Source organism: Hyaena hyaena, unplaced genomic scaffold, assembly GCF_003009895.1.
Source record: "Hyaena hyaena isolate Hyena2069 unplaced genomic scaffold, ASM300989v1 scaffold_186, whole genome shotgun sequence".
NCBI lineage: Eukaryota > Metazoa > Chordata > Mammalia > Carnivora > Hyaenidae > Hyaena > Hyaena hyaena.
Window position 1 is genome coordinate 870,830 of NW_024080818.1, and position 72,089 is coordinate 942,918.

At 37.3% G+C, this 72,089-nt stretch overlaps 2 protein-coding genes across 3 annotated transcripts; one reads left to right on the forward strand and one right to left on the reverse strand.

Annotated features, from left to right (window-relative positions):
- Window positions 1-2,631: 2,631 nt before the first annotated feature.
- EIF2A (eukaryotic translation initiation factor 2A) lies at window positions 2,632-33,151 on the reverse strand. 2 transcript variants are annotated; one of them, XM_039240996.1, is made up of 14 exons: window positions 33,066-33,151; window positions 23,001-23,070; window positions 19,299-19,373; window positions 16,161-16,279; window positions 15,090-15,189; window positions 14,656-14,738; window positions 13,010-13,083; window positions 12,729-12,873; window positions 12,424-12,540; window positions 9,705-10,276; window positions 6,248-6,361; window positions 4,654-4,782; window positions 3,615-3,680; window positions 2,632-3,024 (listed from the first exon to the last, which is right to left on the reverse strand). In XM_039240996.1, exons 1-14 carry the CDS (start codon window positions 33,115-33,117, stop codon window positions 2,959-2,961), a joined length of 1,782 nt encoding a protein of 593 aa, XP_039096927.1. In that variant the 5' UTR covers window positions 33,118-33,151; the 3' UTR covers window positions 2,632-2,958. The 2 variants fall into 2 exon arrangements, with proteins under 2 accessions (XP_039096927.1, XP_039096928.1); XM_039240997.1 differs by lacking the exon at window positions 19,299-19,373.
- A 296-nt stretch (window positions 33,152-33,447) lies between these two features.
- Window positions 33,448-37,446, forward strand: SERP1 (stress associated endoplasmic reticulum protein 1). Its single transcript, XM_039240998.1, has 3 exons — window positions 33,448-33,873; window positions 34,173-34,248; window positions 35,454-37,446. The coding sequence occupies exons 1-3, from the start codon at window positions 33,790-33,792 to the stop codon at window positions 35,492-35,494; spliced, it is 201 nt and encodes a 66-aa protein (XP_039096929.1). The 5' UTR covers window positions 33,448-33,789; the 3' UTR covers window positions 35,495-37,446.
- Window positions 37,447-72,089: the final 34,643 nt, after the last annotated feature.

Consider the following 72,089-nt stretch of genomic DNA (forward strand, 5'->3'; position numbering starts at 1 on the left):
CATGGCCTACACCATCATTTTCTGTTGCATGGTGCTGCATTCTAAAATTTTTCACTGTCCTAAACATCACTCATTGTTGCAGACAGTTACTTCCTTTTCATGATGCCTCAGAAATGAGATGTCATGCTACCAAAGATTACATGAATTTCACTCAGTCTCCATAACACTGAGTCCACATCTGAGAAATGAAAGGTGTATGGTAGTCACAAATTGAACTGCAAGACAATTTCTTATTCTGAAGTCTAGTCTCAGTTGATTATGATTTTTTAACTATACAAAACCATAGTCTCCTTTATATAAAAAACTAAGTATAGCAAATAAGGCTAACATTCCTTTTGACCACCCTCCATTCTAATACTCTATGTCCTCAGTTTACGCCAGACTTTTCCTAGTAAGCTTACATATTTTTAAATGTACACATGGAAAAAAATAGTTTGACAGCATACAGTACTGCTTTTTTGGCAACATGTATTGCATGTTTTGACACAGATTATCTCTTTATTTCTTTTCTGAGAAAAGGATTCCTTTTCCTCAAGTGATAAGAGTTGGGTTTTGCTCTTTTTCTCTTCCCTCACTGGGAAGCTTGCTTAACTCATGAAAAGATAAGAAGAGCCTTTGTATCAAATGAAGTGCCTCCACTCAAGATTATAATGCTCTTCAGGGCACCTGGGTGGCTCAGTTGAGTGTCACTCAGTTGAGTGTCTGACTTCAACTCAGGTCATGATCTCGGGGTTTGTGAGTTCGAGCCCTGCATTGGGCTCTGTGCTGACAGCTTAGAGCCTGGAGTCTGCTTTGGATTCTGTGTCTCCCCCTCTCTCTGACCCTCCCATGCTTATGCTCTGTCTCAATAATAAATAAACATTGAAAAAATTAATAAAAAAGATTATAATGCTCTTCATAGATGGTTATGGTAAAAGCCAAATGCATTTTTGAGATACTCTGAACAAGGGAGATTTTTATGAGAATCAGGATTTATAGATTTTACTTTATAATGAATATAGCCATGTATTTAAAATTTCATTTTCAAACAGCCATTTATCACCTTACCCTTTTTTTTTCCCTATCACCCTACTCTTATTCCCAGAGGATAATGTTTAAACTAAAAATCAAACAAAATGTGTAGACAAAGAACATATTAGTGGGGCGCCTGGGTGGCTCAGTCGTTTAGGCATCCAACTTCGGCTCACGTCATGATCTCATAGTCCATGGGTTCAAGCCCCGCGTCGGACTCTATGCTGACAACTCAGGGCCTGGAGCCAGCTTCAGATTCTGTGTCTCCCTCTCTCTCTGCCCCTCCCCTGCTCGTTATCTGTCTCTGTCTCTCAAAATAAAAAAAAAAAGACATTAAAAAAAGAACATATTAGTGATTTTTACACTGATGTGTGCTCAGAAATGAAACATTTCCTTGAAAAAAGTTAAATGGAATAAATGACTACAGAAATAAAGACAATTCCAAAAAATGAGGCTAAGAGTTTTGGTAGAACAGTTAGCCTGGGACAATGTGAAAGCATCTGACTAAAACAAAAATCAATGATACTACCTCTGAGGTAAACATTTTAAAGATAATTAATGTTTACTGTAAATTGTGGTATGCATGGGTAATTAAGTTTTTGAAAATAGACTGCCAGGCCAAAAAACATTACAGTGTCTCAGGATGCATTACTTAATATTTTATTAGAAAAATAATTTTTAAGGTAATACATTGTAAAAGCAATCTATCTGCTTAAGTTTTTATTATCAGAAATTAATTAGTTAATGTTGAAAGCAATTATCTGCGTGTCCGTTTACACTCACATTCACACACACACTCTCTCACCACACAAAACATTTAAAATACCACTCAAACTTTAATGAATTAGGTCTTCACCAAATCTCATTAGAAGCTCTGGGGTGTCAGTAAACTCAGTTCTCTGTTTTGGTTTCTCAAGGTGTTTCTATTTCTCTGACCTATCAGTTTAAATATTACCTCTGGAAAACCTGTTATCAATGTAAATGAAAAGTAATTTCAAATGTTGGGGTGCCTGGCTGGCTCAGTGGAAGAGTGTGAATCTCTTGATCTTGGGGGTTGTGAATCTGGCCCCATGTTGGGTGTAGTGACTACTTAAAATAATCAAGCTTAAAAAAAGAAAAGTAATTTCAAATGTTAACCTGAAAAAAAATTAATTGTAATACTCTAAAACCAAATATAAAATAGTTTTGATAGGTGAGTGTCTGGCATTATCATTACATCTTTTTTATTCATCATATGAATAAACAATCAAAACAATCAAGATTTGACTATACCAAAATAATCATAGTCCATGTTTGAAAAATATTTACCTCATCCTTAAATCACTAAATTTATTATTTGAAATACCAAAATAAAATGTTTTACTATTTTCCATTTTTAAAGTCTGTATTTACTTTAGAAATAGCCAGAAAAATGATTCCAAATACTATAAATAATATAATCAATTTAATATATTTAGTAAAATCTGATTTTTAAGGCTTTTCTTTCAAGTTTGGACAATATAAGAATATTTTAGGATTAAAAAAAAAGCCATATTATATATTCAAAGGAAAAATTTCCTGAACTTGTCTTGTAAATTAAGGATCTGTTAACTTAGCAACTTATAACAAAGTCAACAATGATTAAATTTAAAATGTTTTTATTCACATATATGGTAAATACTATTTTCTACTAAAAAGAGCAATGACATTGTCTTTCAATCTGTCAGACTTACGAAAGAAATTCATGTGTTTCTTTTCTATATCATTGTTGACATGGTATAGGATGTAGGATGTAAAAATTAATAGACATTATTACATAATTTTACACATACGTAGAATCTTGGGTAAATGGTTAAAATTACAGATGAAGATTAAATGTGGGCATGTGGGTATTTCATGTACACCAACTGGTTTAACAGAAAATGTGTTTGCACTGATTTCTGGTAACAATTGGCTTTCTGTGAATCTTTAAATACCCAATTCCAAATCTTCCAGCTCCTGGAGAAGGGTTTTCTCTTTCTGAATTTTCTCCAACTAGAAAAGTTTCAAACAACAAAGTTATTAAGTAGGAAATGAAATAAAGTAATTATTGGATCTATAACCAAAACGGCAAAGCATAAAAAATTTATAAAAAAGTATATTTCTGACATTTTAACAGCTCCACTGGTAAATACAGATTTAAAAATATAGAGTAACAAGCTTTAATTTGTTACTTGGTATGAATCAAGTGGGCAAAGCACAAATGCTGCCTTATTGTAAATCTGAGGGTCCAATAAATTTTCCATTCTATCTTTGGGCTTCCCTCAGAAGGTGAGAAAGCAGTAAACAGGGCAGTGCTACTGAGACTTAGGAAGGAAATGAATCTTATGTTTATCTATGATAATAAACTGCCTTTATTCTTAGCAGCAATGGCCTTACTATGTTTCCCAGAAATTGTGATTCTCTCATTTACCATGATCTACATCATGTCTTCCCCTGTGCTTTGCTGTTTAAGTGTAAAAGCATTTTACCCAATACATGGTTTTTGTTTAAACTTATGAGCTCTTACTTGATTAAATGATTGTGTCTAATAAAAAGGGAAGAGTGGTAGTCACACACGTACAAATGAAACATGTAAAAATGACCTGATTTTTTTCTAGCTGTTTTCCAGCTGCTGCTTGTTCTTTCAGTTGTTCGATTGCTTTCAGTTTCTGCAAACATCAAATATATTATGAGTCAAGAAGAAGGAAGAATAATTTCAGAATGCAAAATTTTTTAGTATCAACTCAATCACATGAAAGAGAAAACTGCATAAAGAGAATCAATTATTACCTTTGGATCAAGGATGGTTTGTTAAAATGCTAAGATAGACTCTTTTTTAAACTTAGATGTAAAATTAAACATGTTAATTAAGAACATGGGCTTTGGCTAATTTTCAAGCTTTCAAGTATTATGTATTATATACTTTCAAGTATTCACGGTATTATATATGTACATGTATGTATACATGTACATGTATATGTATGTAAATATATCACCAACTTCACTGTTTTTTCTAGCACTTCAGTGTACCTGGCCCATGTCTGTGGCTTTAAGAGACACTTCAGGGGTGCCTGGGTGGCTCAGTCGGCTAAGCGTCTGACTGTGACTAAGGTCATAATCTCATCCTTGTGAGTTCGAGCCCCACATCAGGCTCTGTGTTGACAGCTGGGAGCCTGGAGCCTGTTTCAGATTCTGTGTCTCCCTGTCTCCCTGTTTCTCCCCTGCTCTCTCTCTCTCAAAAATAAATAAATGTTAAAAAAAAAAAGAGACACTTCATAATGCTGCCTGGGCAGGCTCCTGAAACCTGATTTTATACCAGGGCCATCACCACAAACTGGTTGCAATTTGGCACATTAATTAACTTTTTTTCCCCTCTGTTTCTTCATCTTTAAATAAATATCTAATGAAATACTGAGTATAAAACAGTTCAGCATATTTCTGTACAAAGTTCCTTTCTTACTGCTCCAAAAATCAATAAAATGACTATGAATAGAACTAAAATCAGTGCCCTTCCTAAATTATAGTATTTCATCATGAGAAAGCAATAATCAGAGCTGCTACAAATTTCTTAGATGCCTATCTTTATATATTTTCATGTATTTCTTTCAATAAGCACATCTGCTCTTTATTTAAGTCTCTTACTTTCTTTAGGTTCTTGATTTTTTTGTCTACTTCAGGGTCTCCAGAAGTTGACTGTGAGATAGTATTTCGTGGTGTGCTCTGTGGGGCAGGAGTTGGTGCCAAATCTGGACTCTTCTCATTCCTTGCTTCCTGCAAGAAATATTTTCAAAAATTCAATTTTCTAAAATCAAAACATTAAAGTACTTCAACCAACGCAGCCATGGTATATAAAATGCAAAAACAAAAATGTGATTCTATCTTTCAGATCACATTTTATGTCACTGATCTGAACTGAAAGTCTCATGAAATATGCCACACTGTCCTGTAGCAGAAAGATACAATGCAGCTTAAAAAATGTATTACAGTATAAGGAAGACACCCAAAAGGTTTTTACCATGTAATTGTCATAGATAATACTTTGCTAGATCTAAAATTTAAAGTAGCATAATAATTCTAGACCCGTGTTGGGCTCTACACTAACAGTGAGGAAACTGCTTGGAATTCTCTTTCTCCCTCTGTTCCTCCTGCCCCCGTCTCCCATCCCGTGCTCATGTGCATGCACACTCAGTCCCTCTCGCTCTCTCTCAAAATAAATGAACTTAAAAGTTATATTAAAAAAAGATATTTCTGGAGATGAAATATATTAACTACAACAGAGCACGCTGATATTTTTGAAGCTCAGATTTTATTTAAACATTTTTTTAATGTTTTATTTATTCTTGAGACAGAGCATGAGTAAGGGAGAGGAAGGGCGAGAGGGACACAGAATCGGAATTCTGAACTGTCAGCACAGAACCCGATGCGAGGCTCAAACGCACAAACCTTGAGATCATGACCTGAGCCAAAGTAGGATGCTTTACTGACTGAGCCACCCAAGTAAAGTTCGGATTTTAGCAGAATATAGATGTATAATGAAATTCTATATCTTAAAATAGTAATTGCCTACCAAACACATAAGCAACCTAGAGTTGTCAAAATTCAAGCACTACCAGCAAGACTGCATTGTCTGAATCTCAAAACTGTGATCACCATGACTTCTCAAACCAGATACTCCTAGCCTAGCTGATCTCACCATCCCCATAAGCCATACACAATCATTATCTGTGAATTGTTACACTGGTGTGGTTTTGCAACTAGAAAATCATATAACAAATTATTTTAGAACAATTCCACCATTTTGGCTACTTCTGGTGTTTAGATTCCCAGCTGAATAATTTCCTATAGTAATGTAATACTGAGGAGCAAAATGGCTTTTTATCATGTCATTTCTGATCCCTCTTAACAGATGTATGCTTTCAGAGAGCAAACTATACCACTTCACACAGGATCCACCAGAAAGGTCTACAGCAAGTAACATACTACATGATTCCATTAGGGTTTCGGGTTTTAAGGTCAGGTCGTTTCCTTACTTCCTCATTATATATTATAGAACTACTCAGAAATTCAGACACGCACAGAAGAAAGACATTCTGGCTATTTATATCTAATGCCAACTACATTTTATAACATACCAGTCAAGTCTTTAGGACTATAATCTTTAAACTTTGATGCTTAAACTAAGCTAATTTAACTGGTTTCCTTTGTTTTGTTTTGAAAAGATTAGTGCGCCAAATACCTGTTTTGCAGCTTTCTTAGCCTCATGCTTTCTTTGATTTTTAAGGGCTGTTTTTGATAATGGCTTATCATTTCCTGCTTGTGGTTTCATATTCTGAGGTGGTTCCTCCTCATGCTGTGGAAAATGTAAAATAAACAATTGTGAAATGCAGTCTGTGTTTTTAAAAACATGTATCACAAATCATATAATTTTGCTAGTGTGGAATAAACTTATTTTATTAGGTGTGTTTTATGACCACTGGCAAAGAATATTTCAAAACTCTTATTAGTAATAGGGACACTCCAACCATCAGGATGGATTTAATAAGGATCTTCCCACTAAGCTGATATATGGTGTCTTTCATTTAGACAAGAGCTGGCAAAATTCACCTTGGTTCTGTTTAAACAATGTAACTTTTCTTGGTACCGCTATGACACATGATTCTTCTTAAAGTAGATACTAATGGTAGCTTCTTCCAGAGTCTTTTGGGATCCAACTACTGCCAACAGAAACCTAGTTGCCTCATTTGTTTTCTCTGCACAAAGAATTACTTGCTAGGTCTTTACATGCAAAATCAGAGACTGGAAGATTAAAAATAAAAGCAAACTGAAATACTAACAGACCAGAAGAAAATAAACCAAGTAAGAAGGGGGTGACTAACCGCATACTTATAAATCCAGAATTGTCATAATGAAGAGGCATACACAAAATTAAATGACCTGTCAGACTAAAAACAGACCATCATTTCCATCATGAGATATTTATATAACCATCCATCAACTATATTCTACAACAGAAAGAGAGTGAATTAAAGACAGGATCCAGGAGGTTCTAGTATAAAAAAAAATGGCTATGGTTGATAAGCGTCACTGTATTATAAAATTGAAATTTGTGGAAACTCAAATGTTCTCCCCACATACACACACCACCCAGCGAGGTGAAAGATTCATTAATTAACCAGATGGGAGGAATCCTTTCACAATGTATACATATTATCAAATACCATGATAGATGCTTTAAATATCTTACAATTTTACATGTCAGTTATATTTCAATAAAAGAATACACACATAGAGGTTTGCGTTATCTCTGGAGTTGCTTCAGGCAGCATACAGTATACGTGATAGCACTACAACTTCCTATCAGCTTCATCTACTCAGTGATTTCCCTCCAAACTGCTGTTATCTAAGTGGTAACCAGCTCTTGGACTCTGCACTCTCAGCACATCAAAAGAACCAGATCTCCATGGTGTTTCTGAAGTACTAGCTCTCAGATCCATGTTGTACTTAAAAGTGCTATAAGGAAATGGGCAGGGTCAAACATTTAAGATTACAGAGGAATAAATAAGAAACCGAGCCGTGCTTCATCTCAGCTGCATGAACTGTGTCGGGTCATGAACGCTGTGTGTGTACTTGCTCCACTGAAGCAGCTCAACATGAGAGCCCGCACTTGTAGAACAAAGTCGATGGCATGTCTCTTTCACTTTTTTGTCTACACAGCACACAGTGTTAGTCAGGACACGGCAGTGTTTGCTGAATATTTGTTTTATACATCAAAATTCTTTCAATAGTGGGCACCTCTACAGTAGCTTGCTTTGGATAAAAAAGTTTCTATTCATGAGAACTCCAGAGAAATGACAGTGCAATTACAAATGATGTAAGAAAGGAAAAGTTACATGGCTCTCGCACATGATGAACAGAACATAGCCACAGACAGGCTTTCATTTGAGACAAGAAAATAAAAAATCCACACAGCTACTGTGGATCATGAACTTTTCTGGCATTAGTACTGTGCCTACCGTACACAATTTCATCCGTATTAACATAGTTTTTTTCATTTATGTCAATTATAACGGGACTGTTTTGATGAATATATTACAATACTGAAGGGTGTTTCTGGAAGCCATGAAATTAAGTACAATTTACATGTGAATTTTTATTTATAAAAAAAGTTTTTTTCTTCAGGGAGAGCATCCCTTCTTTTTTTTTTCTCCTTTGTGATAGATAACCCTCCTCCTTTGTGAAGTTATTTACTAGAATGTCTTTGTTTCTAGTAATTTCTTAGCAGTATTTTTTTTTTTTTTTTTGCCATTTAGCTCATTTCTAGAATTCGATACAAACATTGGGCCTGTGGTTTTGTCAACTAAAATGATTTGATAAAATCACATAAGCATCATGTTACATACAAAAGCAAGACTTTAGTGGAAACCTTAAATGGTAAAAACAATTTTGGTTTTAAATGTTCATACCAAGTTTTAGCACTACTTTCAAAAGTATATCTTTCTCTTCCTCCCCCTATCAAAACAAGTGAGTTTTATGGATCAGAGAATAAAAATACAGAGTGATTCAGAATTTATTCCTCCTGTGCTACCTTGTAAGATATCTTTAGAAAGCCAGATATGCTGGGGTTACTTCTGTTTTTCTCTTAGCTAAGGAAAATTTCAATATAGAGATAAGACAAATCCAAAGGCTACTATACCCTTTCCTTTTTAATCTACATATAAATATAAACGGGGCTTAATTTGTTAATAAGTTTTTATGTTTTTAGTAAATGATACAACAAAAATGTTTAAACAGAACATATCAATGAGGTCATTACAGACCACTGCTAGCTTTTGTGAAGGAGGAAGGATTATTCTTCTGTTTTTGTTTTTGAGGGTTAAGAGTGGTACAAGGGAGGCAAAGGAATATTCATCCTTTGAAAAAGTGTCTACTTCCCTGAGTGGCTAATAATTACGTGGCTAAATATTCTCGTTTACTTGGACCAGTTTACACCTACTGTATGGTCACCTTTATAATACCAATAACATTATTGTTCATTCTTACAGAACAACTTTATTTCTTAACATGTTCACAGAGAACCGGATCATTAATAAATGTTTCCCCTGAGCTCTGAAATGCTAACATTTTAAAGCAGACCGGAATCTGACCAATGCTTTAGTCATAACTTTACAATACAGATGGGAAATGACAGCCCAAGGAAAAGAAATGTTTTGTTTGACCAACAGTGTTTTAAAAATTGAGAAATTTTATACAAGCCTCCAGATTTGTTTTGTCTTGAAAAATCAAACATTTTGGCAAACCGAGCCTAAATCCCCTGTGGAAACAATCAGCTACTGCTGTGCAGTTGCTATGGCCTTTAAAGAGGGCATGATCTCTCCCTTTCACCATTCTCTCCCAGCCACCAAAGCCTTACATTACCAGGCTAGCCTGACAGGCATGTGAATTTGAGCTCACGATCTCTACAAAGCCAGTATGTCATACTCCATTATCTTTCTCACAAATGTAAAATGTGAACGGTTTTAAATGGGCTACTCTGTTAACCTAACAATGTCAGCTATTCACCATCTTCAGCAGTAGATCCTCCATGATTTCTACAGTTTATATTCTAATCAGGTGCTAAGTAACACGAGAACATGAGAAAAAGGTCTTGAGGGCTCCACACCCTTTTCCTACCAAAGTAGCAAAACTTCACTTACTAGTTTGGAATTGGTGATTGGTTTATTTCTTAAAGCCGGAGGTCTATAAGCTGTTGCCACTTTAGGTTCTTCACTGGGTACGTCACTTGGAACTGCTTGGTAAGTTATTGTTTTTGCTGGAAATGTTCCATCTAAAAATGGCTGCCAAGAAACCTGCCATAATTCTGCATTTGATGGCACATCATGCTTGTGCAAGACAGAGCCAGTATAATGCCAAATCTTGTACCCATTGTTAACACGTAACCTGGGAGCACACGTGGCTGTTAAAATATGCTCACCATCAGGGCACCAAGCAAAATATGTAGAATCAGAGGCCACTGGTTTAGAAATGAGTTTGTAGTTTTTAACATCCCACACTTCCATTTGTCCCCTCAGATTTCCAAATCCAGCTAGTACTAATATATGTCCATGTGGGCTATAGTAGGCTGCATTACGAGGACCAGTTCCAAAGTCAAACACGGGATCACATTTCAAGTTGAAAATCGTCGCTTTGGCAGGCATAAAACCATAAACAGCACAAAACTCAGTAGAACTAGAATTCCAAACAACATCGTAAATGGGGCCATTTTTTGCTAGAAAAAGAATATAAAACTGAAATCAGCAATAAAGAATAACACAAAGACAGTATTTATTAGCCAAGTTATAATTGTATAATACTCTAAACATGTCAAACAGTAAAAAAAAAAAAAAAAAAAATCCAACAGTTTCAACATATGTTACAATTAAAATATTTTTATATGATATACTATGGGAATTGATGTATAATCATAAATTTATTTAAGAGCCTTCTAGGGAATCTAAATTTGTTTTAAACATTTTGGCAATGGAGGCTCATAGACATATATTATTCCTACTCTTACTAAACTAGTTTTCATTAGAAGAGGAATGTAGGCACACAGTAATAAAAATACATATTATATAAAATGATACACCACAAAATAAGTCCCTCTACACAAAGGCAACCTTCTATTCCTTGTATATGCTTTCAGAGTAGTTTTGCTGAAATTAAGCATTTCTCTTAACCATACACATACACATAGTTCTTCGTTGTTTCAGTTAGTACTCTAGCTTGAAACTTTTCCACATAAGCACACTGAGATCTGCCTCACTGCTTTCCAGCGGTACTATATTCCTGTATATTCTCAACTGTGAGTGTACACAAACACACCTTTAGGAGTGAAACTGGATGCTCAAAGGTGCATACATTTACTTGATAATGTGCCACCAGAATGCCCTTCAGAAAAGTTGTACCATTTTACATTATCAACAGTTTTTTTTAAGTTTGTTTATTTATTTGTTAGTAATCTCTACACCAAATGTGGGGCTCGAACTCACAACCCCAAGAACAAGAGTCACATACTCCTCTGCCTGAGTGAGCCAGGAGCCCCAGCAGTGTGTGAGAGTACAGATTTTCTCCCCATTCTCACTCACACTGTATAATTTCATACTTTTATCTTTGCCAAGCTGCTGAGAGAAAAACCGTCTTCCTTTCTATTCTTTTATTATAAACTGAGCACCTTTTAATATACTTACACAATCTTATTTCTGCTTTTGTGGACTATTTTTTACTGTCCCATGCCCATTTTTTTCTCCAGTTATTGGTCTTTTACTGATTTACTTGATATAGTAACAAAATTCACCTTTCTCATACTTATCCCTTATCCATCTAAATACATTTTTCCCCAATTTTTTTTGGTTTTGCTTTATTTATGGAATTTTCTTCCTCCAATGTAGAAATCTATATTTTATATATTCAAATTAATCATTTTTCCCTTATTAGTTCTGCCTTGTTAGAAAAATCTCTTTTCACTTTTGAGATTAGGAAAAAATCACCTTTAGAACCAGTTTACCTATTTTAAAAAAACCTACTGGCATTTTAATTTTTAGGTTAATTTGGAAAGAAATGACATCTTTATAAAATTCTTCTTATAAAGGTCACATTTTGTCCCTTAGAAGTTTTAAAGTTTTCTTCCCATTAGTCCTCAGATTTCTTGCCTTTTGTTGTTATGTATGTTATGTATGTTATGTATGTATCGTTACCTTTTCTTCTCTTACGTTTCTTAAGTGGCTGTTTATACTCTGACTTCATCTATACGTACAGGGATGATTCTGTTTTTTCTCAAAAACAGATTTTTTACACAAAAGTGTACATTTATTCTATTGATCTGTTACACTGATGAGGTCTTTCAGAATGTTAAATTATAGTGAAAAGAGGACATCCTTGCTTCCTTTCTGACTTCAGAGGAAATACACAGTTTTTTGTAAGCAAGTTTATCCTACTTCTACATGTTCAATTCAAAATGAAAAACCAGGGAGTTGCCAGAACTTTAAAACTGTCTTATTCTACAGTTAATTTAGCTCATAAAAACAAAAGATGAAATGGTGACATTCCTAACACTTAGTTCTGAAGGCAGTGCTAAACTCACAAGGCCCACTCCCTGTCATTATAAGTTGAATAAGTCCTCAAAGAGCTACCAAGGTGAAATTACCTCACTCGGCAAGTTCCCCACTAAAGTGCTGGCATAACTGTTAATTGGATTCTGTCAAAATAATGTATGTCTGGGGATGATTTTAAGTTTACTGATTGAAGGGAATTTTACCTGAAAGGTTATTAAAATATGTGAGCTTTATCACCTGAACAAGAATTCAGATTGCATCACCTTCACGGCACAGTATGTTCTCCGTTGTTTTAGCACAAGAAGACTGCGGGAGTACTCACGTAACTGCACGACCGCGCTTTCTCCGTTCGCTGCAATGTAGTGCAGCGTCTGTTCCCCATAGTAGGACGCTCCGGTCTTGTCAACATCTGTGCTGGCTATCACCAACACCGCAGTGGCTACAGCGGAAAAACTTTCATTAGATTCAAAACACAATTTAACCTAATGTGGATAAGAAAAAATTTTTTTAATTTAATAGAGCACATGTAAGTTTTCATTATATAAGCATTGATACTCTTTTGTCTCTATAAAGGACTATAAACCTCAATTAATACTTGATAAATGAGATAAAATATATTTATCATACCTTTTTTATTCCATAGCATTGTAACTTTATCAGCTTTAAAGAAACTTTTATTAGCTAAGGCTGCATGAGGTCCATCAAATTTGGGGTACTGATACAATCTAACAAACGAAGGTGCACCCTTACTTCCTGGGACATAGACAGCCACCTGAAATACACACATGTCATCATCACTTAATTTTCTGAGGCATATCAACTAAGATGGACATGTTTTTATAGTCACTAAGAACTAGGAAAAGGTTTAATCTCCTAAAATGCCACATGAACAAAGACATAGAAATTACCTTGTATGGTTGGGGTCCAGGTGATAACACAAAATCATTAATTTTCTGCAAATGCAATTTATTTGCAATCGTGTCTAAAAAAAAGCAAATGGTATTAGATGAAAGAGAAAAACTACAAGGAAGATGATAAATTCTGAATGTGTTATAAAAGATTAATGTAGTGATACAGTAATACTACTCATTGGAATCTCACGTAGGTAAGGCAACACAATGGAGAAAATGTGGAATGGGAACAACACAGACCTATATTTTAATTTCTACCCAGTCACTTAGTAGCTGGGTGACCTTGGGCAAGTAATGAGATTATACATCTAATCCAACTGATTAATTATAAGAACATAGTGTGCTCTTTCTTATATAAAGGTTGCCACTAGGTAATCAAAGAGATGGGGGAATTTCTCTTTATAGAAGTAGTACAACTTACAAATGAGAGGAGAGAGGGGAGGAAAATTACCAATGGGCAACCAGTCACGAAAAAATGGATCAGCTAATCCTACAAAATTAAAGACAATAAAATGCTATGTGCTTTTTCATAAAACCACTAAATTACTGCATGTAAGGCAGGCTTGTCCTCATCCCTCGAAAAGAGAAGAATCTGAAGCTGACCAGTTCTAGATTCAAATAGCTACTTAGAGGACAGATGAACATGTTGAACTATAGGTCAGGATACAATAGCAAAATTCAACTATGAGAAAATATATGACAAGTAACCTTGTTTCTTATATAATAAATGTCAAGTTGGGGGCAGAAGAGATGGAAAGGGAACCTATAGCTTAAAAGAAACTTATAAGGGGGCCGCCTGGGTGGCTTAGTTGGTTAAGTATCCAACTCCAGATTTCAGCTCAGGTCATAAACTCACGGTTTATGAGTTTGAATCCTGCATTAGGTTCTGCACTGACAGTGCAGCACCTGCTTGGGACTCTCTCTCTTTCTCTCTCTCAAAAATAAGTTAAAAACTAAAAAAAAAAAAAAAAAGAAAAAGAAAAGAAACCTAAGATTCTCTCTCCGTCTCTCTCTACCCCTTCCTTGCTCACACTCATTCTCACTCTCTAAATAAATAAATAAGCTTTAAACAAACAACAACAAAAAAACTGTATCATTTGCAATTATCAGAAATTTGAACACTGACCAGATACTTTATATCTGTGATAATGGTATTGTGGCTATTAAACAATTAAAAAGCCCTCATCTTCAGAGATACATACTGAGATAGTTACAGGTAAAATTATACAACATCTAGGATTTGCTTTAGCACAGTAAGAGAGATGTTAGGTGGAGAGATGTGTGGATAAGGTAGGATTGGCAATGGGCTGAAAGTTACTGGGACTAAGTGCCTACTGTGATGTTTGAAATTCCATACAATAAGACATTTTAAAAATTTCCATCACAAAATTTCAATAGTAACTAAACTAAGAGGTATGCAAATGCCTTAATAGCAATTATTAGATAATAAAAACTTATAAAAATAAATCTGTTATAGAATTTCTTCAGCATTTAGATGTACAAGAGTTATTCAAACGAATTAATATAACAGCAATTATTAATATATCAATAGTATTTAGGAAAACCCTATGATGCCATATAAGGCAACAATATTGTATACATTTATAGTAAATAATAAACTTATTTCATAAATCTTTCCATACTAAAATTGTTGTTTTCAAAGAAGTGAACTTCATTGTTAACATTTCGGGCACAGATAGTTTCATCTTCTGACCAAGATGGACACCTACGTTGAAAGAATATGAAAAAAATTTAGTCACACCTAACCTCATGTTAACATGTTTAAGTTTGTGATATTGCTTACTATTTAAGGAAAAATACTTATAAATACAATGTCAAGTCAGCTCCTAATAGTTTTAGTTAACATTTGTAAAAGAAAGATACTGTTTGTTTTCCTCCAAATACTAAACAAAAGATCAAGTTTTAGTCTATTATATTCCCATATACACTAGATCCCTAAAGATCTAGATTTTAGTCTGACAAGTTATTTTTTAAACTAGTATCTGAGAAAAATAGTACACAATGAATATATTTAAAACATTTTGTAAATAATTAGTATTTTAAAGCATTTATTTACCAATTTTGCATTTTTTTCTGGATAAAAGACTTCAAACATGTACCAGTTTTCACATCATAAAGTTGTAGGTTGGGTACTCCAGCTGTGCCATCTTTAGAAGCTAAAATAAAAACAAATGTCTTTGCAGTAATTGTCTCCTAACACTAGTAAAAAAAATTCATTCTTAAAACAACTTTGAACAAGATTATAAAGATCAAGTAAAAGAGTTGCTTTAAATCAACTTTCCCTTTTGGGTTAATCTCTAGTCCTAAAGCCATGACAAAAGTTCAGCATTTCTGAAATGAGTTGATTACTATAGATTTTAAGAATACTTAAGAGATTTATTAAGCTCGACCTGTTAAATGGATTAAATTATCTTATGATGAAACAATCTTCTAAGTCACACACACAGTTACATAAAATATTCACGAGTCTCAATTTCCCTCATATTTACTAGGATAAAGATTCATTCAAGTCTATCTTTTTGAAGAACCAAACTAGAGGGCTTGTAGCCAAACAATGAGCTATTATCATATATTTAACTCAACAATGCCCACACTATTAAAACATTTTTTTAAAAATCCTATCTACCCCAAGTGTTTTATTATTCATCTATGAAGCACACCTATAGAAAACATTCATATAACATACTATCATATCTTTAAATGTGTTTAAAAAAATGGCACACCAATTTCCTACTTTGTCATACCTTACACATTTCTGACATGTTGCGTCTATTATACTTCCTCTTTGACATACCATGATTATTTAAAATGTTTTTCATGTAAAGGTCATTATTATTCTTATTTTTTTAGATCTTCTCAATCAGCGGTTATTCACTTTCTAAAATTCCCCTTAAGCATTTTCCCCTCTATTTCACGATGAATCTTTTTACTAACCTGCTGTACCTTGAAATTACTTAAATGTACATTGTACTGGGGGAATACAAGTTTCACTGTTGGGTAAAGATAGTCACAAACACTATTTACCATCTAAAGATTAATTGTTTTCTTATAAGGTTATAAACCTTCTCTTTTTTCCCCCTGAACTGAACTGATCCTGTCAATATTTTTACAATTGGAAGATACTTACTAGTATAAGGCTGCCACGTTGCCAGGACAGTGTGTTTTGGCGAGAACTCAAGGCAAACTGCCTTTGGGAGGTCGAAGGAGTGCAGTAGTCCCTTGTTAGTGACACTGATAATATTTACTCTGGTTTCAAAAGAAATTACTTCAGCAATGAAATACTGTTTTAAAATAGCCAGCACTATCCAAAACATTCATACCTCTTTTTAAATACAGATCACTGTAAAGTGGTTGTTTTTATAAAAATCAATTTTCAGTAAGTTCTAGAAAATATCAAATAAACACCTTAACAACAACAAATACCAAGTGTACATTTTGCCAAAAAGCCCCTATATAAGGCTGGTATTGGAAAATACAGGGGGCGTCTGGGTGGCTCAGTTGGTTGAGCGTCCGACTTCAGCTCAGGTCATGATCTCAAAGTTTGTGGGTTTGAGCCCCACGTCGGGCTCTGTGCTGACAGCTAGCTCAGAACCTGGAGCCTGCTTCGGATTCTGTGTCTCCCTCTCTCTCTGACCCACCCCTGCTCATTATATGTCTCTCTGTCTCTCAAAAATAAATAAATGTTAAAAAATTTAAAAAAAAGGAAAATACAGAATTAGCAGAAGGATATAATAGATGATTCCACTTTTTGCTAAAAAGAAAACAACAGGCCTTTACGTGGACACAATGCCAACCTACAGATAAGCTGAGGTGTATTAAACCAAGGGAAAATAGAAGTGCTAAACCAAAAGTATATTTTTAAATTTGACTAAATGGAAGCTGTAGCAGCTGTGAAATCAACAAGGAGACTTTCGATGTCTACTGAAATATCAAAAGCAATCTTCAAAAGATAAAACTATGAATTATCATAAAAATTACAACAATTGTATAATAAAAGCAGCTTCCATTTTTTGGATAATTTCTATGAACCATGTTCTGGCCTAACCACTTTATATACATTTTTCATTTAATCCTCACAAGAGATTTATAAAATGGGTATTATCATCTCCATTTTACAAATGGTAAAAGTAAGGCTTAGAAAAATGAAATGATTAATGACTTGTCCAAGATCATATTAGGGATAAATGCCAGAGCCAAGTTCTAGCCAGTTTTGCCTAACTTGTTTTATGTACGATTTGGGGGGGAAAATGATATTCCATATTATTTTAGAAATTTCTTAAAGTTACTTTCTTCTACTCAAGTTTGGGACACTGGTTTAGGATAAGCAGAAATTGCTAAGAGTGAACAATTATTGCATATTGTTTAAACATACACACAAACATGCAAGATTCTTTACAACTTACTGTAAATTACATATTTTAGGATTACATGAAACTTTTTGTTTTTGATAGCCTTTAAGAGTTATTCTTAGTTAAAAATAAGTATTTCTTTTAATTAAAAACCTCACATATTTAAAGAAAAATCAGTTACAGTTTTTGATTAGTTAACTATGACCTCAGCAAAGCTCATCAATACATTACATCTGTTTCTCTTGCCCTCAGGAACATTATATGTCGTTGTGGCCACAGCAGTTTAAGGAAACAAATGCGGGAAGCAGGCATAGAAAATATCTACTAAAAGGACGGACACAACAAATGGGCACATATTAAAAGGTTCAGGGACACTTGGGTGACTCAGTTGGTTAACTGTCAAGACTCTTGATTTCAGCTTAGGTCATGATCTCACAGTTCACGAGATCGGGTGCCACATGAGCACAGGGCCTGATTGGGATTCATTCTCATTCTCTCTCTTTCTCTCTCTCTCTGCCTCTCCCCGGCTTGCATGCCCTCTCTTCTTACTCTCTCGCCCAAAATAAATAAACTTAAAAAAAAAAAAAGGTTCAGAGTTGAATCCAATAGAAAGCCAAGCAAGGATATGAAGTATAAAAGATGATTTTAACTGTAAAGGTGAAAACAGACTTGTTCAACAAACTCTAAGCTAGCAAAATAAGGGATACCTCAAAAAGATAATAGACAATGAAGAGAAATATGGTATGTCCCATTAAATAGTGAATTTCTATTAACTCATTACTCATAGTATAAATTACAAGATAGATTTTAAAAAATAAAAGTCAAATTTGCACAATTGGTTACACTAAATATAAGAAAACTTGAGAGTACATTCTCTGAGACTGAGATTAAGACTGTTAACATTGTGGATAAGACCTAGTATGATTATATTCTTAATAGTTTATGGGTAATAGTATGTTTATTGGATTCAAAAACTTAAAAAAAGTAAAATACTGATTAACATAAAATTACAAAAGCTAATTCTGCAGGTACTGATAGTCATAAAAAGTGAATGACCTAATTCAGCATAATCTTTTTAGCATTAATTAAAAAAAAATCATGTGTTTAATCTAATCTGATCGTTGAAAGACTTCAGAATATATTACCACTGTGTAAAAACCGACATTTAAAAGGCACTTTTTGTATTAATGTATGCATTTTTCCCTTTTAAAAAACCTATTACATCTGATTAAAAACAACAACAAAAATAACTTTAAACCAAATAACAAATATTCAGGCATTTTCCTGGTTCTTTGACCAAAATGTTGTAGTGACTACAGAAAAATTAAAAACAGGTGGTTTTCTTAGTGAAATTATGAGTATTTAATCAAAATATTTTTTTTTGCAAGGCCAATTTTGTGATGATTATTTTATGTAATATAGACTACTCTAAACATAGCTTTGAATAATTTATAAAATACTTAAATAATAGACTTTTATATACAATAAAACTCATAGTAATAACTATAGGCAGTTGCTACTAAATTAATAGCAAAGATATAATAAAGTATCTAAATCTACCGTAAACAAAGAGCTATTCTCGAAGTGTTAGTACAGAACTTAAGAAATCCTAAGCAATAACTTAGAGCACTATTTAAAACAAACTCTCAGCTTCTCCAGCATTAAATTAATTGCCCCTTTCCATATGTTACTTTTAATTCTAAGAAACTAGATAAGTCAAGTCATGGCACATAAATTGAAGCTAACAACTTTGAAGTTGTTCTATGGAAGTTGCATTGCGGACAATACCTAACTACATCATGACATTAAAAGAAAGATTTTATTAATGACACCCAGACACATGTTATTCAAATAATGCCAGTTATGTTTAAACTGATGAAACACACATAAAATATGTTCTATAAATAAACACTAACTTTTCTCCGTTGCCCCAGGCAAACAAGGTGCCATCCTTACTAAAGGTATAAACTTTGCAATTTTTCCCAGATTCCCTGAAAATGACAAGAAAAAAAAAGTTTAATAAGCATGAATACTTTTGAAAAATTCTGGTTAAAAATCTACAATCTTATTACTAACTTAATGATTATGAGTTTACATAAATTTAAGAAAGAATTCCATAAGGCTTTAGTCTACTAAAATACCTTATCTCCTAAACGCAGTGCCAATAACCACTGCAAAGTAAGGTGGAACCTGATGTTATACCAACAGATCAGTCTTAAGGAGAAAACAGAGCCTTTTTAGGTGAGTAACTAGTTTGTGTGAAAATCCAAAAATGTAGGTGAACATGGAAGTTACTAGTTGTCGGTGCTGATCCTGAGGGCTGAAGGATTTCAATATGGAGACTTTGTGAAGAACACCCCAGATCACCTGCATAACAAAACAACTGTGGATAGAATATCCTCAAGTAGCCAAGAAGTGCTCTGGATTTGAAGGACAAAGATCTTCCATCAGTTTCTGATGTGCAGAGACAGGACATTAAACAAGTGTGGATGCAGAATTCTCAACAAAACAGACCTGGGGAAATCAGACTTCTTGGCAATATTCTACCCAATGGTTGAAACTCTAAGTACTATAACTCTGAACTGGAGAGGGCTACTACGAGTACATCTCACAGTGACAATCAACGTCCAAACAGAAATGTGTATGTGGGAGCATGTAAATGCCCATATGTGTAGTCACATAAAACCAGAACTTCATAGCTAATAAACATCTGAATTATTACATAACAAGCACTGAGAAGTGACCAGTGCATCCCCCTTAAACTGGATACTATCTTTACATTAAATCATCTGAAGATGACATTTGTGTTTCTGCAATCACCTAATAATGGGAGCTTATATTCAGCTTGTAGTTATGGAAACATCCTTTTTTGTCCTCTCCTCACATAAACAACTATGACCAAGACGTCCCCCATCCTACATTTGTACTGCAACTTATTTCTGAGTGTAAGGGCAGAATGTGCAGTTATCCGTATTAATTCCACCCAGGTTCTGGTCTATTAGTCCAGCCTACTGAGCTCTATTTACATCCTCCTCTTCTCTTTTAAAACATTAGTCATTTCTTACAGCTTTATGTAATGTATAAATTATTAAACTTCATTAATCATTTGACTTCACCACCATGCCACTTTATCTCACATAAATAATAACAATAATCCTTATTATCATTTAATGCCCAGTCCTTGAATATCTAGGTTTTTAAAAGCTCCTCAGGTCATCCTAATATGTAGCCAAATTTGAGAAACACTCATCCAAAAGCTTGATTAGCAACAGGTTTGTTTTTTGTTTGTTTTGTTTTTGTTTTTTGACCTTCCTAGAAGTTAAGTATGATGGAGTTCCCATTACTACCCACCAGGGGATACGTCACGTCTCCTTGTTCTATCCTTAGTGATGCTGAGACTGTACTGGACTCTTTAAGTGCCTCCTCAGATTCTCCCTACCTTTCCTGCTCCCAGTCATCAGCTATTCAATGAAGAGACCTGGCCACCTCATCTACTACTGGTCGTCTCAGACTCTGTAGGAGTGAGGGCCACATTTCAGCAGGCTTCCACTATGCCTACTGCAGTAGCAGGAAGAGAAGCTGACATTCAGATTCAACCTGAATAGACCATAAGAAGCTCTGGATGTAAATATACTTCTTACCCTTCCTCTACACAACTGACTGTTCTGAGGCCCAGTGGTTCATTATAGCCTCTCTGGAGACACTTTGCATGACCAAGCAACCTGGCCATATTTTGTCAATCTGTGGTCAGCTCAGTGCACTCCACATTAGATTCACTTTCACTTCTTCTTTGCCTTACTCCCTTTACCCCTCATTCCTGTTGCCTTGGGATTGTACACCCCACTGAAGTACATGCAGCACAATAGCTCTGACACAGACTCGTTTGCTAGAGTAGTGCTTTTCAAATATTAATATGCATACAAATCACTTGAAGATCTGGTTAAAACACAGATTCTGATTCAGTAAGCTGATGAATCAGGGACTGAGATGTTATACTCGTTTGAGGTGATGCCAATACAGCTGGTTGTGATACGTTTTGTATCATGGTTCTCGAGAACTGGGTCTGGTGAAAAAGTGGTCAAGAGACTTAGGTGATGTCAGCCTGATTATAAAGTTCCCCATCCATAGTGCCTCTGACAGGTTCAGCATATACCCTGATGATCATTTGCCCAGATCAGTGGTTCTCAAAGCAAGGTCCCTAAACTTGCAGCTTTGGCATTACGGGAGTAACTTGTTAAAAATTCTAATTCTTGGGCCCCACCCCAGATCTAATAAATCAGAAAATCTGGAGAGGAAACAGCAATCTGTATTAAGAAGCTCTTCAGATCATTCTGATGTATGTCTAAAGTCTGAGAACTGACACATGATTTCTTTAGGACTACAATGGCTATCTAACCCCACATTACTTCTGTAGTTATCAACTAGAATTCTCCTCTAAATAAGTTTTTCTCATCAACAATTTGGATACTTTGAAAATTTGTCTATATGGGAAAGACAAAATAAATGTGTGATTCTTTCTCTTGATTTATCAATCTTCAAAATAATGAGCAAGGACCCCATCAACCTCCAAAGCTGACCAATAAGACTTAGAGAGAGAGTAACTTTCGGGGGAGTGTTGATACACTTGAATGTCTCAATCCTTTTAGTCATGATTCTTTCCAATGCTCAAATGGTCTCATCTTACATTGGTGTGAACCCCATGAAGTTGACTCTTATAACTCTTTAACAAAGCCCTGTTTATCTTTTATAGCTTCTTTGCTTTCTGGACCAAACTGCCTCTAGCTCAACTCGTATGTCTTCTGTACTGGACCTGGAATCAGTCACTTCTTCAAGAAACGAGTTCCTGTTAGTGAAGAATGGTGAGACAGGGGGTATTCACTGCTTCTAGCTTATCACTGCTCCTTGACCTTTTTCAGTGGACAGAACTAAAAAATACAAATGTTTTTATGAAAAGAAATCATGAATTCATATTAATATATGCAAGTCTATCCCTTCACTCTTATGCTGAAAATCTTGGGTTTCTAATATTAATATAATTGTTTTATCCTGTGATAGATTTAAAATGACAGTATCAATTTTCTGTTGCCAATAAAGCTACTGAATGTGTTTACGAATTCTGCAATGTCATCATTTGGTTAGGCCATCAACTTAATACTTTTATTAGTTTTTGGTTTAGCCTTTTATTGTTTCTTTTTATGAAAAAATGTATCTGTTTCTATCTATCTATCTATCTATCTATCTATCTATCATATTTCCTTCCTTTCTTACACATTTATCATTCTCTGATTTTATGAAGACTCTAGGCAGAGGTTTGGCTAAGACATTTGCAAGTTTTTCTTCATCTCCTAAGATAAAACTCTTCTAAGTCAAAGGCTTGAACTCAATTATACTAGCGTCTACACTTTTCTTTTAAACATGCTGAAGCTATTAGTTTCAAATCTAAAGACTGATCATTTTTCTTGATAGAGAATATACATTCTTTCCATCTTCTGTTAATATTACATAACCCAAGAAACTCACTTATCTGTTCTTTCTTGTTCAGAAAAGAACAATAACAAAAATAATTTGGAATGTATTATATAGTCCCCTTTAACATCACTTAACAAAATAAGCCATACCTTGGAAACAATGTACTTTCTGTAAAATGTGGCGGTCCATTTACCATGTAAAGTCCTTCTGATCCTCGGACTAAAGAAACAACATGGAGAGAGCCACCATCAGTTTGTTAATAAATACTCAGTAATCACAAATATTTTATTTTATTATTATTTTTTTCTTTTTGAGGAAATGTGAACAGAGGAAGGGTGGGGGGTAGGGGGAGGAGACAGAGGATCTGAAGGAGGCTCTGCAATGACAGCAGCAAGTACAATGTGGGGCTTCAGTTCACAAACAACAAGATCACAACCTGAGCCAAAGTTGGAGACTGAACCGACTGAGCCATCCAGGCACCCCACAAATATTTTAAAAAACAAAAAGCTTTCAGTCAAAATACCAATGAAATTATTAACCATTTCATGGAACTATAAAATATTAGCATTAAAAAGGTAAATTTTTCTTAACCCTATTGGATGAAATTATGTAACCCAATTGCTGGGAAACCAATAGGTAATCTCATGGAATGAATGTTTATGGCTCCCCCAAATCCTCGTGTTGAAACTCTAATCCCAATGTGATAGTGTTTGGAATTGGGAAATTTGAGAGGTAATTAGATCATGAGGGTAGGGTCTACATGAATGGGATTGGTGCCCTTATAAGAACAGTCCCACAGCTAGCCAGCTCTCCTTCTGCTATGTAAAGATACAGTAAAGAGCTGGCAGTTTGCAACCTGGACGAGAGGAAATATTAGAACACAGAGTGGCTGAGTGCTTTATACAAAACAATAACCTAAAAATACAGAATATATTCAAAGTTCTTTTAAAAAGTAAGGCATTATTAATATATTTAAAATTTCTCAAACTAAGAGAACAAGTGGGATGAGACACATTCATTATGAAGTTCCCAAGGACAGTAATATCCGAAAAATTTAAGTGGGAATAAAGTTCAAGATTAAGCAAGAGCATCTAAACAATTAATCATATATTTTTAAATGGCCAAATTAGAAGTTTCTAAAGCTGAGTCAAATAAATTGATTCGTTCATTCAACAAATGCTTATTGAGTAAAAAATAAAAACTGCCTCCCAGACTCTATGTTGAGTACTAGAGATACAAGAGGGAGGGAAATCAGCCTTGTCTCAGAACTTATTAATCAAACAATTAGTCAAATACATGGAATTCTATAAGCGTGCTTAGTGCTACAAAGTAAAACTATATGGGAAAGTAAAGTTAGGGAAACTGCCAGATCACAGGATTTGTGTGCTGAGATCTGAGGGATGAATAGCAGTTAACAGGCAAAGACGACAGTATCAAGTGCAAAAACTCCGTCGCTAGAGAGATGACAGAGCAACAGAGAAATGGAAAGAAGGCCTTTATGGAAGGAACTGGAGCTTGAGGAGAAAACAGGGTTCAGACCAAACAGGATCTTGTAGCCTAAGTTAGGCAATGTTGGTCTGTAGCCTAAGAATGGTGGGGAACTTCAAAAGGGTTTTAGGCACATTTTGAGAACGAGATTTGCATTTTGTAAAGATCAATCTGGTACACTGCAGAGAATAAACTAGAAGACATTAAGAGTGGATAAGAAAAGACTACTCAAGACAGTTCTGCAGGAAACCCCACAGAAGAGTATGGAAACTTGGACTGGGGTGGGGCAGTGACAATGGAGAATGAGTGTTTAATTTTAGGAGATAAAATTAGCAGGGCTTGTGATGAGTTACTATTTTATCAGCTAAAATTCTTGCTAGCAGCAACAGTCTAAGAACTGAAGAGAAGAAAAACTTTTACTGAGGTTCATGGTTATAATTAAAACTGCTTCCTTTTCTGCCAGCTGTTCACAAATATCCCCTTCTGTTTACTGAGAAGGCAACAAAGGTGGTAAACAGGGGCCACTCTCAGCTCCCTTCTCAAGGGACAGTTCTCATTAACACTGATTTTCTACTTGAAAATTACTAGCTCAATTTTCAAATACTGAAAGTAATATAACTTACAGTCCCAAAGTAAATAAAGTTAGCATGAAAGGAAAAGAACCATTGATGAATAAAGCAAAAATTGAAGACTCCCTGGAGCTTCCATTCTACTGGAGGGACAGAAAATAAGTAAACACATAACTAAATTAAGTTGCTGGTTAGAGACCCACGAGTATACAAGCAGATACCATGTTTCTTCTCATATGCAGAGCACTAGACTGAACTGTCAAACTGTCATGGGTCCTTTGGCCTTGAATAGAATGAAGCCTAGGAAAATGTTCTGCATATATCACAATCTTTTTTAAGTTTATTTATTTTTAGAGAGCATGTGCGCGTGTGCTCTAGTGTGGGGGAGGGGCACAGAGACAGGGAGAAAAAATCCCAAGCAGGCTCTGCGCTTGTCAGCACAGGGCCCGACACCACCAGATCATGACCTGAGCTGAAACCAAGAGTTGGACACTTAACCAACTGAGCCACCCAGGTGTCTATGCACATATTAAAATCTAAACTCCTTACACTATGGCTTATAAACTTCTATGTGATCTGGTCCCTGCACAGCTCTATGTGCTAGATATCAGGGATTTTAAAAAAATGAATCCATCACTGTACTCAAGGTAATGATGTAAAAGGAGCCCAGTCTATTGCTACGCCTTGAATGCAACACTGAAGTTATCTATTTTATTTTATTTTTTAAAAATATTTTTTATTTATTTCTAGGAGAGAGAGAGAGAGACAGCGTGAGCAGGGGAGGGTCAGAGAGAGAGGGAGTCACAGACTGAAAAAGGCTCCAGGCTCTGAGCTGGCAGTCAGCAGAGCCCGACGCGGGGCTCGAACCCATGAACCACAAGATCATGACCTAAGCGAAAGTCGGACGCTTAACCGACTAAGCCACCCAGGCGCCCCTGAAGTTATCTATTTTAAGAATCTCTAATGATATTAAAAAACATTTTGTGCCCAAAAACGTTTTCCTATGAGATTTTAAAACTATGAAGTATAATCCTTTAACATCAAAATTCTCACTTGTTTCTCAGTTTTTTGGCTATGGTCAAGTGCAGCACCAACATATTACACAGGCAAAACGGTGCTATTTCTCATCACCAAATCATCGGCTGCAATATCATGTATGAAACATTCTGACTTAGCAGAAAATAGGCCATTCTTAATACTCTAATAATGGTTTTAACAAATCTTTATTTGAGGGATTAATCAAAAATGATTTTTATCAAACTAGGGAGTTTAGTTACCAGATTACACTTTACTATAAGGGTTACATAAAATTTTGTCAGCCTGATGTGGTCCCTCCCACAAGCTGCTGTGGCAATTTAACACATTAAGGACTCTTATAGAATTCGCATCTAGGCCCAGGAAAATAAAACAGCATATCATCAGTGAAGTCCCACTGAAGCTGAAGTGTAATTAGAAAATGTGCTGTATGACAATGCAATCAAACCATGTTCTATTGCCTTAACTCCTGGCCCTGAAAAAAATATTCCTGAAGTGAATCGCAAAAAAGAAAGAAAGAAAGAAAAAAAAAAAGCTTTATTGAATTCATCTCAGCTTTCTGTGTTCTCATGAACTTCTCTAACTAGTGATCTTGGTCCTCTATATTTGTTGACTTTTCTATTAACAACCACAATGTTTACTTGGGGTAAAATTCAAAGCTTTTGTACATTATACAGTTGACCCTTGAACAACACAAGGGTTAGGGGTATTAAATCCTGCACAACTGAAAATCCGTGAGTAACTTGACTCCCCAAAATACTTAACTACTAACAACCTACAGCTGACCAGAAGCCTTACTGATAACATAAATGGTCAATTAACACAAAGTTTGTTATATGTGCATTATATACTGTATTCTTACAATAGACTAAATAAGCTACAGAAAAGAAAGTGTTAAGAAAATCATAAGCAGGGATGCCTGGGTGGCTCAGTTGGTTAAGCGTCTGACTTCAGCTTAGGTCATGATCTCACGGTTTGTGAGTTCAAGTCCTACGTTGGGCTCTGTGCTGACACCTCAGAGCCTGGAGCCTGCTTTGGATTCTGTGATTCCCTCTCTCTGCCCCTTTCCTGTTATGCTCTCTCTCTCAAAAATAAACAAACATTAAAAAATAAATAAAAATAATGTTTAAATGGACCTGCATGGTTCAAACCCATGTTGCTCAAGGGTCAATTGGACTAAAGTGGCAACTCTATTGCCGAACTCATAAAAGTAACAATGGGAACTTTCAGGGTATTCAGGGAAACCAGTACAAGGTTTTCCTTTTCTAAAATTTCTATTTTATGCCTACATACAAACTAAGACAGGTAGAAAACCCCAAAGGATCTACTGTAGACTGAATGATTACCACCCCCTCATTCATATGTTGAACCTTAATCCTTAATGTAATGGTACTTTGAGGCAGGCCTTTGGGAGGCAATTAGGTGAGGATAACAGAGCCCTCATGAATGGGATTAGCACCCTTTTGAAAGAGATTCCAGAGAGCTCCCTTGCCCTTCTGCCCTGGGTGGACACAGTGGACAATGGCTGTCTATGAATCAGGAAGTAGGCTCTCACCAGACACCAAATCTGCCAGTACCTTGATCTTGGACTTCCCAGACTCCAGAAGTGTGGGAAATAAGTGTTTAAGCCGTCCACTCTATGGTATTTTTGTTGTTGGAGCCTGAATGGGCTAAGAGAGGAACAGGAGCAAGGAACAAAAACTACTTAATCCACACTCTTTCATATAGATTGTTAACTCAAAATCTTACAAGGCAACACCTGACAGAAAAGTCGGTGTGAAAAGTGTCACTCTTTCCTGCTCAAGTAGCATTCAGTCTCATGTGGTTTTTACTTCCTGGTTTTAGTTATGTTTCTGGAGAAGCAAAATCTTGAGTCAAATTAATCAAGTGCTTTTCAAAATGCACATGTACACATTCTAAATAAAGAAGAGTTTTATACTTTTTTTTTAAAGTTTATTTATTTGGGGAGAGACAGAGTGAGAGTGGGGGAGGGGCAGAAAGAGAGGGAGGATCTCAAGCAGGCTCCACACTGACAGCACAGAGCTCTGCATGGGGCTCAAACTCACGATCTCTGAGATCCTGACCTAAGATGAAATCAAGAGTCGCCACTTAACCAGCTGAACCACCCTGGCGCCCTCAAAACAGTTTTAAAACAAAAACGCACAGACTTTATGTTATATGATTCCATTTATTTAACACTCTTGAAATGACAAAATTTCAAGATATCATGATAAAAGACAGATCAGTGGTTGCCAAAGTTCAGAGTTGGAAGGAGATTCTGACTATAAAAGGGTAGCAGCTTCTTTATGATAGAGCAGTTCTATATTCTGATAGCAGCAGTTACAGAAATCTACAGATGTGATAAAATTTCTGAGTACAATATACGCACACAAACTGGTGAAATCCACAGAAGGATTGTAATCTAGTAAATACTACTGTGCCAGCAACAGTTTCCTAGTTTTGATAATGTACTATGGAAATGTAAGATACTGTCATTGGGGAAAGCCGATGAAGGGTACATGGGAACTCCCTTTACTGTTTTTGCAACTTCTTGTAAATCTTAAACTATATCAAAGTATAAGGCGTTTTCTAAGACCATCATTCTTGGTAATTAATGCTTGTTCACAATATGGCAAGAAATCAAACCAATCAAGTTTGGAAAAAAGTTTTTCAACATTTCTCAAGAATGGATTTGCTTGGGAATATGGGGCTAAAGTGTTACATTAAAATAAAAAAATTGAAGAGACCGAGACTTATTTACTAAGGCAAAAACAAATTCCATGAGACAAACGTACAAACCAGGGCTACTTTAAAACTGGTGATACTGGGGTGCCTGGGTGGCTCAGTCGGCTAAGCATCTGACTTCGGCCCAGGTCATGATCTCACGGTTTGTGGGTTCGAGCCCCGCGTCGGGCTCTGTGCTGACAGCCAGCTCAGAGCCTGGAGCCTGTTTCAGATTCTGTATCTCCCTCTCTCTCTCTCTCGCTCACTCTCTCATAAGTAAATAAAACATTAAAAAATAAAAATAAAAAAAATAAAACTGGTGATACTGTTGGTCCTCATTAAACACCCTTCCTTTGCACATGATGCTTTATAACAGATATGCCTATTTTAGGGGAACTAATTATCAATTGGATTAATCATAAAAGTCATATTGAATCACTACAGTCTTGTTCACACATGTAAATCACTACTTAAATTTATATTCACTGCAAACCTTCTTACACAGAAACAGAACTAGGAAAAAGTGTTGCAAGACATTTTGGAACCACTAACATATTTTACTGGATTTAATCAGTATGAGTAACTTCTACAAGAATAAATCAGTATACAAAGTTTATTAGAAGACACAAAATCAGATTCTTAACAGAACATAAAGTGTATTACAAGTTAATAAAAGCAAAATAAATATGGATTCAAAAGTTCTTTTCAATAACTAAAACAATTTTTCTACACCTTACTTTCTAATGAGGAATTCACTTTAATTAGAAGTGACTAAATATGAAACAGTGAATACAATGTAGAGATGGTTTAATATAGTGTACTGAGAGTTGATACGATTCCTTGTTTTTAATGATTTTCCCCAATTAATCAAAGGGCATCTGGAAATATGTTCTGTTAGGAAGAAAAATCTAGAATGTGAACAGTTCTTTTCAGTAAAGCAACAATTAAATGCCAGAGTTTCATAAAGAAAAACTATTTTAAAACAATCATATTAAATGTTGTACTTAAGTTATATCTTTTAAAAATTACTAGCCTTGGGGTGTCTGGGTGGCTCAGCCAGTTAAGCATCTGTCTCTTGGTTTCAACTCATGATCTCAACGTTCTTGAGTTAGATTCCTACAACAGGCTTTGCACAGCATGGAGCATGCTTGGGATCCTCTCTCCCCCTCTCTATCTGCCTCTTCCCTGATCACTTTCTCTCAAAATAAATAAAAACTTAAAGATTATTAGCCTTTATAGATACTTACATACCATTTATTCCTCTAGGCTTGAGTTAATATAGAAAACTGTAAGACTTCAAATAAAGAACCGGTGTCAGGGATATGGTGATCATTACAGTGGGATACTTTCTCGAACCCTTCCATCCACTGAAGTACCTTTCAATGTAGGAAACTGATTCCATTTTGAATAAATTAACTCAATGTGGTCTCAACCCAGGTAAGCTGATTAGACATACGGGTTTCATGTAAGGACCATTGTTTTATATGCCTGGCATGGATCCAGGCCCTACCTTTTAGGAGACCTTTTAGGAGACAATTAATCCAGGGGATTTCAAGGGGAAACTCTCCAAGGGTGAGAATATAATTTGGTCCTGGTGATTTGGTTAAAAATTAACTGATTCAAAGATGAACAAGATCCAGCCAAGCCAAGTCAAAGACAACCAGCACTGAGACTGTCAAAAAGAAAACGTGCTTTCTTTTGGGGCTGCTGAGCTGGTTGAATGTAAACCTGGAGAATGTCAGCCTAAGAATGAATTTAATTGAAAAGAAAGCAAGAGCCTAGGTATAAAGAAAAACATTTTTGGAGTCAGGTGAGTACCTGGATGTAGCAGTACTGAAGCTTTACAATTACATGAGTTTTATAAATAAATAAATAAATAAATAAATATCCCCTTTTCACCTGCTCTAGCTTTTTATCATTTCCAATTAAAAGCTGTGACTGACAAAACTTACTGGACAATTTCCAAATTATTCCAAACTCCAAAATCCATGAGTCTAAGTTTAAAAATAGATTTTGGAAGTAAAAGAATCTATTATTGATTGAAATGCCTATACTAACAATGTTTTAAAAATAAATTAGTGTGTTCAAGTACAAGAAAAATGGACCATGGAATTGAATGATTCAATATAATCCTGATTCTGCCAATTTGCAATGTGAATCTGACCACTTAATCTTTCTGGGCTTCTATGAGTAATATGAGAATATGAGGGATAGACCAAATAGCTAACCTTTAAGCTCTTACCAAGTCCTTAATTTTAAGTATTGTAAGAAAACTGTCACTTTGTTAATCTGACCATAAATGAAATGGTTATCTTTCATTAATTTATTCCTCCATCAAACATTTAGAGTGTCTATTATTTATTATACACTCTATCTGGTACTAAGACAACAGAGATGAGTAAAACTCTGCCTCTGCCACCAAAGAGTTCAGTGTGGCAGGGCAGAAAAGCATCTAAACAACCAGATAATTAATCTGTGTGATAGTGAAAAAAAAAAAACAAAAACAAACCTGAAGTATATATGAGGTACAAATATAGCCTGGGAATGGCTGATCATCTGAGAAGAGTGAGGAAAAGAGGATCCAAAGCAGGCTCAGTGCTGACAGCAGTGAGCCTGATGGGTGGCTTGAATTTATGAATCCACAAGATCATAATCTGACCCAAAGTCGGATGTTCAACCGACAGAGCCACCCACATGCCCCAAAATGAATTTTAAAAGAGGGAAAGAAGTCAAATCAAGAGGAACAGGAATCTTAGACTGAAGAAGTAGATTTTTCAAGGGTTTTATAAGCTATTCAAAATTGATGGAGCATGATAGGGTGAGGAGCAAGGAAATGAATGCAAAGAGCTTTTCAAGGATTATGAAGGGTTCCACATACTATGCTAAAGAGGATGGAATTTACCCTATAAACACCGAGAAGCCCATGTAAGAGTTTTTTTCAAACTACATTTTTTACTTGTGTATAATTGACACACAATATTACATTTGTTTCAGATAGAAAGCTTATCAGATTCTTCATTAAAAAAAATTTTTTTTTAATGTTTACTTCTGAGAGAGAAAGAGAGACAATGTGAGCAGGGGAGGATCAGAGAGAGAGGGAGATACAGAATCTGAAACAGGCTCCAGGCTCTGAACTTGCTGTCAGCACAGAGACCATGACCCCTGAGCCGAAGTAGGACGCTCAACCGACTGAGCTACCCAGGCACCCCTATCAGATTTTTTTTAAACAGTTTTTTTTTTTTTAATTTAGAGTTCAAATAAGCATTCAGTATTCCCAAACTGTGAATAACATACTAGTTACTTTTATGAAGCCAGAGAAAAAAATTCATTTACTTATATAATTACACCTTTTAAATAGTATCTGACTAGCATATAATCTAACAAATTATAGTCATTACTTGATAAATATGTGATGAACTGCGGTAGCCAGATTGATATGAGGGGTCATGGTGCTTAATAACAAAGCTCTTAAAATGCAGAATGGCAAAAAGTGCAAAAGCTTTTTAAGGTTCCTTTCAAGTTTGGGGACATAACCCCCTTCCGCCAAAGTAAACGACCTTTCTGTTAATGATTTTTTTTTTCCTTCTGTATAAACTATCCATGACTTAATCAACATGTCTGGTCTTTTCTCTCCCAATTCCTCTGTATTTGACACTCATATGAGAATCCCAGCAATTACCCTAGTCCAGAGTCTTCGCGGACACAGTCCAAGGCAAAGTTAATTATCCTTTCTAAAATTATAAACTCTGCCTCCGGTTCAAAATCTCAGGAATCCTGTAATAATCAAATTCTAAAATACTCATACCTATTTCAACATCAAACGTTGCTATCATTTCCATAATGCTCACTGCCACGTACCCAGACCACTCTTTCATCACTTTAAACCTATACTACCACAGTTCCGCTCTATTTGATCCTACTAATTTAATTGAAGCAAGGAGCTCAGAATTTGGTACTGCTTAAATTCAGGTGTATTTAATGTGTCTGCTCATTCTAGTCATTTGCTTATGTTTTTCCTTATTACAGAACTAAATGACTTCTCATTGTCAACAAGATGTGTCACCATATAAGAGTTCGTATGAAACCAGCGTTTGCAGGCCCCGGGTAACAAATTCAACTAGCACTTTCTGTTCTTATCTCTCTTCCTCAATTTCAGCGGAATTTGAAGCGACAGGGAGGAATGATGGACGGGCAAAAGGGAGGGGAATGCTGAAGCCCAGAGGCGTGGGCCTCACTTCCGATTGCCACGCTACACGAAGCAACCCACAAGAACCTCTAGCTCTTCCACAAATCACATGGAAAGGTGGATCAGACACCAGTGCTTCTCGGGTGAACCCCAAGAGCAAAGACACAAGAAGAAAATGCTCTGAAAAAGTCCATCACTCGTTCAGGACTCACCTGTCAGTAGTGGCGTGGACGGCGCCATCTTGCCCCGGAAAGAGAAACCCATGTGCTTGGGTCAGAGTTCACAAGGGCCAAACCCGGCCCCTACACGTCTCCTCAGGCGTGGAGACAGGGCATAGCTGTTTCCGGTATCGGGAGCCTCGGGGCCAATCCACTTCCGGTAGGAGACGGCAGTGAAAGAGGAGCCCGAACGCGCACGCGCAGCTCTAGGGCGATACTTTAAAGAGCGTCGTGGGGCCGGACTAGGGCTGGTGCGCCAGCCTTCGCCCTCCTTCCCCTTCTTTTATAGCAGGCGGAGTCCGCACTTCCGCGGGGCGGAGCCCGTCCAGTGCTGACGTTGGCAACCGAACCCGAAGTAGTTCGAGGCTAAGGACAGCACTGCTCGGTTGTTGCGTTGCGTTTCCTTCCTCTTTCACTCCACGCTCCCGGCGGCGGCCAGAGCGGCGGCGCGAGAATATCCCGGCGGCCCGCTGTCGTCCCGCGTGCCCGCTTCTCGGCCGGCCAGTCCGGCGTCGTCAGTCAGTCGGCGGCCCCGCGCCCCGCTAGCGCTCGGCTCCCGCGCTCGCCTCGCCCAGGCCCAGCGGCCGGAGCTAGCGCCCGGCCTGAGAGCCTCCTAGCTCCGGCAGCGCAGGCACCGGGACCGGCGCGTCGCAGCGGCCCGAGGGGAGGCGAGCTAGAGTCCAGCGGGGTGGCTGGGGCAGGTGGTGGCGCCGTGAAGATGGTCGCCAAGCAGCGAATCCGTATGGCCAACGAGAAGCACAGCAAGAACATCACCCAGCGGGGCAACGTCGCCAAGACTTCGGTAAGGGAAAAGAGCAGGCGCCGGTCCGTCCCGGAGCCGGGCTCCAGGCCCGGTCCTAGGATCGAGTTCTCCCCAGACCCGAGGCTGGGGGCCCGAGGCCGCGAGCTGGACGCTAGGCTGGCGGGGCGGGGCAGCGGGAGGGTGGTTCGGGGAGGTGGGTGCCTGAGCGAGGCGGTTCGGGAACGGAGGGGAAACCTGTGAGCTGAGGGGACCTGGCAACCTGGCCCGCGGTGTAGGCTGCAGGAGCCCGGGGTCGGAGTGGGTTTTTGCATTTGAAATGGGAATTTCCGTTTTTGCAGAGAAATGCTCCCGAAGAGAAGGCGTCTGTAGGACCCTGGTTATTGGCTCTCTTCATTTTTGTTGTTTGTGGTTCTGGTAAGTGGGGGCTACCGTCGGATTGGATGTCGGGTTTGGGATGACGTGGTGACCCATCAGTGGCGATTCCTACCCGCGTAGTTCTCAACCCACCTGCCGGGAGCTCCACATAAGTCTCTTTCGTCTCTGAACCGAATTACTTGTCCCGCATATGCACAGAGGGTGGTGCTCCAGAAACTTCTCATAGCTTGATTTGTGCTCACAGGAGATCAGAAAAGGAGGTCAGGTTTTCAGTTAGTAATGATCAAGTTGGAAGAAATTTAGACCCAAACAAAACCAAAAAAACCTCACGGAATGAGAACTTAGAATGTTTTGCAACCTATTGTGAATATATTTGCAAAAAGGTATGAACATGATGTATGTGTGGATGTTGAGCTTAATTTAACGTGTCCCAGAATCTAATGTCTTTATGTCAAAACTGGGTGTATTTTGTAAAGTAAGGCTTGTGCAAGGAATTGGTTCAGTATGAAGGAAATGTACCTGATTGGTAAATTACTGTTGGGGACAAATGTGTTCAGATTAATTAAACAAACATTTGACATATGGTAGGGAAAATAAGTTACTAGGTCAACCTGCTATTAAAGTAATAGACTCCTGCCTCTGCAGATGGATTACAGAATATTTTTCCTTTCATTTATTATTTTAATGTGCAAGCTGTTGATATTGTTTTTTACATTCTGACATTCTAAAGTTACTGTGGTTTCTCTTAAAAGTTTCACTTCGCCTACTTCCTAAACTTACTAGTTGGAGGCTTTCTTGACACATGGCCAAGAGCCAAGCAATTTATATAACCTAAAGCTTATTCAATTTCAGCTGTGTGAGAATGAGGAAACATGGTTATGTTATAGGTCAGGCCTTAGAAGGACACTTAATATTTTGGGGATAAACCAAAATAATTATATGCTAGAAAAACCTGTTTGCTTTGGTGCTTTAAGTTGTTTTCTACAATACATTGTGTATTGCAAAATATTTTGGACAGTTAGACATAGAATTCAGAAGAGCTGAAAAAAAATAGCTTATGGACATTGAATTGTTTTATCAGGGTAGGCTGGTCTTCCCTTCTTACTTCAATGAAGTTACATAGCATTTGCAAGTAATTTTAAAGGTGCTCTTGGATTCTCGTGAACTACCTTAATATTTGTCAGTTGTCAGACCTGTTTTATTCAAAGCATGCTTACTAAAACATATGTTCTTTCTTTTTGCAGCAATTTTCCAGATTATTCAAAGTATCAGGATGGGCATGTGAAGTGACTGACCTTAAGATGTTTCCATTCTTCCTGTGAATTTTAACTTGAACTCATTCCTGATGTTTGATACCCTGGTTAAAAACAATTCAGTAAAGCATCCTGCCTCAGAATGACTTTTCATATCATCCTTCATTTGTCATTCCAAGGTTTCTCCACGAGTCATTCCAAGTTTTCTAGTCCATACCACAGTGCCTTGCAAAAGCACCACATGAATAAAGCAATAAAATTTGATTGTTAAGCGACAGTAGTGGACCTACTTATTCAGCCAGTAAAGAGTAAGTTTTTTAAATGTGGTTGTCAAAACCGTATCCAGTATAGATAGATAATTAGATTAAACTTAGGTAGACAGAGTCTAGATTTTGTTAACCCTAATGTGTAAATGCAATTAGTTTAATTTAAAATTTGGAGTCATGGTTTTTATATAGTTAGGCACTTTATTACTATATCTTGAAAGCACACTCCCGTATAGGGTAATGTCACTGTCCTTTAATAAAGTGCTTACAAATGGAACAACTGCACAGTTAGCCTAGTTTTCCCATAATCTTTAGCACCTAAGAATTTTTAAAAGCTTCTAAATGCCTAATATAAAGGGAGATGCTTATAGCTACCTTATCTATTTTAACAATATTATTTCTATTACACTACCTTGGATTTTGCATGAGTCATTATACTAATGTAAAATGCCATAAGAAAACAACTTCGGTGAGCATTTTGTAACTTAGTAACTTCAGTTTCACTGAAAGCTACCACGGTGGAGTAAAGTCAGGGAAAGTTTGTTTATGTCACCATTGATTTTACCATAATTACTTTAACATATCTGCTCTGCCCGACTATATTTTAGGGAAAAATACTACTAAAAACTGGATGTCTCATCAGGACATCTTAATGAGTCCAATGTGCCGTAAGACATCTTAGCACGTTAATAGCACTTTTAATACCAAAAAAGGCACATCGACTAAGAAGTTACTTTGTTCAGAAATAATATTCTGGATTTATGGTTAAAATTTTGTTAGGGTACTAGATGCATCAGGCTGAAGTGCCATCCGGAACTAAATGGATTTGCTGATAAGGATTAGTCTTTAGTCTTCCCTTTGTTGTATCATTTTATGGGTTATGATTGATCAAAGTTTCTTTTTACTAATGGTAAGGGTGAGAAGGCAGGTTTTAGGTTTTCTGGTACTGTTGAAAATTGTTAAGTTTTGGCTATTTAAATACTTAGCCATAACTTGATTAAAAAAAAGCCTGAGAGGTGTCTTATGTATCAATGAATTGGAAAGAAAGCTGCTTCTTTGCTTTGTTAATTGCCTCAGGATATCTCTTTTAAAATAAGCTCTTTTAAGAGGAACAGAAGGGAAATCTGCTACCTAGTCATACACCTTGTGAACCTCAGAGTTTCTGGTACCTGCCAATATAGAGGAAGAGTGAGGGAGAGGAGTAGTTAAGGATGCTTAGGAACTTGACTACTCTAGAACAGGAGTAATCAGCTGTCCTTGGGCCAGCAGATTTTTATTTGCAGTTACCTACCTTTCTCACCCAGGAAATCAACACTTGTTTCCCTCTGAAGCAAGTGCCTTGGTTGACTAATTTTAGTTTATTGTAACTTTAAAAATGAAAGTTACTGTTCTAAATTTATAGCAGGTGCCTTATTCTTTGCTTTGAGTCAAACCATTCCGAATCAGAGTTTCCCTTGGTTTATTATAGGTAATTGGCTTTAAGATGTTAGGATTTTTTTTTAATTGTACAATGTCTTTATTAATTTGACTGTTAAATTGCTATAGCTAGCGATCATTTTACATATGTAAAGTTGCATTCCCTTTGTATTTCATGTGTGATTTCTTAATTGAGTACATTTTATATTAAGGATGGATTATGCATGTTTGGGTCAATGAAAGCTATGTCTTGATTTATCCTTTAAAAATAAAGTTCCCAGAATATTTGATTCCTTCTGAAACGATTTTACAAATTTATTATCTGAGTGTACTTTTTATAGTTAATAGAAAATTACTTAAAAGAATGCCTAGTATTATGTTGTACTTGAGTTAAAAGAACTAGTACCCAAAGGCACAGATAAAAAGTTTATAACTGGAAATAGGTAGCAAGAAAAACATTAAAAAGTACAGTGGTGCCTGTCTGGCTTGGTCAGTTAAGCAGCTGACTTGAGAGTGGCCCAGGTCATTATCTCACAGTTCATGAGCTCCAGCACTGTGTTGGGCTCCATGCTGACCGTGCAGAGCCCACTTGGGATTCTCTCTTTCCCTCTCTCTCTCTGCCCTTCCCCTGCTTGCACACACTTGCTCACTCTCAAAATTAAATTAAAAAAAAGGAAAACATGAAAAGCACAGTGAATAAAATATGTCCCCACCTAGGATATACCCTCATCTCATTATCCAAGTCTCATTCCAGAAAAATCACAGTTCTTTTGATCTCCCTTTCCCAATTTTATGTAATCCAGTGTTGACCATAGTATGATAATACTTGGTTGGGGGTTGTCTACATTATCCAGTTACACTTTGTAACTTAGCCATAACATTTTGAGGAGTTGTTCATGATTTCATTGTATCTGTTGAGTTGTATGTAATGTTGCTCAAAATAATTGAGTGGGCTTCATTGTAACGGGATGTTTTGTAATGGGCTTTGACTTACTTGAAAGAAGTGTGTATGCTGTACTGCAGGGTGGTCGCTCTTCTCACTAAGGTTTCTGGGATCTTGCTGGCATAAAGGAGACCACATAGAGCTGAATTATGCTCTTGGGAGGTTCATCAACAAAACTGTATTCCTCTTACAGCATCTAAAATCTAGAACATCACATTTTCTAATTAGAAATTATTTTGAAATTTTATTTGTCTTTACCTCCCTTTAACTTACTGTTTTAGATGCAAATCAGAACTTCAAGAAGCAGGAGTTGAGTTCAACAGTAAATTCTATGTCACTTCCTTAGAGAACCCTTTCCTATCTAAACTTCATCCTACTGTAGCTACTTAAACTGTTTATCTTCAAGTTGAATTAGGAGAAAAATGTCCTCATTTGAAAAGAGTACGAATGAGCAATAAATGGCTAGAAGTCAAGCTGAAGGGGAAAACTCAACTGTCAGGACTTAAATAATTCAAAGTAAATTCATACATATTACAGAATCGAGATAGAAAGGACATGGGCAATTTTGTCCAACTGCATTTATTCAGTGAATATTGAGTAACTTATGTGCCAGATACGGAGTTAGAGCTGTGAATACAGAATCCCAGCACTCAAATATCTTTTAGTCCAGTAGTGGGAGAAAAGACAACGTGAAAACCATAATTGTGGTCAGCATTTCACAGGAAAAGCTTTGAACAAAGCTAATTGAGGCAGAGCAGAAACTAGAACCAAGGACTCCGGGCTCAACCATACTCTAGAGAAACCATACGAATGATTCGAATGATTGCAAAATGTCTATACAGAACACTTCTGTTTTCATGAACTCTTCACTTCTGCATTTAGAAAAAAATCTTAAAAAAACTGTTTTTGCATGTTGCCAATTCAAAGAAGAAAAGAACTTGTTCTTTTATAGATGCAGTTTCTTTCAAAAATGAATTTAAGTGACAAATTTACTGTTGATGTTTCCTGTACAGCACAAAAATAGATCAAATCAGTAATGTTATCCACTATAACATATTCAAGAATAGATTTTTAAAAAGTATTTTGCTATATAATCTTACTGTATTTTGTTTTAAAATTTTCATCTATGATGTTGAAAAACCTTACTTGATAATCTGGTAGACAAAAATAAATGCAGTCATGTGTCCTCCATAGATTCTTTTTATTACAAAATTTCAGTGACTAAACCATGTGTGACCTTTTTTTTTTTTTAACCGTGTGCAAACCTCTACTTTGGGATGCAGATAGAACAAATCTGCAAATTTAAATAAAACTATGATTTCAATGTCCTTAAAAGCTTTAATAACAGGTTTTTCTTTTCTCACTGTTAGGAAGAAAGTCTGAACAAGGAAAATGAAAATAATTGATTTTAGAGCCAGAAGGAACATTAGAAATGATCTTGATTAGTAGCCCCTTTACACTTGAGGAAATTGTGGCCTAGAGAAGTTCACTTTCCCATCACCAGTAATGAACTCGTAGCAGAACAAGGATTAGAAAACTTGTCTTGTAGGGGGTGCTTTGCTGGCTCAGTCAGTAGGGTATGTGACTCTTGATCTTAGGGTCATGAGTTCAAACCCCAGGTTGGATGTAGAAATTACTTTGAAAAATCAATGAATCAATTAATCTCATCTAATTAAAAAGAAAACTTGTCTTGTGACCAAATTGGCTCTTCCAGTGTTGAGTGCCAAGGGATTCTGATTCTTCAGAAATATCTTATTTTAGATTTCATGTTAATCTCAGAAAACCCCATTAAGTGAACCATGAAGGCAAAATCTGAATACAATGGCTTCCCACTGCCATTGGGATCAAATAACTCTCTAAACTTTGATTTTCAGACTTTACAACATGGCCCAACCTACATTTTCAGCTTTAGCCCCCTCACTTCCCCACTTCTGTCCATTGCCAAGTTAGCCCCCAGAGTCTACTTTCACTTTTCAAATACCTTGTACTCTGTTTTTGCTCATTTCCCTTACATTACAATACTACCTATTCTCAAAGTCTAGCTTAAATTTCACCCCTGTGAAGTTTTCTCTTATCATGGAAAGCAGAAACATTCTTTGAGATTGATGACTCTGGACTAGTTAGCATTTATTATGTTGCCATGTTTATTAGTTTTGTTTCTTAGTTTCTCAGTATAGAATCCTTAAGAGAATCCATATTTTTCTTTTTCTTTCTTTTTTCATCTGTCACCACCTTCAAAGCTAATATGAAACTTTATACACATAAAGGGAGTTCAATGTTTTATTAAATTTTTTTTTAATGTTTATTTATTCTTGACACAGAGCACCAGCAGGGGAGGGGCAGAGAGAGAGGAAGACACAGAATCCAAAACACGCTCCAGGCTCCAAGCTGTCAGCACAAAGCTCAGCGTGGGGCTCAAACTCATGAACTGTGAGATCATGACCTGAACCAAAGTCAGATGCTTAATGGGGTGAGCCACCCAGGCGCCCCTTAGATGAGTGATAAAGAGCACCAGAAGCCCTATCATATCAGAAAAATCTTTAAATTAAGAACATATCTTGTAAAATAATCTCCTAATAATAACAGTCATCACAACTACTTCCAATCTTGGCAATGTCTGCTTAACGGCTGGGCTTTAGCACCAGAATCCAGTCTACCTTTGAAACAAACTCTCAGAACAGGCTTGATCTTTGGAAATAAATCAACAGTGGTATTTGTCCTTTAGGTGTATTTGAGAACCGTTCATTATGAGTGTCATTGAGAAAACCATAAAAAAATGCTTTATAAAGAAAGCTGACACCTCACCACACCAGTCTGTCCAGTTGTAAAGAAAGTCAACCATGCTGTTTAGAGAAGGTGGCTGGGGGCCATCAGCTGCCCTCTGTCCTGGGCCCCATCCTAGAGCATAGGAAAGGACAAGGATGTCACAGGGGGTGCACCTTTCTCCAAATCAGACCACAAACCCAGAAGGCTCTGCTCCTCCCAAACCAGATCCAGTTGATGAAAGATACAGCTTGCTCTCATCACAAAGAAATTCCCTTCATCAAGGCCATACCACACAGACTGGCATTTGTCATGTGGTTACCAAACCAGATCTCATCCATTGGGCAAAGGAGAGTCTCAGGGCCCATCTGGGAAAATGCCATCCATGCAGCCATGTGGAGCTCTGGACAACCACTTAACTCTTGGCACCCAGGAGCAAAATGGGATCAAGGCTACCCACCAAGATGCTGCAAGTTTGTTTTCTACCTGACACTTGCACCAATTAATGAACAACTGTAGATGCCAAGGCAGCAATGCATCTTGGGTTGAGACAGATTATAATTTCTGACACAGCCCAAATCACAAAGATAAATAAACACTGGCGGTATCCAAGCATATTTCTACCTAGCTCCAGCCCTGGTTACTTATGCACATCTTCTTGTTAATTACAGGTGGATTACATGAAGAAGGGAGGTGTGACAGTCATTTCTGCTTGACTGAGCACAGTATCGGATTGCTTCTCAAGGGAAAACCTGGCTGGGTCAGTGGAATATGCAACTCTTGATCACGGGGTTGTGGGTTCAAGCCTCATATTGGGTGTAGAGATTATTTAAAATCTTTTAAAAAAAAAAAAAAGTGCTTTTCAAGGCCAGGTCACTTTCTTGGCGGAACATTATGTGAAAGTCCATCTGCACTGCTAAGTACACACAGGGAAAGTGGACCAGCAGAGTTTAATACCCAGCCTAGGTCAACAGTCTAATCTATTACTCAGAGTATGGCGGGGGGACCCACAGAAACCTGGAAGCCTGTTAGGAATACAGAATCTCAGGCCCCACCCAGGGCCCCTGAATCAGAATTTTCATCTTCACAGGATCCTTAGGTAATTCATATAAAATTAAACTGAGAAGTGTTGAAGAGATCTCAGAGTTCTGGTTCCCTGGCCATAAACAAATACCCAACTTCCTTGGGCTTTGTTCTCTTTGCCTAACAAAAAGGAAACATTACCCTCCTGTTTCATGCAACTGTTATGAAACCTAAGGACAGTAAAAGCACTCTGCAAAGCTAAAATACTCTATGTAAATAAGATTCGCCAACTTTGTGAACTGCAAACATAAGCCATCTCTGATAGGATGAGGGGCCTTCCTCACTGAAAACAGAAAGTAACAGTAGCCTCTGTATTTGACTTGGCAGGAAATCACCTATTTCTTAGGATCACTTGCTGTTTATACATTTTGAACTATAACTTTACTTCCCCAAAGTTCTGCCTTCTGAACAGTTTCTTAAAACTTATGGGACTGTGAATCCTATCCAGCTAATTAGGAACGTGATGAGATATACCGCATTTGGAAAGCTGAAGAGAACCCAGAGTGTATGTTGGTCTCAAAACTGCTTGTCCACACAGTTTTATAAAACCGTTTATCCCTGTTTTAGAGGCTCTTGTGACACCCCTTTTATCACCCCACATCAAAATTGCCATTGTACAACTGCACACGTGCAGGTCATGCTACCTCCAATGTGAAAAGGGCACTTGCTAAATATATAGACTCTGAAATTTGTCCTTAAAAAGACTTCAACCCGTGTAAAAAGAAAAAAGAAAAACATTTAGAAAAAAATATATGGAATTTGATTTGATACCTTCACTCATTTAACAAATATTTTAAAATATTTTTAATGTTTATTTATTTTGAGGAAGAGAGGCAGAGAGAGAGGAGGACACAGAATCCAAAGTAGGCTTCAGGCTCTGAGCTGTCAGCACAGAGCCCCACGCAGGGCTTGAACTCACAGACTGTGAAATCATGACCTGAGCTGAAGTCAGTCCCTTAACCAGCTAAGCCACCCAAGCACCTCTAACTCCACTCATTTTAAAAATAAACTTGGGGGCGCCTGGATGGGCTCAGTCAGTTAAGTGTCCAACTCTAGATTTTTGTCTCAGGTCATGATCTCATGGTTGTGGGATTGACCCCTGTGTCAGGCTCCACTCTGAGCATAAAGCTTGTTTAGGATTATCTCACTCTCACTCTCTCTCTGCCCCTTCTCTGTTCGCATGTGCTTTCTCTCTCAAAATAAAGAAATAAACATTTAAAAAAAAGAAACTTTAGGGCACCTGGTGACTCAGTCAGCTGAATGTCCCACTCTTGGTTTCAGCCCAGGTCATGATCTCATGGTTTTGTGATTTGCTAATGGCAAGGAGCCTGCTTGGGATTCCGTATCTCTCTCCCTCTCTTTGCCCCTCTCCTACTCGCACTGTCTCTGTCTCTTTCAAAGTAAATAAATTAAATTAAAAAACCTACATTTTTACAGAAAAGTTGCAAAGATAATACAGAAATTTCCTTTACACCCTTCACTCAGCTTCCCCTAATGTAAACATCTTACACAAGCATGATACATGTGTTAAAACTAAGAAATTAACACTGAAGCAATACTATTCACTAAATTAGGACTCTATTTGGATTTCACCAGTTTTCCCACTATGTCCCTCTAACATTTTAGAATCTAGTCCAAGCTGCTACCACATGGTGCTTTTGCTTTCACTCTCCCACTTTTTTTAGTGAGCAAATTGTGCCTAATATAGGATAATGTGCTTCAGATTTTTAATACTGTAATTATAAAAAATTTCCAATATACACAAAATATATGAGATGTCTACATGCCACCATCAATATGCCACAGTTGTTAAAATTTTGCCATGTTTGCTTTAAGTCTCTTTTTAAGTATGAATAAAATGTTAAGGATACAACAAAAACACCCTTTTTTTGCCATCTGAAGTCAGTGTTGGCCATTCACGTACAATAAAATTTTTTAAAAAAATATTTGTTTATATTTAAGAGAGAGAGTGAGAGCCATGGAGGGGCAGAGAGAGAGGGAGACACAGAATGCAAAGAGGGCTCTAGGCTCTGAGCTGTCAGAACAGAGCCCAACACGGGGCTTGAACCCATGAACTGTGAGATCATGACCTGAGCCAAAGTCAGATGCTTAAATGACTAAGCTACCCAGGTGCTCCTCTACATTTTTATACCTTTATTACACATATATAAATTCACAAATAATACATAGTCTTGTTTTGGGAACTTTTAAGATTGACATAGTGTCAAATTATTTTATATGCAATTTTACTTTTCACTCCACATAATTTTGAGGTTTCTCCAGTGGATCTGATTCATTCATTTTAATTGCTGTATGGAGTGTACCCATAATGAATAAGCCACACTTAGGCACCTAGACTCCTGAGAGATGCTAAGGCTGTTACTACTGGCTCACTGTTGTACTCTGGGCTGTAATGGAAGTGGATGTTTATACATTGTTTCCTTGTATAAATATGTAGAGAATCTCTCTGGTCTAGAAGTAGAACATCTGAGCATGAGGCAGGTGCTCTTCAAATGTATTGGGTATGGTAAATTAAACAACCAGAAAAAGATTCTGAAAAATTAAATTTCCATCAGCAATATGTAAGAGGTTTTATTTCCTTGAGAGCTCACTAAAATTTTATTTTATCAGACATTAATGTTTGCCCTTCTAATAAGAGCGTAAACTTGTCTCGGTGCTGTTTTAATAAGCCTCTCTCTGATTACCAGCAAGGTTGAGCTTTTCAAGTACTGGCTCTGAAGCCTGTACTCTGTACCTATGTGACCTTGGGCAATCTATTGAATTCTGTTTTTTCAATTACAAATGAATTAAATGAACAAATACAGGTAAAGCATACAGGAAAGAGACTGGTATAGCAAGATGCCCCAGATTCATCTGAGATATCTCCTTCCCTAGACTTGGAACCATCAGCCATGGTTCTTTGTACCAGTATAGAGTATTTACAGATTGCAACCTGAATTCTACAGGAGCTTATTATGACTATGTCCTCATTGTCTCTAAGACTTTTAATGAACAAAACTAAAAAATATGTATTATGTTGTACTTAGAAAAAATTATTTTACATTTATTTTTGAAAGACAGAAAGAGACAGAGCACAAGTAGGGGAGGGGTAGAGAGAGAAGGAGACACAGAATCTGAAGCAAGCTCCAGGCTCTGTAGCACAGAGCCCAATGTGGAGCTCGAACTCACAAACTGTGAGATCATGACCTGAACCAAAGTCAGATGCTTAACTGACTGAGCCACCCGGGTACCCCAGTATGTTGTATTTTTTTAAGTTTATTTATTTATTTTGAGAGGAAGAAAGAGGGAGCATGCACACATGAATGGGGAGGGGCAGAGAGAGAGGGAGAGAGAGAATCCCAATCAGGCACTACACTGTCAGTCTAGAACCTGATGTGGGGCTTAAACCCATGAACCATGAGATCATGACCTGAACTGAAATCAAGAGTCAGATGCTTAACTGATCCAGCCACCTAGATGCTCCCAAAATATGTATTTTTAAGGGAAAGTACATCATGATTTTATACTGGTGTTTCCAATTCAAATTTATGACAGGTTTTCACTTTTTTCTTGAATTTTACATTTATATCCTTTTTTTCCCTTAAATTGAAAACCTTGGTTCCTAACAACATTAATGCAATTATTTAGTTGCTTCAACCTCCTGGATATAAAATAGTTTCAAAATATAATAACAATTTTTTTAACAAGATGATTATTGAAAATAGTTTTCTTCGCAGTTCTTTTTGTCCTTAGGCAATATTTCACAAGGGATAGAGAGCCAATTAGTAGCTTTTAAATCATTTGAAATTTCTCTGTGTGATTATGCCACTAATTTGATATTGAGTTAGGTTCGTTTGTTCCATTTGACTTTGAGTTTCAGGATTTTCTTTAAAACAGCTTTATTGAGATATAAATCACATACTATACAATTCACCACTTAAAGTATGTATTTAAATGGTTTTCAGTATACACAGAGTTGTGTGCTGATCATCACAGTCACATTTTCATAACTTCAGAATAAGTCTAGTACTTCTTGGCTATGAACACTCAACTATTCTCCCTACCCCGCACTCCATAGCCTAATGCAACCACTAATTTATTTTTTCTCTCTCTCTATTGACCTATTATGGACACTTTATACAAATGGAATCACTTAATACGTGGTCTTTTGTGACTAGCTTCATCCATATTATAGTGTGTATCAGCACTTCATTCCTTTTTACAGCTAAATAATATTCCATTTTATGGATATACCAGATCTGGTGGGTCATTTAATGGAGATTTAGGCTTTTTCCACCTTTGATTATTCGGAATAATGCTGCTATAAACATTTGTGTACAAGTTTTTGTGTGGACATATATCTGCATTTCTCTTGAGTATATACTTTGGAGTAGAGTTGCTTGGTCAAATGGTAATTCAACGTTTTAACTTTTTTGAGGATCACTGGATTGTTTTCCAAAGTGGCTGTACCACTTTATATTCCAGCAGTGATGAGGGTTCCATACTGTTTTGATTACTATAGCTTTCCTAATATACTTGAAGTTTGGAATTGTAATACCACAGTTTTATTGGTTTATTGGTTTGTTTCTCTTTCTCAGTATTGCTTTGGCTATTCATGGTCTTTTGTGATTGTATACAAATTTTAGGATTGTTTGTTCTCGTTCTGTGAAAAGTGCTGTTGGTGTTATGGTAAGTATTGCATTACATGTGTAGACTAATTTGAGTAGTATAGACATTGTAACAATATTTGTTCTTCCAATCCACAAGAATAAAATGTCTTTCCATTTCTTTGTTTTATCTTCAATTTCTTTTTCAGTGTTTTATAGTTTCCAGAGTACAGAGCTTTCATCTCTTTGGTTAAGGTTACTCCTAGATATTTTATTGTTTCTGGTACAATTGTAAATTAGATTGTTTTCTTAATTTCATTCTCTCCTGCTTCATTATTAGGGTATAGAAAAGCAACAGATTTCTGTACATTAATTTTGTATCCTGCGGCTTTACTGCATTCATTTATCAGTTCTTGTCATTTTTTTGTGTGGAGTTTTCAGGGTTTTCTATATATAGTGTCATGTCATCTGCAAACAGTGAAAATTTTAATTCTTCCTTAATTTGGATGCCTTTCATTTCTTTTTGTTGTCTGATTGCCATGGCTAGAACTTACAGTACTATGTTGAATAAAAGTTGTGAGAGGGGACATCTTTGTCTTGTTCCTGACCTGAGGGGAAAAGCTCTGTTTACCCTCACTGAGTGTGAGGATTGCTGTAGTTTTTCATAGATAGCCTTTTATTATGTTGTGGTATGTTCCCTCTAGACCTGCTCTGTTTAGGGTTTTATCATGATGGATGTTGCACTATGTCAAAGGTTTTTTCTGCATCTATTGAAATGATCATATGGTTTTTATCCTTTCTCTTACTGATGTGCTGTATCACATTGACTTGCAAATATTGAACTACACTTGCATCCTGAGAATAAATCCCACCTGACTGTGGTGAAAAAATTTTTAAATGTTTTGTTGGATTCAATTTGCTAGTATTTTGTAGAGGATTTTTGTATTTATGTTTATCAGAGATATTGGTCTGTAATTCTCCTTTTTTTGTAGTGTCTTCATCTGGTTTTGGTATCAAGGTGATACTGGCCCTATAGAATAAATCTGGAAGTTTTGCTGCCTCTTTTATTTTTTGGAATAGTATGAGAAGATTATATATATTAACTGTACTTTAAATGTTTGGTAAAATTCACCTGCCAATTTTGTTTGTTGGGAAGTATTATTATTATTATTATTACTTATTCAGTTTCATTGCCTGTTACCAGTCTGTTCAAATTTTATGGTTCTTCTTTCAGTTTTGGTAGGTTATGTTTCAGGAATTTGTCCATTTCCTCTAGGTTACCCAATTTTTTGGCATAAAGATTTCATAATATTCTGTTACAATTGTTTGTATGTCTGTAGTATTTATTGTTTGTTATTTCTCCTCTTTCATTTGTGATTTTATTCGGTTCTCTCCCTCTCCCTTCCTCTCTCTCTCTCTGTTTCTAATGAGTCTTGATTAGAAGTTTATCAGTTTTGTTGATCTTTTCAAAGAACTAGCTCCTGGTTTCATTGATCTGTTCTATTGGGTTTTTTTTCCTTTTTTTAGTTTCTGTATTATTTATTTCTGCCTAATCTTTGTATTTCCTTCTTTTTTATGGCTTTGGTTTTGTTTGTTCTTTTTTTTTTTCTAGCTCCTTTAGGTATAAGGTTAGGCTGTTTATTTGAGATTTTTCTTGCTTTTTGAGGTAAGCTTGTGTTGTTATAAACTTCCCTCCTAGAATCACTTTTGCTGTATCTCAAAGCTTTTGGACCTATGTGTTTTCATTTTCATTTGTTTTCACATATTTTTAAAAATTTCTTCTTTGATTTTTTGGTTGACTCATTCATTATTTAGTAGCGTGTTACTTAACTTCCATGTATTTTTGCTCTTTCCAGATTTTTTCTTTCTTTTCTTTCTTACAAGTGTTTATTTATTTTTGAGAGAGTTGGGAAGGGTCAGAGAGAGAGAATTCCAAGCAGGCTCTGTGTTGTATGGCTCGAACTCTCAAACCATGAGATCATGACCTAAGCTGAAATCAAGAGTTGGATACTTAAATGACTGAGCCACCCAGGTGCCCCTTTCCAGATTTTTTCTTCTTGTTGATTTCTGGTTTCATATCACTGTGGTCAGAAAAGATGCATGGTGTATCTTCAATCTTTCATTTATTGAGGTTTGTTCTGTGGCCTCATATGTGATCTGTTCTGGAGAATGTTCCATGTACACTTGAAAAGGATGTGTACCCTGATGTTTTAGGGTAGAATGTTCTGAATATATCTGGTAAATCCATCTGATTCAGTGTGTCATTCAAAGCCATTGTTTCCTTGTTGATTTTCTATTTGGATGATCTGTCCATTGATGTAAATGGGGTGTTAAAGTCCCCTACTATTATTGTTTTACTATTGATTAGTTCTTTTATGTTTGTTATTAACTCTTTTATGTATTTGGGTGTTTTTGTGTTGGGTGCATAAATATCTTCTTGTTAGGTTGTCCTCTTTATTATAGATAGTGTCCTTCTTTGTTTCTTGCTACATACAGCCTTTGATTTAAAGTCTATTTTGTTCTATATAAGTATTGTTACTCTGGCTTTCTTTTGACATCCATTTGCATGATAAATGTATCTCCAGCCCTTCACTTTCAATCTGTAGATGTCTTTAGATCTGAAGTGAGTCTCTTGTAGGCAGCATATAGATGAGTCTTGTTATTTTTTTATCCATTCTGTCATCCTATGTCTTGATTGGAGCATTTATTCCATTTGTATTCAAAGTAATTATTGATAGGTTTGTGTTTATTCCCATTTTGTTACTTATTTTGTGGTTGTTTTTGCGATTTTCCCCTGATCCTTCTCTTGCGTTTTTTTAAATGGTGGTTTGTTGGCTTTCTTTAGTGATATACTTGGATTCTTTTCTTTTTATTGTTTGAATATCTATTACTGGTTTTTGATTTGTGGTTACCATTAGGTTTGTATATAACATCTTCTGAATATAGCAGTCTATAATAAGTTGATGGTTGCTTAAGTTTGAACCCATTCTTTACTCCTCTCCCCTCCCATATTTTAGGTATATGGTGTCATATTTTATATCCTTTTATTAATTCCTTGACTGATTTTTACAGAAATATTTATTTTTTAAATGTTTTTATGCTTTTTCTTTTAATACTCTCACTTACAGTCTCTCTTTTTTTTTAATGTTAATTTATTTTTGAGAGAGAGAGGGAGACAGAGTGTGAGTAGGGGAGGGCAGAGGAAGAGGGAAGACACAGAAATCAAAGCAGTCTCCAGGCTCTGAACTCTCAGCACAGAGCCCAACTGGGGACTCTAACTCACAAAGCCTGAGATCATGACCTGAGCTGAAGTTGGATGCTTAGCTGACTGAGACATCTGACTGAGCCACCCGCACACCCCTTGCCACAGGTGTTTTTCAAACTGTTCTTCTTTGCTGGATTTTCACTGGCTGTGGTGCTGTCTCCTTACGGGTGGGGCCTCAGCTTCCTAACACCCCCCAGACTCTCCCCAAGCTCAGTAATTTTTAAAATTCCAGGCTCTTAGTTCTGTTAGTTGTAAGAACTAGCTCATTTTGGCCCCTCTCGTCTTTGAACCCAAATGTTCTGGGGATTCATCTTCCTTGTGTGGGCTCCATAGCGTGACAGTCTGTTTCTCGCCCTCTCTGAGACTCAGCTCTCTCCCGACCATACATGGCCATAGTTTCTTTCACTCCCAAACCACATCTTCACTCTTCTTACCTTCTTCAGTGTGGCCTCTTCTCTACCTTTAGTTGCAAGTCTGTTCTGCCAGTCTTCAGCCCATTTTCTGGGTTATTTACACTGATGTGAGTGCTGTCTAGTTGTGTCTGTGGGATGAGGCAAGCTTAGAGTTCTCTTAGTCTGCCATCTCCCCAGCTTTCAGACCTGCAAATAAATTTTTGAAATAAATTCTTAGAAATGAGAAGTTTGAGTCAAAGAATATATGCAGTTAGATATAATTGAATCCGCTTCCACTCTATTGTATCCCTATGTAGTTACTTTTATAATGTATATAGGATTGAAAATAACAACGTGTATTCTCTAATTTTTGGTGCCAGTTCTGTTTGTTCCTTTGGCAAAATTGTTACTTATGTTGTTTAAATATAGTTTGTATTAATTTTTAACTTCCTTTATTAAATGTTTACTTATTTTGAGAAAGATAGAGAGTGCATATGTGAGCGGGGGAGGGGCACAGAGTGAGAGAGAAAGGAGGAGAGAAAGAGAGAGAGAGGTAAACCCAAGCAGGTTCCACACTGTCAGCACAGAGCCTGATGCCAGGCTCAAACCCACAAACTGCGAGATCATGACCTGAGCTGAAGTCAAGAGTCTGGCGATTAACCGACTGAGCCACCCAGGCACCCCTGTAGTGTATTTTTCTATCCCTTTATGTTCAATCTTTCTAGGACATTATGTTTTGTGTCTACTTTAAATAGCACTTGGATTTTGATCACATTTTAAAACTTTTGTTACTATGATGATCATCATCATCATTATTTTATTTTGCTTACTTTTCACTTCCATTCCTACCTTGTGTTGGATTGAGATTTCAGATTTCTGGGGCTTTTTAAGGGTAAAATATACCTTAACAGCATATTTTCTTTGTTATAATTTTTTTAAAATGTTTTATTTATTTCTAGGAGAGAGAGAGAGAGAGAGCGTGAGCAGGGGAGGGTCAGAGAGAGAGGGAGTCACAGACTGAAACGGGCTCCAGGCTCTGAGCTGGCAGTCAGCACAGAGCCCGACGCGGGGCTCGAACTCACGAACCGCGAGATCATGACCTAAGCGAAAGTTGGACGCTTAACCGACTAAGCCACACAGGCGCCCCTCTTTGTTATAATTTTACCTGTGGCTTTTTTATTTCAGAAATTGGAGACCATCTTTTCTTTAAACTGTAGTTCCTTCTCTTCCAATTTAGGGAAACTTTGAGAAAAAGTTATTTTGTTTAAGTTAATTTGAAATCAGTTTCAAGTCATAATTTAAGTATATATAATGCAAACGTGAATATTTCATAGTGTATGAGGCTTTTGAAAAAAGTAATATTTTCAGCATAATCTTTTGTACTGTAAAAATGTTCAATAAATACCATCAAAGAGACTCTTGAATATTCCTGTTGTTAGGAAATATGCACTAAAATATTTATGAGTAAAAATTCATGATGTACGTAACTTATCTGCAGATGGTTCAGGAAGATAACTATAGATGCATAGATTTATTAGAAAGATACACTCATTTATTAAATGAGCGGTATATAACAGACAGCAAATGTTGTGGGGATGTGGAGAGAAAGGAGCCCTCTTGCGCCATCACTGGGAATACAAACTGGTGCAGCCACTGTGGAAAACAGTATGGACATTCCTCAAAAAGATGAAAATAGAACTACACTATGCTCCAGAAATTGTATTAAAATTATTTACCTAAACAATACAAAACACTAATTTGAAAGGATATATGCAACCCTGTGTTTACTGCAACCTTATTTTCAATAGGCAAATTATGGAAGCAGCCCAAGTGTCTAACAATAGATAGATGAATGGATAAAGAAGAAGTGGCATATAGATACAACGGAATGTAATTCAGCCATAAAAAAGAATGAAATCATTTCACTTGCAACAACATGACTAGATCATATAATGCTAAGCAAAATAAGTCAGTCAGAGAAAGAGAAATACCCTATGATGTTACTCATATGTAGAATTCCAGAAACATAACAAATGAGCAAAAGAAAAAAAGGGGAAAAAAATGAAGAAACAGGTACTTAACTATAGAGAACAGATTGGTGGTCACAAGACGGGAAATGGGAGGCAGGATGGGTGAAATAGGTGATGGAGATTGGAGAGTACACTTAGCATGATGAGCCCTGAGTAATGGGTAAAATTGTTGAATCACTATATCGTATACCTAAAACTAATAGAACACTGTATGTTAACTAGACTGGATTTAAAATAATAATAAAAGTTTTTTTTTTAAAGAAAAAGAAAGTGGTATAAAATGTTAAAAACAGGTAAATCAGAGTGAAGGATATATGTATATTGGTAGTAGTATTTTTATTTTTGGAATATTTATCGCTCTGAAATTATTTCCAAAGGAAGAATTTTAAAACTCCATATTTAATAAAAGGTTAAGAAGACAGTTCCTTTTGTGAAAGTTTTCATGTTACAGTAAGTAAAAATAAACCAATACATTAATAATTTTGATGATTGGGTGCCACCCAGTGCTCAATTTCTGCAACTACAAAAGTTGCGGATTCAAAGCCAACTTCTCAAAACTGTTTTTGGAAATAGCTTCTGTTGGTTTCTTTATGATAGCAACATAAGATTATGAAAAAAATGTGTGTGATATCAAAATCAGTAAAAAAAAAAAAAAGCCACAAGCTACTAAACTATGAAGAAAAGAGCCATGCATTGTGATATCAAATGCAGATTTCGATGTCCTTTAAATTTTATCACAGTCTAAAGAAGACACCAAAGTAAACAGAATATACAGAAGGACTTTTGTCAGTGCACAGAGTAGTCAAAAACAGATGTTTCTATATAATCCATGATAATAATTATATGGCATAACATTTATTTAAAACATTCATATATTTGGGACACCTTGATGGCTCTGTCGGGTAAGCATCTGACTTCAGCTCAGGTCATGATCTCACAGTTTGTGGGTTTGATCCCCACCTAGAGCTCTGTGCTGACAGCTCTGAGCCTGGAGCCTGCTTCAGGTTCTGTGTCTTCCTCTCTCTCTGCCCCATCCCACTCTTGCCCTCTCTCTCTCTCTTTCTCAAAAATACAAATCCAAAAAAAAATTTAGAAAACATTCATATACTTGAGGGGCACCTGGGTGGCTCAGTTGGTTGAGCATCCGACTTCGGTTCAGGTCATGATCTCACAGTTCGTGGGTTCGAGCCCCGCATCGGGCTCTGTGCTGACAGCCAGCTCAGAGCCTGGAGCCTGCTTCGGATTCTGTGTCTCCCTCTCTCTCTGCCCCTCCCCTGCTTGTACTCTGTATCTCTCTCTTAAAAATAAATAAACATTTAAAAAATATAGCTGTGAATGTTTTGTAGATATTTTTAATCAGACTGAGGAAGTTCCCTTCTATTCCTTGTTTGTTGAATGTTTCTATCATTAAGGGCTGTTGAAATTATGAACGTTCTTATACATTACTTTTGCTGAACTTGGGTACATATTAAGCACTCACATTAACTACACCTGGTTGTGTACCTACCAAGAAGTAGAAATCCTGAATCATAGGGTATGTGTGAGTTTAACTTAGGTAGACATTGTCAGTTTTCGAAGCACTTCTAGTAATGAAGACTCCCACCGATGTTATATGAGGATTCCAGTTATTCTACGGGATGGTGCTTCATTAACCACTGACTGAGAGAATGACTCCCTCACCTTTGCAGTCAAAAGTAGCTGCTTCCTGGTGTCCCTGCATGCCTATCTGTTGGGCAATGGTTGTGGGCAATGGTTCCCAGACTTTGACTAATCGGGAGTTGCCCTGATTCACGGCTCCCATGTAGGCTTTGGTGGGAATTCAGTTTGTACGATGAAAGAAAAGGGTTGTAATATCTGCCAACTAAGTTGTGAAAACTAACTTTATTTTAATGTTCTGCTTTTTACTACTCCTGATGTCAGGACAGATTTTCATAGCTTTGGCATTTGTGTTATGTGATTTTCCTGTTTAGGTCTCTTACCTTTTCATTTTTTTTCAAACAAAAATTTGATTTTTAAATTGGGTTTAAGTCATCTTTATTAATAAAGACATTGTAGGGGCACCTGGGTGGCTCAGTCCGTTAAGCATCCGACTTCGGCTCAGGTCATGATCTCACGGTTCGTGGGTTCGAGCCCCGTGTTGGGCTCTGTGCTGACAGCCAGCTCAGAGCCTGGAGCCTGTTTCAGATTCTGTATCTCCCTCTCTCTCTGACTGACCCTCCCCTGTTCATGCTGCCTCTGTCTCTCAGAAATAAACACAAAAAATTAAAAATAAAATAAAGACATTGTCCCATTATCTGTAATATTTTCATATTTTTAAAGAATATTTTCCCAGAATCACTGTTTATCTTGGTGGCTTTTCTTTTCTTTTCTTTTCTTTTTTAAGTTTATTTATCTTGAGAGAAAGAGAGTGCGTGTGACCAGGAGAGGGCCAGAGAAAGGGAGAGAAAGAATCCCAAGCAGCACAGAGCCCGATGTGGGGTTTGAACCCACGTGCCCATGCACTGTGAGATCATGACCTGAGCTGAAGTCAAGAGTTGGGGGCCTAACTGACTGAGACACCCAGGCGCCCTAGTGGCTTTTAATTTTTATGAGTGTAGATGTGCCAGTTGTTTCTGTACAATTTTTGGCATTGGTGCCATGTTAAAAAAGACCTTTCTCGTCTATAAGGTTTACAAATATTATATTTTTGTTAGCATTCTTTATGTGTACTTCTAAACTTTTATTTTTTAATGTAACTGAAGTTGATCTTCATACATGGTATGAAGTAGCCTCCTATTTATTTAAATGGCATTAAAATATATTTTGACAATGGGAAGACGACACAACAGTCTAGGACTTTTCATCGACTTTGACAGAGGCCAGGTTAATCTCCGCTTGCTTATTAATTATAAGAGCATTGCCGCAGGTGGGGAAGGAGGTCTCTCTGTCTCTCCCTCTCCCTCTCCCTCTCTCTCACACACACTGTAGTTGTTTTTCATGACCCTGATTTCATCTATTCTTCCCTGTGAGCAGGTGGATTGGTAACTACAGGGGCTCTTGCTGACTTCAGCTTAAGCCTAAGCCCCAGAGGAGGTGAATGAGGAGGTGAATCATCTTAATTAACAAAACAATTATGGAGTTAAAAGAGACCTTGATGAGCACTTTTTCCCTTTTCGCCTGGCACGAGATTGCACCAACACTGTCAAAAAAAACCCCTGTTGCGGAGAATTCCACCACCTCCCTCCGGAACCTTTCACTGGTTAATTCTGGAGACGGAAGTTTCTTGCAAACATTCACCCCAAATCTGATGAAATCTAAGCTCACCCCTTCTTGTTCCTTTCTCAGATCCAACAGGCAGCAGCTGGTCACCACTCCTGCGGATGCTCCTGCTCGCATGGCCACACGTCCACACTGTAGCTGTGTTCAGGGTGAGAGGGGCAGCGGCTCCCTGTCTGCAGGGCAGCAGTGGTGTCCCTGCATGGATAGGGAGATTTTTTTTCTTTTAAAATGTATCTCTTTTTCCGTTGGAAGAGCTGTCAGCACAGAGCTCGCTTGGACTTCTGCTCTCTGCCCCTCCCCCATCTGTTCTTTCTCAAAATAAATAAATATACTTTTTAAAAAAAGTAGGGTGTTGTTTAGTTCAGCTTTTACGAAAGCAGATGTGAAGGCTTGTTGGTTATATTTTTAGCCGACCTCAGTCAGGTTAACCACTCTTTCTCAGCTTCATTTTTTTCTCATTATTTCATTAAAAGCCACTATCTAATAGGACTCTTTTGGGATCCAGATATAAAGAAACTGTCTAGGGTTCTTAAGTGGCATTTTGACCTTTTGGACTATTTCTATTATTTTTTATCTTTTGTTTTTATTTTTAATTGTGGTAAAATAAAATTTACCATTTTAGCCATTTTTCTTTTACAGGGGAAGGCTAATTTTCTTTTTATTGTAGTAAAGAATGCATGATGTAAATTCACTAAGCCACTTGTAAGTGTACAGTTTAGTGGTATTAAAGACATTCACATTGCTGTGAAACAGATCTCCAGAATTTTTTCAATTTGGATTGTTAAGTAATAACCCCCCATTTTCTCATCCTCTCAGACCTTGGCAACCCCTATTCTGTTTCTATGAATTTGACAACTTTAGATTCCTCGTATACGTGGAATCACACTGTATTTGTCTTTTAGTGACTGGCTTATTTAGCACAAATCCTCAAGGATCATCCATGCTATAGCAGAATCTTCTTCGTTTTTTTTTTATGATTTATTTATTTTTGAGAGGGGAGGGATGGAGTGGGGGAGGGGCAGAGAGAGAGGGAGACACAGAATCCAAAGCAGGCTCCAGGTTCTGAGCTGTCAGCACAGAGCCTGATGCAGGGCTCAAACCCATGAACCCTGAGATCATGACCTGTGCCAAAGTCAGAAGCTCAACCGACTGAGCCACCCAGGTGCCCCTCTTCTTCCTTTTTAAGGCTGAATAATGTTCCACTCTGTGCCTCTACCACATTTGGTTTATCCACTTATCCATTGATTGGCACTCGAGTTGCTTCCACCTGTTGCCTTTTTGGATTTATTTTTGCTCTAAGGAATATTTTTGTGTTTGGGGACAAGATATACTTGAAGGAAAAGTAAACAGAAAAGGGACTATAGCCCATTGCAGTTATTTGTGTATTTATTCTAAGCAGCTATACAGTCTCAGAAGGTCTTCATACTAGTACATTGGGTTAGACTTTATGACCCTCTGATCATTCGTGTTACAACCTTGTAGAGTTCCCAGTTCTTCTGTGCTTACTGTCTAATGAAATATGAACCACTCAGCTAAGGTGGGACAGCTGAGAACAGAATAAAGAGCAGCATCGCATATGAACACTTATTAGAGGTCCTTTTTCTTTCTAGCTGAGATTTTATGTAACACCACATGTTTGCAAAGCGTTATGTGATCAATTTAGTCAGGCAAGCATCTTAAACATCATCTGATGATAAGAGTTTCTAATCAATTCCTCAGCTACGGTAAAAGTCCAACAAACAATATTTTGGTACTTTAAAGCACTTCCAGGGGCCAACCTTCATGGTTGATAAGGGGAGCAAATAAAACTCAGATGCTTTAAAAAGAATGCAGCCAATTCCTGAGCAACCCTGGTCAAATAACCAAGGAAACTAGCTACAAACTTCCAGAAAGGAATCCAAGCCCAGAAGGTGCCAGATGCAGAAGCCTTAGTAGTTAGCCACCAATCTATCGATATCTTGATCATAAGTAACCCAGATTTTAAAGGCACCTGTCCCCAGAGAATAGACAAAATTCACAGTAGGGCTCAGTGTCTCGCTGTGAACTAGTGAGGAGTTGTATTTCACAGTTTAGCTGCCTTGACATCTCTGGCCATCTTTGCTCTGGCTCCTTTTGCCTTCTTACCTGACTATTCACTGTGACAGGTGACTCGTAATCACATGTTATTATTATAATCGTACCACCTGATCTTCTCTTTTAGCTGAGCTTTAAGTACTTTGGGGACTTTGGTTTCCTGTTGACTCAGCTTCTCTTCTTCGTGCAGCCTGATCTGGACAACACTCTGCTTTTCAATCACTTGCTCATTCTAATTTAAGTGCAGTGTTATCAAGCCTTCAGAGTAGGCCTGAACAAGATGATAAATTGACTTGGTGCCTCTGCTGGCTCTTTCCATGATGCTAAATAGCTAAAAAGCGGGAAGCTGAAGAGCTGGCAACCTTCAGATCATCACTACTAAAGGGCTAGTCCCCTGTGGCGTCTGTTCTCAAATTTTAGCCTGCATCAAATCACCAGAAGGTCAGGTGGAAGCGGAGGAGCACCAGGCCCTGCTCCCAGAGTTGCTGATTGAGTAGGTCTGAGCTGGGCTCAGAGAATCTGCATTTCTAACAAATTTCCAGGTGATGCTAACGCCGCTACTCTAAGGGCCATCCTTTGAGAATAAATGCTCAAGGCTAAAAATATAAATATCAGAAAAAAACACATCTCATAGTTATTGGCCCCTTATTATATATGAGACACAATTCTACGGGTTTTACTCACTGGTCTTTCAACAACTTGTATTTGGTACTGGGCTATGAACCTTGGTAGTCAGTTTCAGAGCCCATGGGTTTAAATTAACCTTCATAATATCAAGAAAAATATCTGAGAGCTTGAAATGAGTGCACTTGCATACATTTTGTATTTACCAATGGATGAACCCATAGAAACTCAAATTCTTAAAACAAAACAAAACAAAACCCACCACTGTTAATAGTAAGCCAGGGATTGCATTTCCCCCAACTCTGATGGTTTCACTTACCATTCCCCATTGTGGACCAGAATGAGGAATGAATGAGGAACATCATAAAATTTTCTACGTGAAAACTTTAGAGATGCACCTCTCAAAATGAAGAGTATTCATTCATATTTCTTCTCCTTTTCTTTCAAATCCCCCATCAATCTTTGGTCATAGAAACATTTCTTTCATGTGCTTCATTCACTTCTGAAGATGTGGCTTATTACTTTTCACCTTCCCAGAGAAGGGCCCTTTGACTCGCTCTCTCTCTGCTCCCCTGATGCTTTAATCTGGGCTTTTCCAGGAGCTGAAACTGAAACAGATTATTGATTGGAGGGTTTGCTGCTTGAGTGACTGTAAATTGTGACAAATCAGCTCCTCTTGCATCTCCACACCTGTGACCATGATAATTTAGAACAAAAGTAAGGTCTGCAACCAATACTATCGTATTCCATCAAATCGAAGATGCCACTGATTGTAGGAAGGACCATTGCTTTATGAATCACTGAGAATGAAAATGAATGCTTCCTATTAAACTGTGGCACAGCTGAAGTCCTTATGCAATAATTGGTCACACAAATCTCTCATTACTTTGACAACTCTTTCATCTAGTCTGAGGGATTTGGCGAGTTCATTTGGGTGCCCAGCCTGGTACGTGATATGCCGGTGCTTCCCAAACTTGACTGGGCACATGAGGTACCTGGGAGTCTTGTTAAAATGCAGATTCTGATGCAGTATGTCTGGGATGGAGCTGACATTTTGTATTTCTAAAAAGCTGGTTTACACCAATTGTTGGGTAGTGAGGTGATAAACAATCTTGACAGGGACCTCCTTAACAGAATGTAACTCCTCTTCATCTGCTCACAGATATCTTTCTTTCTTAGGTCCTTGTAAAGCACTTGTTTGTTGCTTTGGAAGAAAATAGGAGAACAGTAGGAATTCATCCAGTAACATCTATTTGCTTTACAAAAATATCAAGCTTAAGTTCCACACCTTCACTACCAGGCCTTCCTTTGTATACTATGACTTTATTTTTCAATATTGAATCGCAGTGTAAACATTCTGAAGACATTTTATTTTATTTTATTTTATTTTAAATGTTTTATTTATTTCTAGGAGAGAGAGAGAGAGAGAGAGAGACAGTGTGAGCAGGGGAGGGTCAGAGAGAGAGGGAGTCACAGACTGAAACAGGCTCCAGGCTCTGAGCTGGCAGTCAGCACAGAACCCGACGCGGGGCTCGAACCCACGAGCCGCGAGATCATGACCTAAGTGAAAGTCGGACGCTTAACCGACTGAGCCACACAGGCGCCCCTCTGAAGACATTTTAAAAGGCAATAAAGCTTAACACATCCACTAGGACAATGCACATAGCTCACCAATGAGCTCAAAAGTGAAGATAATGTGGACAGCCATGAACAAGTTCATATATGCTTCAGCAATGACATCTATGTCACATCTGCTGCCTGGAATACAATGAGCACAGGGTCCCATCAATCTGTATGACCCATTCTGATTTTTCTACAATAATAAAATATGAAAAAAGTAGAATAAATGAAAAATAGGCTAGATAGATAGATAGCATAATATATAGAACAAGAACAATAGGAGGGCAAGGAAAGACATTGGAAATGAAACTATATATAGTACCTCGCACTTACCTATTTGTTCATGATAGAGTGGTTCAGTCTCTACTCTTGGTGAGGCACTGTGCTTTGAGGAAATTGCAGTAAACAGGCAGATCCACACTCCCTGTCCTCCTGTGGCTTACAGTTCAGCAAGGAGGCTGACATCAAAAAAAAAAATACAGTCAATTCTCAGAAATACAGAGTCCTCAGAAAAAGTCAGTCCTAATAGACTCTGTATTTGCATTCGTCTATGCATGGTCCATTAGTGCCATAACAAAATACTACAGATGAGCGCTCTAAATAGAAGTGAATTTCCTCACAGTTCTGGAGGCTAGAATCAGAGTGCAGTTAAATTCCATTTCTGGCCAAGTTTCTCTTCCTTGCTTCCAGGTGACCGATTTCTCATTATGTCCTCACATGACCTTTCCTCTAGGTACCTGCAAACACAGAGAGAGGGTGTCTCTTCCTCTTATAAGGACACCAGTCCTACTGGGTTAGGGCCCCACCCCTATGACCTCATTTACTCTTAATTACCTCCTAAAGGCCCTATCTCTGAATATAGTCACACTGGGAGTTTGGCCTTCATCATATAAATTTGAAGATGTCTCAATTCAGTCCATAACAGCCTACTTCCTGAAATCTATTTGTAACCCCCAAGTCAGTACTTCCCATACTTTCATGATTATGAATAGATGTGTGCAGAGCATCAGAACATTTGTGCTGCATGACACATAGCCTTCCCAGTCAAAGTCGAACAAGGTGACTGCTGCCTTCTTGTTTCAGTTCTTATTCTCTAAACAAGTGCCTTCTTCATGGTCTATTAGTGCCACTATTTTTGCATTTTGGTGCGTTTCCTGGGAGATGTGGCTGTTTACAGTGGACCTCAGGTGCAGTGCTGAAGCGCTGTCCAGTGCTCCTGAGTGCAGGAAGGCTGTGATGGGCCCTTTGGAGAAAATGTATGTGTTACATGGGCTTCACTCAGGCAGGAGTTGCCCGTGGGTTCAATAGCAGTGAATCAACAATCACATTAAGTAAGGTGTCTTGAAAGGAAACACACAGAAAACAATATATATTGATCAGTTGATGAAAATGTGGCCAGAGTCTTGCAGGAACCTAACTCTATATTTCCCCCAGGAACAGACGGTCAGTACTCACTCATTCAGAGTTTATGGCAACTTCCTAGGCCCTAACTAGAGAGTTATAAGAATTGAATGTAATTATGCAATTAATTATTCAATTATATTTGTGATATAAAGGAGTATTATATTCTATGAGAAGGTCTTATAGACCCTCATATAGATATAAGGGCCTACATATCACAAAGTAGTCATTCAACATATAAATAAATGCATACCAGAAAAAAAGAATAAAGGGATGAGGGGGAGATCAGCATGATTCTCACTCTGCAGTGTATGCTCACTGCATTACAAATTTGGCAGTCTTCCATGGGGCTGGATTTGTTCATTTGTTTGTTTTGAACAACAACAACAACAAGACTCATACAACAGTAGGACATCAATGCTGTGTGGTTTTCAGTTACAAATTTTGAATCTCCATTAAAAAATATAAATGCATCCGGGGCACTTTTTAGATTAAGGTGTAGGCGGTTTGAGAGAATGTCAGACTCTGGTAGAAAGTAACACAAGACCTTGGAAAATTAAGAAGACTTCTCCATTCTTGGTTCCTATAAAGAAGCAAATTAAGGAAATAAGGGCATAGATCAGTCTTTCTTAAGTTTCATAACAATTGATTTTTTTCCAGTTTGAAAAGATTTTCTACTTAAAAAATTTAATCTCCTATAATCTATACTTAAAAGAGGAATTGAAACGACGATTTTCTCCAATCCATTAATGGCTTGTATTCTGATTTGCAACCACCAGGTGGAGACAAAACAAAACTAATTCCCCATGTCTTGGGCTTCACTTTATAGGGAAGGTGAGTGATTCCGAAATTTAAATTAGGGCTACAGAGAATTTTCTCCTCTTGTGATTAAGCCACTTGTCTCTTAGGGAATAAAACCTCACAGATCAAAGACCACATGCAAATTCATAACAAACATCATTTTTCGAAAAGAACCATCAGGGGATCAGCCCATGACTTTTGAAATTAACATTAGGAAACATGTATTTTAACTCAGTTTAAGAAGAGTAAGTATATTTATATTTCTTTGCTACATTATGGCCAGTTGGAGGATGGGTGAGATGAAGTAGAAATTAAACAACAGAAAACAAAGAGAAAGAGGAAGAGAGAGGCAGACACATACAGGCTACACAGAGTGAAACACCGAGCGGCTGAAGGCTAAGCTGAAATACGGAATGGGAGCCCGGTCCGACTGTCTGTCTTGGGGCCAGCACCTTTTTGATCCTTCTTCTATCCCGGTGCACAGAGGGTAGCTGGGTCAGCAGTCCCACAGAGCTCTTTCAAAGGCTGATTAACTTTCAAGCATCTCCTTTCTGAACTGGGAATCGAGTCTGCTTTTATTTGCAAACTTCAAAGTTTAGTTTTTAAGTGAAGATTTTTTTTCCACCAAACTTGAAAGATTTATCCACCTCATGTAAAGAAATCACTTGAGTGTTTTTACGTTCCCTCTTTGTAACTTTAGAAGTGTCTCAAGGGGTGAGATATTTACTATTCACAAGCAGTCAGGTGGCTTTCTATTTTTTTTTAAGTTAGGGTTTTCTCATTCCATCGTACTTGACAGTTATAATTCATTCTAGTGGCCATGTCATTACTCTGAAACTTATTGCTAATCAAATCGATGGCCCATGTGTATGAGAGCCACAGTGGGTTACATGTGTGCTGCCTGATTAGAGCCTCGTGAAGATGTTCTGTGACATGAACAAAGATAATATTTCCATTCTGGGAACATAGGCTGACAGCAGAACATGCTTCCTGCCTCTTAGGGCATCTAAAAGTTTCAGTCACTACAGCTCACCACAAAGAGGGGGAAATGGCCCAGTGTCTGTAGCTTACTTCTCCTTATATACTAGGAACTGGACACAATAAAATTAGGAGGCAGATTCCAGCTATGGGCGGAACTTCTCCATGAGGGTCTCATTGTTCCGATGAAACATCTAGCAAACTGTCTGGCACGGTTGTCATCCTAACTAGAAAGTAGGGGGCACACTGGAACCAGTCTCATTGTTTTAGAAAAGCCCATCTCATAGGTACTGTGAATCACCCCCATTTATCATATTTGATGCTCCTGTGAAATTACATCATAGGAAAGATGGTAGCCTTTTCACAGAAATGCAATGGTTTTTACACTTCTTCCTATACCACGTAGAGATTTTTAAAAATGGAGAAGAAAGCCAACACTGTCTTGCTATTTAACAGGTATTTACTTACTTTTTAAGAGCTTTTACATTTTTTAAAATGTTTATTTATTTTTGAGAGACAGAGATAGAACATGAGCGGGGGAGGGGCAGTGAGAGAGGGAGACACAGAATCCGAAGCAGGCTCTGGGCTATGAGCTGTCAGAGCCTGATGCAGGGCTCGAACTCACATGAGCATCAGATTATGACCTGAGCTAAAGTCAGATACTTAACTGACTGAGCCACCCAGGTGCCCCTAAGAGCTTTTAACAAAAACAAAATCGCCTTACTGGAAGCCGGCTGTGTGGCCTTGGGAGTTTCTGGGTGTCTGAGTCTCAAGGTGGGGCACTGTGCGAAGATGATATACGAGAGAGCTGGAAGAAGTATTGTAAGTTTTATTTACATTTTTCCCATCTGAAATGTAAAGAAAAATATTAAACTTCACTAATATTTTATATATGGATTATAAAAGTAACAAGTATATAATTTATAAATGTACAAATTTCGGGAATGCATGTTCAAAATGTTTTATTCTTAAAGCATATGATCAAAAAAGTGTGATTACTGATCTAGACCTTTCAAAGATTAGGTAAGATTTAGTAATTTTTTTTCAGATTGCTGATTGCAAACTATTGTCGGTATGTACAATCAATTTAGTGGATTTTTAAATTAAATTAAATTAGTTTATTGATTTAAAGTTTATTTATTTATTTATTATTATTATTTTTTTAAATGTTTTATTTATTTTTAGGAGAGAGAAAGAGAGACAGCGTGAGCAGGGGAGGGTCAGAGAGAGAAGGAGTCACAGACTGAAACAGGCTCCAGGCTCTGAGCTGGCAGTCAGCACAGAGCCCGACGCGGGGCTCGAACCCACGATCAGTGAGATCATGACACAAGCGAAAGTCGGACGCTTAACCGACTAAGCCACCCAGGCGCCCCTAAAGTTTATTTATTTAGTTTTGAGAGAGAAAGAGCACAAACAGGGGAAGAACAGACAGAGAGCGAGACACAAAATTCCATGCAGGCTCCAGGCTCTGAGCTGTCAGCACAGAGCCCAATGCGGGGCTCAAACTCCTAAACTGTGAGATCATGACCTGAGCTGAAGTCAGACGCTTAATCCACTGAGCCACTCACGCACCCCCAATTTAGTGGAGTTTTAAAGAGTGAAATATAATGAGATATAAAATGCCAGAGTGCAATGCTCTTAACAAGAATTCAGTATTGTTCTGTGAAACGTTTCAGAAGAACATGTGTATCGGTTCCAATGCAAAACATTTCTCCTGTTGTGGCTTGTGGTTAAAAAAGGTGGAAAGCAGCAACTGGACTTGAGTGGTTCTCAGAGAGCCTTCCGTGGGCCAGCAGCAGCATCATATCGGAATTTGTTAGAAAGGCCAATTCTTCAGTCCCATCCCAGATTTACTGTATCAGAAAGTGGGAAAGGAACTCAGCCACTGTGGTTTAATGAATTCTCCAGGTGATTGTGAGGCTCTAAGGTTTAGAGCCACTGGCATACAGCATCTCTAGGACTCACCTGGTTGCAAAAGTTTAAGACTCGGTTAGATCTTCATTTAACTAAAGCGATGTTTTTCACATTTGCCTGATCATAAGAATCACCTGGGTGATTTACCATTCCCTCCGAGTTCCTAACCAAGCAGGTCTGGGATGAAGCCTTGGAATCTTATTTTTAACAAACCCCTCTGGTTGTTCTTGTGACCAGACAAGTTTGGGAGACACTTTACCAAGAAATGTGGAGAACAGAGAGTCTGTAGAGCCTGACCATTGTACAGAGCAGAGAAAGTGGTTTAGAGAAACCAAATCTAAAGTGGAGAAATAAGCAATTCAAACCAGAACCCTGGAAGTTGAGAGTTATCTAAACATTTTTAAGCTGAATGAAATGATTTTTCTTTCATTTTGAGTGAAGTGGAAACTGAGATTCTCTTCTGAAAAGCCTGCACTGAAGTTCTGCCCGGCACTTTGGCGGTAACACATAGTAGATGCTAAAGAAGTTCTAATTCAATGAGCCTTGAATGCCTACAGTATTTAACTCTTGGGGAGGCGGGCAGCCTCCTGGACTCCGAATTTGGGACAGATGCTGGAGGAGATGGTCTCAAATTCCTTCATGGCTGAATCAGGCAAAATTTCAAATACACTGGAGGGGTAGAGGCCCAGCTTTCAAAAGTAACTATCACAATTGACTTAGTTTTGCTACTGCTGAAACTACATTCACAGTTGATTATAATAAAAAATAAAGTCTTTATAAGTTAGAAGAAGAATGTCTGCACATTATAAATAAATTCAATAGGGGTGCCTGGGTGGCTCAGTTGGATGAGGGCCCCACTTCGTCTCAGGTTACGATCTTGTGGTTCATGAGTTCAAGCCTGATTTTGGGTGCTCATTGGTGTTGGTGGGAGCACAGAGCCCACTTCTGATTCCCTGTCGCCTTTCTGCCCCTTCCCTACTTGTACTCTCTCTCAAAACTAAATAAGACATATAAATAAATGAACAAATGGATGGATGAATGAGTGAATAAATAAATTCAATAAAAATGTGTATAAAAATCTGAAAATTCTTTCACACCCCTCTCATTCTCAGCCTCAAACCCCCGAGTAACTATTGCTAACAATTTGGAGGGTATTTTCTGATTTTTTAACATACCTATATATTACCTTTAAAACACAAATTAATATGATGTTATTTTATAGTTTTTAAGGAAACAATTGATTGTGAATATTTTTGTGTTGTTCTATTTCTAGCCAAATATTTTGAAAACCAGAAGATCTTAAAATTTTAATTTAACATATATTGAACTTATCTGACCTCAGAACACTTGAAATTAGAATATATTTTGACTGAAAACTAAAAGGCAACTGATGAAATGGGAGAAGATATTTGCAAATGACATATCAGATAAAGAGTTAATATCCAAAATCCATAAAGAACTTATCAAACTCAATATCCAAAAAACAAATAATCCAGTGAAGAAATGGGCAAAAGACATGAACAGAGACTTCTTCAAAGAAGACATCCAGATGGCCAACCGACACATGATAAAATACTTAACATCACTCATCATCAGAGAAATAGAAATCAAAACCGCAATGCAATATCACCTCACACCTGTCAGAATGGCTAACATTAAACATTAACAACTCAAGCAACAACAGTTGTTGGAGAGGATGTAGAGAAAGAGGATTTTGCACTGCTGGTGGGAAAGCAACGTGGTGCAGCCACTCTGGAAAACAGTATGGAGATTCCTCAAAAAGTTAAAAATAGAACTATCCTATGATCCAACAGTTGCACTACTAGGTATTTATCCAAAGGATACAGGTGTGCTGTTTCAAAGGGACACATGCACCTCAATGTTTATAGCAGTGCCATCGAAAATAGCCAAAGTATGGAAAGAGCCCAAATGTCCATCGATGGATGAATGGACAAAGAAGATGAGGTACATATATACACAGTGGAGTATTACTCAGCAATCAAAAAGAATGAAATCTTACCATTTGCAACTACGTGGATGGAACTAGAGAGTATTATTCTAAGTGAAATTAGTCAGAGAAAGAGGAATATCATATGACTTCACTCATATGAGGACTTTAAGACACAGAATAGATGAACATAAGGGAAGGGAAGCAAAAATAATATAAAAACAGGGAGGGAGGCAAAACATAAGAGACTCTTAAATATGGAGAACAAACAGAGGGTTACTGGAGGGGTTGTGGGAGGGGGATGGGCTAAATGGGTAAGGGACATTAAGGAATCTACTTCTGAAATCATTGTTGCACTATATGCTAACTAACTTGGATGTAAATTAAAAAGTTAATTATTTAAAAATATATTTTGACTAAATATTCACAAGAACTCAAGGCAGGCAACATGTGCTTGGATTAAAGAAGACAGCCTCATGGTTCATGAGTTCCACCCCTGCATGGGGCTCTGTGCTGACAGTGAGGAGTCTGCTTGGGATTTTCTCTCTCTCTCTCCCTCTCTCGCTACCCCTCTGTTCATTCTCTCTCCCTCCATCTCTCTCTCTCTCCAAATAAATATACTTAAAAAGAGATCTTTTATGTGGTAAAATGTCGGATCTGTTGCTAATATGTTGTCTCATAGCACAACATTTTTAAAAGTCCCATTTTTTAATTAAGAACAAACAAAAATCCCATTTTTTAAATATAAGAACATTGTAACCAAGGAAAGAAGTGCATAAATGGTACAAACATTTTATAGTCTCTGTGTATTCTTGATTTAGATGCTCTAAAAATCCTTAATTACATCCTGTTTAATAGCTCTCTGCCGATTTTTCTAGAAACTGATGGGTACATTCTAGCATTCATTTGTATGCTAGACATATTCAAACATTTTGCTCTTTTAATTTGCACAAAGCTTTTGAACAAGATTGTTCTTCATTGGGAACTTTCTTCTTTCAGCCTTCAGTCCATGAGGAACAATTCTGTATATTATATGTGCTTCATAATATCATAAACATCAATAATAACCTCAAATGTGTACAGCAACTGTGTGAAAAGACACCTGGCATGGAGCGAGCAGTTGTCACTTGGGAGAGAATGTGTAAAGGGATGGTTATATGTATGAGCTGCCCAGACATGCACTTAAGCATGACCTCATGTATATATCTCTCCTGCAATTTCTTAGCATTCTGAGGTATCAGGAAGCAACGTTTGTATTCGCTGAAGCTTTATGGTTTAAGGACACAATTGTTATATTTAGCAAGGGACAATGAATGCCTCAGTGGGTTATATGTCAGTCTCTTGATTTCTGCTCAGGTCATGATCTCACAGTCCAAGAGATCGAGCCCTGTGTCACGCTCAGTGCTGACAATAAGGAGCCTGCCAGGGATTCTCTTTCTGCCCCTCCCACCCTTGTGTGCTCTCTCTCTCTCTCTCTCTCTCTCTCTCTCTCCCTCAAAAGAAGCAAGGAAACAAATACATAGACATCTTAAAAATGCTAATAAAAAGCTATAGATTTAACTTCTGGGTCAATTTTTTTCCTATATTAGACTCCAACTCTTGAATCTGGATTACTCAGCCCAGGACTCAGGCCCAAGGCGGGTATTCCTCTACTGAGATGTCTATGGTTAATTCAATTAATATTTATGGTGAGGAGCAGAGGAAACACTCTAACATCACTTTAGGCTTTAAAACTTTCTTTTATAGTCTACAGAGCATTTTTCTAAATAGTATTTTACTCAGCCTTTAGAAACAACCTATGAAATGGTACTATTGTTACTATTTTACAGATGAGGAAACTGAGGCTCAGAGTGGTAACATGCCTTGTGCAAGGTCCCTAAAATTCAAATTTGTATTTATTTGATGTCAAAGCCTGTGCTTTCTCCACCATGGCAGATCCCCTATGCTTCAGTCATTTACTCACCATTAAAATTTTCATTGCATGTAATACAGCTTTATTTTGTAGTTAAGATATATTTTTAAGTTGATTCATTTTTGTGTGTGTTTTATACAAGCATATTTTTTAATGTATATTTATTTTTGAGAGAGAGAGAGAGAGAGAGAGAGAGAGACAGAGCATGAGTGGGTGAGGGACAGAGAGAGGGAGACACAGAATCCGAAGCAGGCTCCAGGCTCTGAGCCGGCAGTCAGCACAGAGCTCGACGCGGGGCTCGAACTCATGAACCGCGAGATCATGACCCCAGCAGAAGTCAGCAGCTTAACCGACTGAGCAACCCAGGTGCCTCTATACAAGCATATTTTTAAAGGACATCTTATATTAGTGATCTCCAAAGTGGTGAATGAAGAGATTTTATAAAGGGAGCCAAGGAAAGATAGTTTTAAGGCAATTCATTTTACGATCCTCAATTACCGGAGGTGTTCTTTACTGAAACAAGTCTGAGAACATGCTCTTCCCTCCTCTCCGCTTCTCTCCTTGTCCCATTCTTACTCTGCCACAGCCTTGTGCTGGGGAATAAAAATCTCTGGGATCTAAACAGACAATCTGAAATATCAGCTTAGGTAATAATTGGGTAACAAGTCCTTTTGCCAGCAGGAGTTTCTCCATTTTTATTTTGGCAAAATTGAAGAAAGACCTAATAGAATTTTCAAAACGCTGATCACTAGAAATAACATCTGAGGAGAGATACTATGTGGATTTTGGGGTAGAACTCAAATGAATTCAAGGATTGATGTCACCATAATAAAACTCCCATTCCCATCTCTTTATGTCAACAAGGTTTGTCACAGCTGACATCTATAAAAATGAAAAAGAACGGAATTAATGCTAAATCTGTCTCATTCAGCAAGAAAACAATATTCATCCATGGATACATTAATTAACTTAAAATTCTCAGTCATATTTCTCTTATTAGGAAAATGTTCCCAATAGAGCTTTTTAAGTCTAAATTAATCATGATTTTTCAATAGTTTTGTTTTTTTAATCAATTGTATACTGATATAATGATATACTAATAACTTACTAGAAAAAAATTAACACATAGAAATTTGTGGTCATGTGTAATAAAAATTGTTTTAGTTTGTTCAGGCTGCATAACAAAAATTCCTTAGAGTAGATGGCTTACAAACAACAGAAATTTATTTCTCACAGTTCTGGAGGCTGGGAAGTCCAAGATCAAGGTGCTGGCAGATTCAGAGTCTGGTGACGACCCCCTTCCTGGCTCATCGATGGCCATCTTCTTATTGTCTCCTTACATTGTGGAAGGGAGGAGAGATCTGTCTGAAATTTTTTTTTTGTAAGAATATGAATCCCATTCATGAGGGTTCCACTCTTATGACCTAATCACTTCCTAAAGGCCAATTGCCAACACACTGTAGTTAGGGTTGCAAATAGGAATTTTCGGGGGACACAAACATTCAGCCTATAGCAAAAATGTATTTTGATTCTTATAAACATATTTTTATTGCATTAAGTAGGGTTATAAAAACGTTCAGGCTTAACAATGTATTACATGGAGTCAGGATTTCTTAACCACAATACATTATGGGGCAGTTAATTCTCAGTTGTTATTTCAGGGCTTGCTTTCTTGTGCTCTTAAGAATAAATAGCAGCATTCCTGGCCTCTACCAACTAGACACCAGTAGCATATCCCCTAACTTCCTGAGTGATGACAACCAAAACTCTGTCTAGATACTGCCAAAAGTCCCTTGTGGCACAAAATCACCACCAGTTAAAAACCACCGCATTAGGTTATATAATTTTTGGGGGGGGGGGAGTGAAATGGAAAATAGAAATTCAAGAGAAAAGGAATCATGTGCAATTTCTGCCTCTTCAAGGAGAGCTTGTTCATCTTTAGTTAATAACGGATATCTGATCACTATGAGACTTAGATTCTGTTGCTCTATTTCACTATATGGATGGAAAACTAATATTCCTTCCTGTTATGGATTAAATGGTGTCCAGCCCCCCAATGATATAATGAAGTTCTAACCCCTATATCCTCAGAGTATCACATTATTTAGAAATAGGGTCATTAGAAAGATAATCAAGTTAAAATGGAATAGTTAGGGTGGGGTCCTAATCCAGTCTGATGGTATCCTTTATAAAAAGGGGAAATTTGGACACACAGACATACATGAAAGGAAGACCATATGAAGATGGCCATGTGCTGTGGGAAGCAGAGGCCGGGCTGGTGTAGCCGTCAAGCAGGGAAAATCAAGGATTGCTGGGTCACTACAAGAAGCTGTAAGAGGCAAGGAAGTATTTTACCCAGGGTCACAGATGGAGCATGGGCCTCTCAACACCTCGATTTTGGATTCCCAACCTCCAAAACTGTAAAGCAATAATTTTTCTCTAATCACCCAGTTAGTGGCTCCCTGTTATGGCAGCCCTTATAAAGTAATACAAATGCCATAAAAATAAAACCAGAAAAAAAAATACAATAGAAACAATACAATGCTCTTCACTGTTATTAAATTCCAGCTAGATGCTTAGAAGCCTACTGAAAACAGGCCTGAGCCTCACCATCTATTTATTGAAAGCAAAGAATATCCAATGTTATGACCATGTTCATAAGCAGCAATTATTTGCAATAGACAAAAACTGGAAGTAGCTGGAGTATCTAGATACTGGGTATATCCACTGTGTCCACTGATGGATGAAAGGATAAACAAAATATGGCACACACATACAGTGGGATATTATTCATACTTAAGGAGATATTCTGACACAGGCTACAACATGAGTGAATTTTGAGGGCATTAGGCTAATGCTACAAATACTATGATGATTCCATCTACATGAGGTACTTAAAAGTAGACAAATTCATGGAGACAGAAAGTACAGTGGTGGTTGTCGGGGTAAGAGGAAGGAAGAATGGGGAGTTACTGTTCAGTGGGTACAGAGTTTCAGTTTTTTGAGATGAGAAGAGTTCTGTAGGTGGGTGGTGGTGATTGTAGCAAGCAATGTGAGTATAATTTATGTGACAGAACTGTACGGTTAAAAATGGTTAACGTGGAAAACTTTATATTGTGTATTTTACCACAAACAAAGAAGAGCTAATTCTAAAAGAGATGTTGAGGGCATAGTAACACAAAATTGAGGTGACCGCATCATCAAATGAGAAGTTAATTGAAATCTGAGTAACTTTCTGTGTGACTCAATATTAATTTTCTGCTGGATCAATGTCTCCACAGTATCAAAGCTCATCCCACATGGTGGGAAATACTACCCTCTATCATGGGGTAA

Bases quoted from the DNA above. Each gene is read 5' to 3' on its own strand.
- EIF2A (XM_039240996.1), bottom strand. From the start codon at position 33,117: ATGGGTTTCTCTTTCCGGGGCAAGATGGCGCCGTCCACGCCACTACTG. The intron at 16,280-19,298 runs GTTAGTGTTTAT...TTTTGAAACCAG, and splicing joins GCCTGGGGCAACGGAGAAAA to AGTAAATATTATCAGTGTCA. The intron at 13,084-14,655 runs GTATGGAAAGAT...GCTTTTTTTTAG, and splicing joins CTTTGAAAACAACAATTTTA to ACACGATTGCAAATAAATTG.
- SERP1 (XM_039240998.1), top strand. From the start codon at position 33,790: ATGGTCGCCAAGCAGCGAATCCGTATGGCCAACGAGAAGCACAGCAAG. The intron at 33,874-34,172 runs GTAAGGGAAAAG...CCGTTTTTGCAG, and splicing joins GCAACGTCGCCAAGACTTCG to AGAAATGCTCCCGAAGAGAA. The intron at 34,249-35,453 runs GTAAGTGGGGGC...TTCTTTTTGCAG, and splicing joins TTTTGTTGTTTGTGGTTCTG to CAATTTTCCAGATTATTCAA.